This window comes from Ranitomeya imitator, chromosome 10, assembly GCF_032444005.1.
Source record: "Ranitomeya imitator isolate aRanImi1 chromosome 10, aRanImi1.pri, whole genome shotgun sequence".
NCBI lineage: Eukaryota > Metazoa > Chordata > Amphibia > Anura > Dendrobatidae > Ranitomeya > Ranitomeya imitator.
In genome coordinates this window covers 7782106-7854194 of record NC_091291.1, presented here as the reverse complement: position 1 = coordinate 7854194, position 72089 = coordinate 7782106, and the positions used below count along the sequence as shown (strand labels likewise).

The 72089-nt window shown below is 46.6% G+C and overlaps 3 protein-coding genes across 4 annotated transcripts; 1 reads left to right on the top strand and 2 right to left on the bottom strand.

The window, feature by feature from the left end:
- Window positions 1-27006: 27006 nt before the first annotated feature.
- Window positions 27007-33141, bottom strand: LOC138651592 (uncharacterized). Its single transcript, XM_069741892.1, has 2 exons — window positions 33132-33141; window positions 27007-27653 (listed from the first exon to the last, which is right to left on the bottom strand). The coding sequence occupies exons 1-2, from the start codon at window positions 33139-33141 to the stop codon at window positions 27007-27009; spliced, it is 657 nt and encodes a 218-aa protein (XP_069597993.1).
- Window positions 33142-33882: 741 nt separating this feature from the next.
- Window positions 33883-37847, top strand: ETV2 (ETS variant transcription factor 2). The gene is made up of 6 exons (XM_069741891.1): window positions 33883-33958; window positions 34260-34418; window positions 36168-36476; window positions 36929-37060; window positions 37176-37294; window positions 37402-37847. Exons 1-6 carry the CDS (start codon window positions 33883-33885, stop codon window positions 37600-37602), a joined length of 996 nt encoding a protein of 331 aa, XP_069597992.1. The 3' UTR covers window positions 37603-37847.
- Window positions 37848-39990: 2143 nt separating this feature from the next.
- On the bottom strand, window positions 39991-48772 carry HAUS5 (HAUS augmin like complex subunit 5). Of its 2 annotated transcripts, none has more exons than XM_069743091.1 (20): window positions 48723-48772; window positions 48119-48218; window positions 47989-48051; window positions 47874-47906; window positions 47723-47747; window positions 47343-47475; window positions 47112-47259; window positions 46960-47038; window positions 46793-46869; window positions 46073-46130; window positions 45767-45954; window positions 45552-45618; window positions 44577-44722; window positions 42239-42401; window positions 42064-42144; window positions 41782-41927; window positions 41372-41486; window positions 40849-40987; window positions 40572-40704; window positions 39991-40497 (listed from the first exon to the last, which is right to left on the bottom strand). In XM_069743091.1, the coding sequence occupies exons 1-20, from the start codon at window positions 48760-48762 to the stop codon at window positions 40371-40373; spliced, it is 2061 nt and encodes a 686-aa protein (XP_069599192.1). In that variant the 5' UTR covers window positions 48763-48772; the 3' UTR covers window positions 39991-40370. The 2 variants fall into 2 exon arrangements, with proteins under 2 accessions (XP_069599192.1, XP_069599193.1); XM_069743092.1 differs by having other exon boundaries at window positions 48632-48749.
- Between the last annotated feature and the right edge of the window lie 23317 nt (window positions 48773-72089).

The following is a 72089-nucleotide window of genomic DNA, read 5'->3' as shown; positions in this document are numbered from 1 at the left end:
AATACTGCCCCTATATACAAGAATATAACTACTATAATACTACCCCTATGTACAAGAATATAACTACTATAATACTGCTCCTATGTACAAGAATATAACTACTATAATACTGCTCCTATGTACAAGAATATAACTACTATAATACTGCCCCTATGTACAAGAATATAACTACTATAATACTGCCCCTATGTACAAGAATATAACTACTATAATACTGCTCCTATGTACAAGAATATAACTACTATAATACTGCTCCTATGTACAAGAATATAACTACTATAATACTGCCCCTATGTACAAGAATATAACTACTATAATACTGCCCCTATATACAAGAATATAACTACTATAATACTGCCCCTATGTACATGAATATAACTACTATAATACTGCCCCTATGTACAAGAATATAACTACTATAATACTGCCCCTATATACAAGAATATAACTACTATAATACTGCTCCTATGTACAAGAATATAACTCCTATAATACTGCCCCTATGTAAAAGAATATAACTACTACAATACTGCCCCTATGTACAAGAATATAACTACTATAATACTGCCCCTATATACAAGAATATAACTACTATAATACTGCCCCTATGTACAAGAATATAACTACTATAATACTGCCCCTATGTACAAGAATATAACTACTATAATACTGCCCCTATGTAGAAGAATATAACTACTATAGTACTGCCCCTATGTACAAGAATATAACTACTATAGTACTGCCCCTATGTACAAGAATATAACTACTATAATACTGCCCCTATGTAGAAGAATATAACTACTATAATACTGCTCCTATGTACAAGAATATAACTACTATAATACTGCTCCTATGTACAAGAATATAACTACTATAATACTGCCCCTATGTAGAAGAATATAACTACTATAGTACTGCCCCTATGTACAGGAATATAACTACTATAGTACTGCCCCTATGTACAGGAATATAACTACTATAATACTGCCCCTATGTACAAGAATATAACTACTATAATATTGCCCCCTATGTAGAAGAATATAACTACTATAGTACTGCCCCTATGTACAAGAATATAACTACTATAATACTGCCCCTATGTACAAGAATATAACTACTATAATACTGCCCCTATGTAGAAGAATATAACTACTATAGTACTGCCCCTATGTACAGGAATATAACTAATACTGCCCCTATTTACAGGAATATAACTACTATAATACTGCTTCTATATACAAGAATATAACTACTATAATACTGCTCATATGTACAAGAATATAACTACTATAATACTGCCCCTATGTACAAGAATATAACTATTATAATACTGCTCCTATGTACAAGAATATAACTACTATAATACTGCTCCTATGTACAAGAATATAACTACTATAATACTGCCCCTATGTAGAAGAATATAACTACTATAGTACTGCCCCTATGTACAAGAATATAACTACTATAATACTGCCCCTATGTACAGGAATATAACTACTATAATACTGCTTCTATATACAAGAATATAACTACTATAATACTGCTCATATGTACAAGAATATAACTACTATAGTACTGCCCCTATGTACAAGAATATAACTACTATAATACTGCCCCTATGTACAAGAATATAACTACTATAATACTGCCCCTATGTACAAGAATATAACTACTATAATACTGCTCCTATGTACAAGAATATAACTACTATAATACTGCCCCTATGTAGAAGAATATAACTACTATAGTACTGCCCCTATGTACAGGAATATAACTACTATAATACTGCCCCTATTTACAGGAATATAACTACTATAATACTGCTTCTATATACAAGAATATAACTACTATAATACTGCTCATATGTACAAGAATATAACTACTATAATACTGCCCCTATGTACAAGAATATAACTATTATAATACTGCTCCTATGTACAAGAATATAACTACTATAATACTGCCCCTATGTACAAGAATATAACTACTATAATACTGCTCCCTATGTACAAGAATATAACTACTATAATACTGCTCCTATGTACAAGAATATAACTACTATAATACTGCCCCTATGTACAAGAATATAACTACTATAATACTGCTCCTATGTACAAGAATATAACTACTATAATACTGCCCCTATGTACAAGAATATAACTACTATAATACTGCTCCCTATGTACAAGAATATAACTACTATAATACTGCTCTTATGTACAAGAATATAACTACTATAATACTGCCCCTATGTACAAGAATATAACTACTATAATACTGCTCCTATGTACAAGAATATAACTACTATAATACTGCTCCTATGTACAAGAATATAACTACTATAATACTGCCCCTATGTACAAGAATATAACTACTATAATACTGCTCCCTATGTACAAGAATATAACTACTATAATACTGCTCCTATGTACAAGAATATAACTACTATAATACTGCCCCTATGTACAAGAATATAACTACTATAATACTGCTCCTATGTACAAGAATATAACTACTATAATACTGCCCCTATGTACAAGAATATAACTACTATAATACTGCTCCCTATGTACAAGAATATAACTACTATAATACTGCTCTTATGTACAAGAATATAACTACTATAATACTGCCCCTATGTACAAGAATATAACTACTATAATACTGCTCCTATGTACAAGAATATAACTACTATAATACTGCTCCCTATGTACAAGAATATAACTACTATAATACTGCCCCTATGTACAAGAATATAACTACTATAATACTGCTCCCTATGTACAAGAATATAACTACTATAATACTGCTCCCTATGTACAAGAATATAACTACTATAATACTGCTCCTATGTACAAGAATATAACTACTATAATACTGCCCCTATGTACAAGAATATAACTACTATAATACTGCCTCTATGTACAAGAATATAACTACTATAATACTGCTCCTGTGTACAAGAATATAACTACTATAATACTGCCCCATATGTACAAGAATATAACTACTATAATACTGCTCCTGTGTACAAGAATATAACTACTATAATACTGCTTCTGTGTACAAGAATATAACTACTATAATACTGCCCCTATGTACAAGAATATAACTACTATAATACTGCCCCTATGTACAAGAATATAACTACTATAATACTGCCCCTATGTAGAAGAATATAACTACTATAGTACTGCCCCTATGTACAGGAATATAACTACTATAATACTGCCCCTATTTACAGGAATATAACTACTATAATACTGCTTCTATATACAAGAATATAACTACTATAATACTGCTCATATGTACAAGAATATAACTACTATAATACTGCCCCTATGTACAAGAATATAACTATTATAATACTGCTCCTATGTACAAGAATATAACTACTATAATACTGCTCCTATGTACAAGAATATAACTACTATAATACTGCCCCTATGTAGAAGAATATAACTACTATAGTACTGCCCCTATGTACAAGAATATAACTACTATAATACTGCCCCTATGTACAGGAATATAACTACTATAATACTGCTTCTATATACAAGAATATAACTACTATAATACTGCTCATATGTACAAGAATATAACTACTATAGTACTGCCCCTATGTACAAGAATATAACTACTATAATACTGCCCCTATGTACAAGAATATAACTACTATAATACTGCCCCTATGTACAAGAATATAACTACTATAATACTGCTCCTATGTACAAGAATATAACTACTATAATACTGCCCCTATGTAGAAGAATATAACTACTATAGTACTGCCCCTATGTACAGGAATATAACTACTATAATACTGCCCCTATTTACAGGAATATAACTACTATAATACTGCTTCTATATACAAGAATATAACTACTATAATACTGCTCATATGTACAAGAATATAACTACTATAATACTGCCCCTATGTACAAGAATATAACTATTATAATACTGCTCCTATGTACAAGAATATAACTACTATAATACTGCCCCTATGTACAAGAATATAACTACTATAATACTGCTCCCTATGTACAAGAATATAACTACTATAATACTGCTCCTATGTACAAGAATATAACTACTATAATACTGCCCCTATGTACAAGAATATAACTACTATAATACTGCTCCTATGTACAAGAATATAACTACTATAATACTGCCCCTATGTACAAGAATATAACTACTATAATACTGCTCCCTATGTACAAGAATATAACTACTATAATACTGCTCTTATGTACAAGAATATAACTACTATAATACTGCCCCTATGTACAAGAATATAACTACTATAATACTGCTCCTATGTACAAGAATATAACTACTATAATACTGCTCCCTATGTACAAGAATATAACTACTATAATACTGCCCCTATGTACAAGAATATAACTACTATAATACTGCTCCCTATGTACAAGAATATAACTACTATAATACTGCTCCCTATGTACAAGAATATAACTACTATAATACTGCTCCTATGTACAAGAATATAACTACTATAATACTGCCCCTATGTACAAGAATATAACTACTATAATACTGCCTCTATGTACAAGAATATAACTACTATAATACTGCTCCTGTGTACAAGAATATAACTACTATAATACTGCCCCATATGTACAAGAATATAACTACTATAATACTGCTCCTGTGTACAAGAATATAACTACTATAATACTGCTTCTGTGTACAAGAATATAACTACTATAATACTGCTCCTATGTACAAGAATATAACTACTATAATACTGCCCCTATGTACAAGAATATAACTACTATAATACTGCCCCTATGTACAAGAATATAACTACTATAATACTGCCCCTATGTAGAAGAATATAACTACTATAGTACTGCCCCTATGTACAGGAATATAACTACTATAATACTGCCCCTATGTACAAGAATATAACTACTATAATATTGCCCCCTATGTAGAAGAATATAACTACTATAGTACTGCCCCTATGTACAAGAATATAACTACTATAATACTGCCCCTATGTACAAGAATATAACTACTATAATACTGCCCCTATGTAGAAGAATATAACTACTATAGTACTGCCCCTATGTACAAGAATATAACTACTATAATACTGCCCCTATGTAGAAGAATATAACTACTATAGTACTGCCCCTATGTACAGGAATATAACTACTATAATACTTCCCCTATTTACAGGAATATAACTACTATAATACTGCTTCTATATACAAGAATATAACTACTATAATACTGCTCATATGTACAATAATATAACTGCTATAATACTGCCCCTATGTACAAGAATATAACTACTATAATACTGCTCCTATGTACAATAATACAACTGCTATAATACTGCCCCTATGTACAAGAATATAACTACTATAATACTGCCCCTATGTACAAGAATATAACTACTATAATACTGCCCCTATGTACAAGAATATAACTACTATAATACTGCTCCTATGTACAATAATACAACTGCTATAATACTGCCCCTATGTACAAGAATATAACTACTATAATACTGCCCCTATGTACAAGAATATAACTACTATAATACTGCCCCTATGTGCAGGAATATAACTACTATAATACTGCCCCTATGTGCAGGAATATAACTACTATAATACTGCCCCTATGTGCAGGAATATAACTACTATAATACTGCCCCCTATGTACAAGAATATAACTACTATAATACTGCTCCTATGTACAATAATATAACTGCTATAATACTGCCCCTATGTACAAGAATATAACTGCTATAATACTGCTCCCTATGTACAAGAATATAACTACTATAATACTGCCCCTATGTGCAGGAATATAACTACTATAATACTGCCCCCTATGTACAAGAATATAACTACTATAATACTGCTCCTATGTACAATAATATAACTGCTATAATACTGCCCCTATGTACAAGAATATAACTGCTATAATACTGCTCCCTATGTACAAGAATATAACTACTATAATACTGCCCCTATGTACAAGAATATAACTACTATAATACTGCTCCTATCTAATATATAATTGCCTAGAATACTACTTCCTGCAATTTGTGCCAACTTCCGTCCGGAGCTAATGTCCGGAGATAAGTGACGTCAACAGTGTCCAGTGTCTGATTGGTTGCCGCCTGCTGCGAGCGACCAATCAGAAACGTGCCGTACTGTGACACACTCCGCCCGCCATTTTGGTGTGATTTTTGAATTTTTACCTCACAGCAAGTTTCTACTGCGTGGAGGCGGGCCCAGTGACGTTGCTCTTCAAGCTCCTGCCGAATTTCGTCAAAAAAATGATAATACCATTTACCAAAACTATATATATTTAGTTGTGAAGTGGTTCAGTGACATTTTCACACCAATTTTGAACTTTTGTTTGGTGTTTTCTCCATATACTGCCTATTATTTTTGTTCTTTCTTACTATTATTTATTAATTGTATTATTCTTACATTTGAATAAATAAAGTATATATGGATTCTAGACTCCCGATTCTTTAGAATCGGGCTGCCATCTAGTGTACAATAATATAACTGCTATAATACTGCCCCTATGTACAATAATATAACTGCTATAATACTGCTCCTATGTACAAGAATATAACTACTATAATACTGCTCCTATATACTAGACTATAACTACTATAATACTGCCCCTATGTACAAGAATATAACTACTATAATACTGCCCCTATGTACAAGAATATAACTACTATAATACTGCCCCTATGTACAATAATATAACTGCTATAATACTGCTCCTATGTACAAGAATATAACTACTATAATACTGCTCCTATATACAAGACTATAACTACTATAATACTGCCCCCTATGTACAAGAATATAAATACTATAATACTGCTCCTATGTACAAGACTATAACTACTATAATACTGCCCCTATGTACAAGAATATAACTACTATAATACTGCCCCTATGTACAAGAATATAACTACTATAATACTGCTCCTATGTACAAGAATATATCTACTATAATACTGCCCCTATGTACAAGAATATAACTACTATAATACTGCTCCTATGTACAAGAATATAACTACTATAATACTGCCCCTATATACAATAATATAACTACTATAATACTGCCCCTATGTACAAGAATATAACTACTATAATACTGCTCCTATGTACAAGAATATACCTACTATAATACTGCTCCTATGTACAAGAATATAACTACTATAATACTGCTCCTATGTACAAGAATATAACTACTATAATACTGCCCCCTATGTACAAGAATATAACTACTATAATACTGCTCCTATGTACAAGAATATAACTACTATAATACTGCCCCTATGTACAAGAATATAACTACTATAATACTGCCCCTATGTACAAGAATATAACTACTATAATACTGCTCCTATGTACAAGAATATACCTACTATAATACTGCTCCTATGTACAAGAATATAAATACTATAATACTGCTCCTATGTACAAGACTATAACTACTATAATACTGCTCCTATGTACAAGAATATAACTACTATAATACTGCCCCCTATGTACAAGAATATAAATACTATAATACTGCTCCTATGTACAAGACTATAACTACTATAATACTGCTCCTATGTACAAGAATATAACTACTATAATACTGCCCCTATGTACAAGAATATAACTACTATAATACTGCTCCTATGTACAAGAATATAACTACTATAATACTGCCCCCTATGTACAAGAATATAAATACTATAATACTGCTCCTATGTACAAGACTATAACTACTATAATACTGCCCCTATGTACAAGAATATAACTACTATAATACTGCCCCTATGTACAAGAATATAACTACTATAATACTGCTCCTATGTACAAGAATATATCTACTATAATACTGCTCCTATGTACAAGAATATAACTACTATAATACTGCCCCTATATGCAATAATATAACTGCTATAATACTGCTCCTATGTACAAGAATATAACTACTGTAATACTGCCCCTATGTACAAGAATATAACTACTATAATACTGCTCCTATGTACAAGAATATAACTACTGTAATACTGCCCCTATGTACAAGAATATAACTACTATAATACTGCTCCTATGTACAAGAATATAACTACTATAATACTGCTCCTATGTACAAGAATATAACTACTATAATACTGCCCCTATATACAATAATATAACTACTATAATACTGCCCCTATGTACAATAATATAACTACTATAATACTGCTCCTATGTACAAGAATATAACTGCTATAATACTGCTCCTATGTACAAGAATATAACTACTATTATAGTAGGGCAACAAAATTAATAAAGGGGATGGGAGAACTACAATACCCAGATAGATTAGCGAAATTAGGATTATTTAGTCTAGAAAAAAGACGACTGAGGGGCGATCTAATAACCATGTATAAGTATATAAGGGGACAATACAAATATCTCGCTGAGGATCTGTTTATACCAAGGAAGGTGACGGGCACAAGGGGGCATTCTTTGCGTCTGGAGGAGAGAAGGTTTTTCCACCAACATAGAAGAGGATTCTTTACTGTTAGGGCAGTGAGAATCTGGAATTGCTTGCCTGAGGAGGTGGTGATGGCGAACTCAGTCGAGGGGTTCAAGAGAGGCCTGGATGTCTTCCTGGAGCAGAACAATATTGTATCATACAATTATTAGGTTCTGTAGAAGGACGTAGATCTGGGGATTTATTATGATGGAATATAGGCTGAACTGGATGGACAAATGTCTTTTTTCGGCCTTACTAACTATGTTCCTATGTTACTATAATACTGCCCCTATGTACAGGAATATAACTACTATAATACTGCCCCTATGTACAGGAATATAACTACTATAATACTGCTCCTATGTACAAGAATATAACTACTATAATACTGCTCCTATGTACAAAAATATAACTACTATAATACTGGCCCTACGTTCAAGAATATAACTGCTATAATACTGCTCCTATGTACAAGAATATAACTACTATAATACTGCTCCTATGTACAAGAATATAACTGCTATAATACTGCTCCTATGTACAAGAATATAACTGCTATAATACTGCTCCTATGTACAAGAATATAACTACTATAATACTGCCCCTATGTACAAGAATATAACTACTATAATACTGCCCCTATGTACAAGAATATAACTACTATAATACTGCCCCCTATGTACAAGAATATAACTACTATAATACTGCCCCTATGTACAAGAATATAACTACTATAATACTGCCCCTATGTACAAGAATATAACTACTATAATACTGCTCCTATGTACAAGAATATAACTACTATAATACTGCTCCTATGTACAATAATATAACTACTATAATACTGCCCCTATGTGCAGGAATATAACTACTATAATACTGCCCCCTATGTACAAAAATATAACTACTATAATACTGCTCCTATGTGCAGGAATATATGTGCTATAATCCTTTCTTGGCTGCTGTCTTCTTCTGTTCTGTAGGTTGTGTAAGTCCTGCGGCTGCCCCCTTTGCTGTAATATGTGGAGGTTGGCCGTGACTTACTTCTTGTGGTTTTGCAGCTGTGATAAGCGGTTGATATTCTTGTGCCATCTTTGTGCAATAATCTCTGAGTTTTCTGGTGAAAGAATGATCTGCCGTCTCCGCTAATTTACGGTTTTTATAGATCATTTCCTCTAATAAGTATAAATCTTTCAGCTGCGGTGTCATTACAGCTCTGCTACATCGAATCCACGTCACACAGATGTAATATAATACTACCATACTGTGTCTACGTAAATCTGCCCTTTATCTACATATTCATGTGATCAGTGCCTACATAATGCTGCCATACAGCGTCTCTATGACTTGTAGTTCACTATCTCTTTAAGTGTAACAATCACATACTGTACATGTAGTCCGCAGGGTTTTTGATGAGGATTGCTGCTTTCTCGCTCCTGTGCTGTAATACCCGGCACTGCCGCTGTTCTTTATAGCTGTGCTGTAATACCCGGCACTGCCGCTGTTCTTTATAGCCGAGATACCCAAAGCATCCGACATTGCAGACAGTGGGGGTGGGGGTGGGGCGGGGGGCAGAGCGGTGAAACCAATCAATATAGTATCAATAACAGTCATTAATAAGGTTTATTCATTATTACAAAAAGGGGAAAGCCCCTTTAACAGTGCTATACTCTGCATATATCATTCTGCTCCACAGCACCTATCCTGTAGAGTACTGACTTTCAATGGCCAGATTAAATTTCCTTGCAGTGTCTACATAATACTGCCATACTATGTCTGATACTACTATACAGTGTCCACATAATGATGCCATACTATGTATGATACTGCTTTACAGTGTCTATACAATACCGCCATACTATGTCTGATACTGCTATACAGTGTCTACATAATACCGCCATACTATGATACTACTATATAGTGTCTACATAATACTGCCATACTATGTCTGATGCCACTGTACAGTGTCTACATAATACCACCATACTATGTCTGATACCACTAAACAGTATCTACATAATATTGCTATACTGTGTCTGATGCCACTATACAGTGTCTACACAATACCGCCATACTATGTCTGATACTACTATACAGTGTCCACCTAATGCTGCCATACTATGTATGATACTACTTTACAGTGTCTATACAATACCTCCATACTATGTCTGATACTGCTATACAGTGTCTACATAATACCGCCATACTATGATACTACTATATAGTGTCTACATAATACTGCCATACTATGTCTGATGCCACTGTACAGTGTCTACACAATACTGCCATACTATGTCTGATACTAATATACAGTGTCTACATAATATTGCTATACTATGTCGGATGCCACTATACAGTGTCTACACAATACTGCCATACTATGTATGATACTACTATACATTGTCTACACAATACCGCCATACTATGTATGATACTACTATACAATGTCTACATGATACTGCCATACTATGTCTGATACTACTATACAGTGTCTACACAATACCGCCATACTATGTATGATACTACTATACAGTGTCTACACAATACTGCCATACTATGTCTGATACTACTATAGTGTCTACACAATACTGCCATACTATGATACTACTATACAGTGTCTACACAATACTGCCATACTATGTCTGACACTACTATACAGTGTCTACATAATACCGCCATACTATGTCTGATACTACTATACAGTGTCTACACAATACTGCCATACTATGTCTGATACTACTATACAGTGTCTACATAATACCACCATACTATGTCTGATACTACTATACAGTGTCTACACAACACTGCCATACTATATCTGATACTACTATACAGTGTCTACATAATACCGCCATACTATGTCTGATACTACTATAGAGTGTCTACACAACACTGCCGTACTATGTCTGATACTACTATAGAGTGTCTACATAATACTGCCATACTATGATACTACTATACAGTGTCTACATAATACCACCATACTATGTCTGATACTACTATACAGTGTCTACACAACACTGCCATACTATATCTGATACTACTATACAGTGTCTACATAATACCGCCATACTATGTCTGACACTACTATACAGTGTCTACATAATACCGCCATACTATGTCTGATACTACTATACAGTGTCTACACAATACTGCCATACTATGTCTGATACTACTATACAGTGTCTACATAATACTGCCATACTATGTCTGATACTACTATACAGTGTCTACATAATACCACCATACTATGTCTGATACTACTATACAGTGTCTACACAACACTGCCATACTATATCTGATACTACTATACAGTGTCTACATAATACCGCCATACTATGTCTGACACTACTATACAGTGTCTACATAATACCGCCATACTATGTCTGATACTACTATACAGTGTCTACACAATACTGCCATACTATGTCTGATACTACTATACAGTGTCTACATAATACCACCATACTATGTCTGATACTACTATACAGTGTCTACACAACACTGCCATACTATATCTGATACTACTATACAGTGTCTACATAATACCGCCATACTATGTCTGATACTGCTATACAGTGTCTACACAACACTGCCGTACTATGTCTGATACTACTATAGAGTGTCTACACAACACTGCCATACTATGATACTACTATACAGTGTCTACATAATACCACCATACTATGTCTGATACTACTATAGAGTGTCTACACAATACTGCCATACTATATCTGATACTACTATACAGTGTCTACACAATACTGCCATACTATGTCTGATACTACTATACAGTGTCTACATAATACTGCCGTACTATATCTGATACTACTATACAGTGTCTACATAATACCACCATACTATGTCTGATACTACTATACAGTGTCTACATAATACCGCCATACTATGTCTGATACTACTATACAGTGTCTACATAATACCGCCATACTATGTCTGATACTACTATACAGTGTCTACACAATACTGCCATAATATGTCTGATACTACTATACAGTGTCTACATAATACCGCCATACTATGTCTGATACTACTATAGAGTGTCTAGACAATACTGCCGTACTATATCTGATACTACTACACAGTGTCTACATAATACCGCCATACTATGTCTGATACTGCTATACAGTGTTTATGTAAGGAGATGGACACCTGAGGAGACGCACAGAGTGTCTGCTAGTGAACACCACCATCTGCTGGTCCAAGATGATAGGAAAGCACAGAGAATTGCATTAGCAGGAACTGAAGAGTGTAGGGCATGTTCCTTTACAGAAGAGATTGGAGGAGACACCAGGTCAGATGAGAGCTGTTTCCCAGTTAGGAACTACAAAAGGCCAAGGACAACAGAGAAGGGGCAGAGACGACGGCTGAACCTGTAGAAGGACGGACGTGTGGTGCAGCGAGGTTGGCTTATAGCCGCCTTTACAAGTGACCAGACCCAAAAGAACGCAACTGACCAAGAAATGGACTCACCAAGAAGGCACTAACGGCGTAGTAGCATAGACTCCCATTAGGACCTGGACGGCAGGTGTCATGACCACCAGATGGACAGAGCAACGACAGTGACGGGTTCACGACGCTTGTATCTATTGTAAATGTGTTAGAGTAATAAATAATCTTTGGTGAAGTTACCGCTGTGTCCTCAGCTTCTGCACTGGTGCATCTTAGGCACCTGTTTACACCTGGCGTCGTCAGCAGGATGCAACACTCGAGAGCAGAAATGGTGGATCAGTCGGTACCTGTCATGGTGTGCCAATATAACCCTGCCCTATAGCCTGCCTGTCATGGCGTGCCCATATAACCCTGCCCTATAGCCTGCCTAATATTGTGCACCCTGCCTGTCATGGTGTGCCCGTATAACCGTGTCCTATAGCCTGCCTAATATTGTGCCCCCTGCCTGTCATGGCGTGCCCGTATAACCGTGTCCTATAGCCTGCCTAATATTGTGCCCCCTGCCTGTCATGGCGTGCCCATATAACCGTGTCCTATAGCCTGCCTAATATTGTGCCCCCTGCCTGTCATGGCGTGCCCATATAACCCTGCCCTATAGCCTGCCTAATATTGTGCACCCTGCCTGCCATGGCATGCCCGTATAACCGTGTCCTATAGCCTGCCTAATATTGTGCACCCTGCCTGTCATGGTGTGCCCGTATAACCGTGTCCTATAGCCTGCCTAATATTGTGCCCCCTGCCTGTCATGGCGTGGCCATATAACCCTGCCCTATAGCCTGCCTAATATTGTGCACCCTGCCTGCCATGGCATGCCCGTATAACCGTGTCCTATAGCCTGCCTGCCATGGTGTGCCATGTAACCCTGCCCTATAGCCTGCCTAATATTGTGCACCCTGCTTACCATGGCGTGCCCGTATAACCATGCCCGATAGCCTACCTAATATTGTGCACCCTGCCTGCCATGGTGTGCCCAAGTTACCCTACCTGATAGCCTACCTAATATTGCCCTGCATCACCTGCATATTTCTGCCATACAGTGCATACATACCGCTGCTACACCGTGAAGTCTTACCGCCATATTGTGCCCAAATTCTACCTCTTCACAGTGTGTGCTAATATATATATATATATATATGCCCTGCAGCTGCGTCTATAACCTAATGCGTGGTGCCCATGGATCCCTACGGCCACCATCCCTGTCCCCCCGCGGCCATTGTGTGTGAATGATGGGGAGCCCCTGATTGTGGATGATGGGACTTCAGGAGCAGAGATCTAACAATCTACAAAGTGCCATCAGCGACTTCCTCCGGGCTGTCATAACAGCGAGGCCTGAGAGCCACTTCCTGCGTGGCCCTTGCCCCCACGTCCTGCATTAAGCCGCGCTCCCCCCGTCATGTACTATTGGCATTGTCCTCCGATATCCTATATCTGCATCTGCTCCTCCATTGTGATAACAGAGGCACGGGCTGGGAAGATCTGGAGCCCCCCTTCCTCCTTGGGACCACAGGGGCCGAGCGTCCGGGTCACAAAATGGAGCAGAAACCCAGATTGGAAAAATCTCTGCCCATCAGTGGAATTGGAAAAACTAGGTGACAACCAACATGGCTGTCACCAGAGCCGTCACTGGAGTTGTCAGTTTATTCAGGCTTCATAATGGCCAATGTGGCCGATCTAGTGTTCAGCATTGTGAGAAACCGGGGGACCGTCCGTCCGGGTCATTTTGGGGGTCTCAAGACAATGGCTTTGCGCATAAGACTTGCTCCAAAATCTCAAAGGCTCAGTGCCGACCCCTTTTTTTTTAGTTTTCAGGTACAAACCAAATGTAACAAAAATATCAAAAATATTTACAAAATCCTTTTATTTACTGCTTCTGTAACAATTTTGTATCTGTTTGGATCTCAGGTGAAAATCTTGCATCTTTTTTGGCCGCTCATGTAACAATTTTGTATGTTTGTTGTATGCACATGTAGTCATTTTGTATCTTTTATTGGACACTTTTGTATATTTTGTTATCTCATTTATCCATTTTCTTTTTTGGGGGCGGGAAATCTAATGAAACAATTTTGTATCTTTTTCTATCCCAGATAAATTGTATTTTTTTTTTTTTTGCATCTAATGTAACAACTTTTGTATATATTTTTATTTATTTATTTATGTAACAAGTTTGTATCTTTTTTTTAACTTTGTTTAACTATTTCCCCACTTTTGTATCTCGTAACAATTTTGTATCTTTTTTTGATCTCATGTAACAAGCTTGGATTTTTTTTTTGTATTTAATGTAACAGTTTTGTATCTAATGTAACATTTCTTTTTGTATCTCTTGTATTTAATGTAACAATTTTGTATTTTTTTGTGTCTAATGTAACAATTTTGTATTTTTTGTGTCTAATGTAACAATTTTGTGTTTTTGTATTTAAATATAAAAATTTTGTATCTAATGTAACAATTTTGCGTTTTGTATCTGATGTAACAATTTTGATTTTTGTATTGAATGTAAAAATTTTGTATTTTTTTTTTTGTTCTAAATGTAGCAATTTTGTATATTTTGTTATCTCGTTTATCCATTTTCTTTTTAGGGGCGGGAAATCTAATGTAACAATTTTGTATCTAATGTAATATATTTTTTGTATATCTTGTATTTAATGTCACAGTTTTATATTTTGGTGTCTAATGTAACCATTTTGTGTTTTAATGTAACAATGTTGTATCTAATGTAACAGTTTGGATTTTTGTATCTAATGTAACAATGTTATTTTTTTGTATTAAAATGCAACAATTTTTTATGTTTTTTTTTTGTATCTAATGTAACAACTTTGTATCTAATGTAACAACTTTGTATCTAATGTAACAACTTTGTATCTAATGTAACAACTTTGTTTCTAATGTAACAACTTTGTATCTAATGTAACAACTTTGTATCTAATGTAACAACTTTGTATCTAATGTAACAACTTTGTTTCTAATGTAACAACTTTGTATCTAATGTAACAACTTTGTATCTAATGTAACAACTTTGTTTCTAATGTAACAACTTTGTATCTAATGTAACAACTTTGTATCTAATGTAACAACTTTGTTTCTAATGTAACAACTTTGTATCTAATGTAACAACTTTGTATCTAATGTAACAACTTTGTTTCTAATGTAACAACTTTGTTTCTAATGTAACAACTTTGTATCTAATGTAACAACTTTGTATCTAATGTAACAACTTTGTATCTAATGTAACAACTTTGTATCTAATGTAACAACTTTGTATCTAATGTAACAACTTTGTATCAAATGTAACGATTTTTTTTTTTTTTTTCAATCTGATAGAACAACTTTTTGTATGGTTTTGTATCTCTTGTAACAATTTTGCGCGTTTTTGTATCTCTTGTAACTCTTTAGAATGGTTTTGTAAGAATTTTGCAGGTTTGGGGTCATTTTCCCCTTCACTGCTCGCCTCACCCTCCGGACATCACGCACAGACGCTGGAGGTTGTAGTACAGGGCGAGAGGTGATGGGCCTCCCCATTAGAGGAGAGGTATAAGGTGTCTCAGTAAGTGATGGAGGAGGTAAAGGGTGGGGGGCGTCTCGGTGACCAATTTTCCAACTTCTTCCCTTAATGTTATTTCAGCCAAAAGTTTCCAAATCAGTGAGGTCTTATCTGAGGGTCCCAGGTCGTCCCTGCAGACCCCTCTGGGGCTTAGAAGTTCAAACAACGGAGCTTAAAATAGCCTCAGACAGAAGGGACCTGGGGAGGGGGAGGAAGCAGGTCCATGCCTTCACTTTACTGTTATTTTATAAGGTACCGCTGATTGATGTGACGGCCCTAACCTGCCCCTCCTGCCCCTGCACCCGGGGTAACTGGATCTCCCAACTTGTTAAACAGCTTGTAAAGTTTCAGCTACCAGCGATGCAGGAAGCCGTTAACCCTTAGTGTTCGGGGGCATCCTCCGCACTGGTGACACCACAATTTGGGCCAAACCAACTCCCCCCTCCCCCCCCCCCCAAACTATTTATTTTTTTCCTCTTTTATTGACTATAGAAAATAATGATTAATAGTTTTCGGAAGGGCGTTTTCTTACTGCGGCCACTCTGCAATCTTAGCCATTTTCAATGACAGCCCCCCCCCCCACTTTAAGTTGCAAAAATATTGGATCCCTGCCCTGAGGCAATGCCTGTCACCCAGGTCAGGGATCGGAGACTTGTGCAGCACCTGTCACCACGGACACCGATGTCCTCAGCGATCCGACCGCATTCTGCAGATGGGATCTCCCTGCGGCTGCGGCGTGTGAACACGGGCTTGGAATCATGGCCGCCATGTTGTAGAGTGTTCTCTAAAGTGTCTGCCTGAATCCTGACGGGGCGCAAGATGCAAAACATCTGGGTCCGCAATGGTGGATCGGCCTCACTTCACCATACACGATTTACAGAGCTGCAGTCAGTGCCGAAAAGCAAGTGCTCGCTTCTCAACGGCCCCAATACACAGTACAAAGCTGTCAGCTGAACAAGTGCTTGCCGAGAGCTCCTGTGTTCTCTATAAGAGAGCTGCTGCCAGACCCCTCTGTCACCACCTCTAGACCCCTCTGTCACCACCTCCAGACCCCTCTGTCACCACCTCCAGACCCCTCTGTCACCACCTCCAGACCCCTCTGTCACCACCTCCAGTCCCCTCTGTCACCACCTACAGACCCCTCTGTCCCCATCTCCAGACCCCTCTGTCACCACCTACAGACCCCTCTGTCCCCATCTCCAGACCCCTCTGTCACCACCTACAGACCCCTCTGTCACCACCTACAGACCCCTCTGTCACCACCTCCAGACCCCTCTGTCCCCATCTCCAGTCCCCTCTGTCACCACCTACATACCCCTCTGTCCCCATCTCCAGACCCCTCTGTCAAAACCTACAGACCACTCTGTCACCACCTACAGACCCCTCTGTCCCCATCTCCAGACCCCTCTGTCACCACCTACAGACCCCTCTGTCACCACCTACAGACCCCTCTGTCCCCATCTCCAGACCCCTCTGTCCCCACCTCCAGACCCCTCTGTCCCCATCTCCAGACCCCTCAGTTACCACCTACAGACCCCTCTGTCCCCACCTCCAGACCCCTCTGTCCCCATCTCCAGACCCCTCAGTCACCACCTACAGACCCCTCTATCTCCTTCAGACCCCTCTGTCACTACCTTCAGTCCCCTCTGTCCCCACCTCCAGACCCCTTTGTCACCACCTCCAGACCCCTCTGTCCCCACTTCCAGACCCCTCTGTCTCCACCTCCAGACCCCTCTGTTGCCACCTCCAGACCCCTCTGTCCCACCTCCAAACCCCTTTGTCCCTTCCAGACCCCTCTGTCACTACCTCCAGACACCTTTGTCCCCACCTCCAGACCCCTCTGTCTCCACCTCCTGACCCCTCTGTCTCCACCTCCAGACCCCTCTATCTCCTCCTAACCCCTCTGTCCACATCTCCAGACCCCTCTGTCTCCATCTCCAGACCCCTCTGTCCCCAACTCCAGACCCCTTTCACCACCTCCAGACCCGTCACCACCTCCAGACCCCTCTGTCTCCACCTCCACACCCCTCTGTCCTCCTCTATTCCACCTTCAGACCCCTCTAAACCTCTCTGTCCCACCTCCAGACCCCTCTGTCCCCTCCAGACCCCTCTGTCCCCTCCAGACCCATCTGTCCCCTCTATCCCGCCAGAACCCTGTGTCCTTACTTACAGACCCCTCTGTACTCTCAATCAGGCTCCTCTGTCCCCTCCTTCAGACCCACCTATGCCATCCAATCCCCTCTGACCCCCTCAAGACCCTCTTTCCCCACCTCCAGACCCCTTTTGAATCCTCTGTTTCCTCCTTGAGACTCCTGTGTTCCCATCTCAAGACTCCTCTGTCCCCCTCCAGACTCCACTATCTTCCCTCTAGACCCCTCTGTCTCCCCTCTAGACTTTTCTTTCCCCTCATCTAGACCCCTCAGTCCCCTCTATACCTCTGTGTCTTCTACTTAAGACTCCTCTGTCCCTTCTAAGACCCCCTATCTCTCCTATAGACTCCTCTGTCTCCCCTACAGACCCCTTGTCCCCTCCAGACCCATCAGCCCCCTCCGAACGCCTCTGTCCCCTCCAGACTCCTCTGTTCTCCATCCAGACCGATCTGTCCTCTATTCCAGGCTCCTCTGTCCCCATCTCAAGACCCTTCTGTCCCCTTCAGACTCCTCATAAAAAGGATGGGCTATTAGAAATCCCACAGGTCGGATCCTTCTCTGCCACCATCATAGTTGGGAGACTTCCTGACACATCAGGGTTCGGCCGACTTTTGTCTAATGTGTATGGGGCCTTAGGAACCTGCAGTAAATGGAAGCAGCGTCTCGGCAGAGTTGTGTTTATTGGCCTCCATTAGCCGCTCTGTAAAGTGCGGACACCGTGGTGTAAAGAGGGGCAGCAAACACAAACCACAGGTGGCGGAACGGTCACAGACCACGAGCCTCAGCAAAGTAGCCGTGCTTCATCTAAAGCAGCCCTTGTAAAAGAAAAAAAATTATCAAAAGTAAAAAACTATATAATGTATATAACAAGAAGGAAACATTTCAAAGAATCAGCACAAATAAATAATAAAAAAATAAAAATCAGGTATATAATTAAGAAAAATTCAACAACAAAATAGAATTTAAAAAAAGTTAAAAAATAATGAAACATTTGAACCAAAAAAAAGCAAAATTAAAAGTTTAGAAACACATAAAAATAAATACATTATAATAATAGATAAAAATATTCTTCTAAAAATATTTGCATTCAGCCAAAATTGCAGAATTATATATTATTTTTTAGCATTTTTACTAAGTTATTGTTGCCTCTAGTATCGATCATTACAGGTTACATGTCTTTGTTGCACCGTTCAGGAGTCTGAGAAAGCTGAATGATTTCTACAATAAAAAAAATTATAAAGAAATTTATTAGTTTTTTTTAAGGATCAATTGTTTAAGGGTGAAATTAAAGGGCCAGCACATTTGGAATTTTAAGGATAAGTTCGTTGGTGCCTATTATGAGCCTAAATTAAAGGGGCGGTAAATCCGAGATTTAATTGTTAAAATATAAAAGGGAGATTGTAAAAAAAAAAAAGAAAAACAACAAAAAAACAACAAGGTCGGGTTTATTTGTCAGAAAACACCAGGAAATACCGTCACCGAGAGGAAAGAACAACAAGCTCTTCACTTGGCAAAATAGCTTTAATGGGCGAGGAAGAGGCATAAATGTATCACCTTCATCCTAAACGTCTCCCCCCAACCTCAGACATTGCAGAAGGAAAGTGTCAGCTCAGGGGCCACGGTTTATGGGCCGAGGGTCCCGGCCTTTTAATGGGGTGAAGTTCTGTTAGTTTTTGGAGTTTATAGGAGTTTTCTGAATGACACCAGGCGTGGATGTACGGGGCAGATGTAGCAGAGCGAATGTACGGGGCAGATGTAGCAGAGCTGATGTGCGGGGCAGATGTAGCAGAGCGAATGTACGGGGCAGATGTAGCAGAGCTGATGTGCGGGGCAGATGTAGCAGAGCTGATGTGCGGGGCAGATGTAGCAGAGCGAATGTACGGGGCAGATGTAGCAGAGCGAATGTACGGGGCAGATGTAGCAGAGCTGATGTGCGGGGCAGATGTAGCAGAGCGAATGTACGGGGCAGATGTAGCAGAGCGAATGTACGGGGCAGATGCAGCAGAGCGGGTGTACGGGGCAGATGCAGCAGAGCTGGTGTCCGGGGCAGATGTAGCAGAGCTGGTGTGCGGGGCAGATGTAGCAGAGCTGGTGTACGGGGCAGATGTAGCAGAGCGAATGTACGGGGCAGATGTAGCAGAGCGAATGTACGGGGCAGATGCAGCAGAGCGGGTGTACGGGGCAGATGCAGCAGAGCTGGTGTCCGGGGCAGATGTAGCAGAGCTGGTGTGCGGGGCAGATGTAGCAGAGCAGGTGATCGGGGCAGATGTAGCAGAGCTGGTGTACGGGGCAGATGTAGCAGAGCGAATGTACGGGGCAGATGTAGCAGAGCGAATGTACGGGGCAGATGTAGCAGAGCGAATGTACGGGGCAGATGTAGCAGAGCGAATGTACGGGGCAGATGTAGCAGAGCGAATGTACGGGGCAGATGTAGCAGAGCGAATGTACGGGGCAGATGTAGCAGAGCTGGTGTACGGGGCAGATGTAGCAGAGCTGGTGTGCGGGGCAGATGTAGCAGAGCTGGTGTACGGGGCAGATGTAGCAGAGCTGGTGTACGGGGCAGATGTAGCAGAGCGAATGTACGGGGCAGATGTAGCAGAGCGAATGTACGGGGCAGATGTAGCAGAGCGAATGTACGGGGCAGATGCAGCAGAGCGGGTGTACGGGGCAGATGCAGCAGAGCTGGTGTCCGGGGCAGATGTAGCAGAGCTGGTGTGCGGGGCAGATGTAGCAGAGCAGGTGATCGGGGCAGATGTAGCAGAGCGAATGTACGGGGCAGATGTAGCAGAGCTGGTGTCCGGGGCAGATGTAGCAGAGCGGGTGTACGGGGCAGATGTAGCAGAGCGGGTGTACGGGGCAGATGTAACAGAGCGGGTGTACGGGGCAGATGTAGCAGAGCTGTTGTATGGGGCAGATGTAACAGAGCGGGTGTACGGGGCAGATGTAGCAGAGCTGTTGTACGGGGCAGATGTAGCAGAGCTGGTGTCCTGGGCAGATGTAGCAGAGCGGATGTACGGGGCAGATGTAGCAGAGCGAATGTACGGGGCAGATGTAGCAGAGCGAATGTACGGGGCAGATGCAGCAGAGCGGGTGTACGGGGCAGATGCAGCAGAGCGGGTGTACGGGGCAGATGCAGCAGAGCTGGTGTCCGGGGCAGATGTAGCAGAGCGGGTGTACGGGGCAGATGTAGCAGAGCTGGTATACGGGGCAGATGTAACAGAGCGGGTGTACGGGGCAGATGTAGCAGAGCGGGTGTACGGGGCAGATGTAGCAGAGCGGGTGTACGGGGCAGATGTAGCAGAGCTGGTGTACGGGGAAGATGTAGCAGAGCGGGTGTACGGGGCAGATGTAGCAGAGCTGGTGTACGGGGCAGATGTAGCAGAGCGGGTGTACGGGGCAGATGTAGCAGAGCGGGTGTACGGGGCAGATGTAGCAGAGCGAATGTACGGGGCAGATGTAGCAGAGCGGGTGTACGGGGCAGATGTAGCAGAGCGGGTGTACGGGGCAGATGTAGCAGAGCTGGTGTCCTGGGTAGATGTAGCAGAGCTGGTGTCTGGGGCAGATGTAGCAGAGCTGGTGTCTGGGGCAGATGTAGCAGAGCTGCTGTCCGGGGCAGATGTAGCAGAGCTGGTGTCTGGGGCAGATGTAGCAGAGCGGGTGTCCGGGGCAGATGTAGCAGAGCTGGTGTCCGGGGCAGATGTAGCAGAACGGGTGTATGGGGCAGATGTAGCAGAGCTGGTGTCCGGGGCAGATGTAGCAGAGCTGGTGTCTGGGGCAGATGTAGCAGAGCTGCTGTCTGGGGCAGATGTAGCAGAGCAGGTGTACGGGGCAGATGTAGCAGAGCTGGTGTCCGGGGCAGAAGTAGCAGAGCTGGTGTCCGGGGCAGATGTAGCAGAGCGGGTGTATGGGGCAGATGTAGCAGAGCTGGTGTCCGGGGCAGAAGTAGCAGAGCTGGTGTCCGGGGCAGATGTAGCAGAGCGGGTGTATGGGGCAGATGTAGCAGAGCGAATGTACGGGGCAGATGTAGCAGAGCTGGTGTCCGGGGCAGATGTAGCAGAGCTGGTCTCCGGGGCAGATGTAGCAGAGCGGGTGTATGGGGCAGATGTAGCAGAGCGAATGTACGGGGCAGATGTAGCAGAGCTGGTGTCCGGGGCAGATGTAGCAGAGCTGGTGTCCGGGGCAGATGTAGCAGAGCTGGTGTCCGGGGCAGATGTAGCAGAGCTGATGTATGGGGCGGATGTAGCAGAGCGGGTGTCCGGGGCAGATGTAGCAGAGCGGGTGTACGGGGCAGATGTAGCAGAGTGGGTGTCCGGGGCAGATGTAGCAGAGCTGGTGTCCGGGGCAGATGTAGCAGAGCTGGTGTCCGGGGCAGATGTAGCAGAGCTGAATTTGTCTTTGCGCTGCTTCTGCCGATTAGTTCATCCAATCATCATAATACGGCTGAACCGGCAGTCCTGTGCAAAATTCTAGATAAGCCATGGTCATATCACATTGCAAAACCTCCTGCGCTCTGCTACATGCAGACCATATATGATGACATCTAGGGGGGAATAATTCGGCTCTGATCACCCTGCGTTTTGTAATAGTATCGGACCCCTGCTGGGGGTGGTAAGTGTTTTGCATGACAGGTGAGGGTTTGTTGCAATGTACCAGCGTCGCCTCCTTCCCCCCCAGACTCTCCTCATTGCTCAGGGTTTCACAATGGGGTCTTGGTGTCTGTATCAGAGGAGCTCTGGGGTCTGCTGTCTCCTCATCAGGGGATTAGAGGCTTCTATGTGCAGTGGGGTCTGCAGGCCTGCGGTATAAGGGGCTTATCTGATGGAGTCTGCTGATGTCTGCCCCACACACTGATGTGATCTCAGGGGGACTGGAGACCCCAATATTGTATCCTCATCCATCGCATCATGGAGGATGTGCATCTTTGTAATAAACCTTGTGTTTCCATTCTGCATCATGTTCATTATCTCTGCTTGCTGTCAGTGTATGGGAAAGATTAGTATTTATCGCCATCTTGTTACAATGTAACAAGATAAAGATCAGTTTACAGAACATTGTCTAGATTGGATACATTGTAACAAACCTTCAGCTGTGAGAAGTATCAGCAGTAGAGGACTGAATACTTTGTATCCCTCGGCACGGCGTGAATAAATGTCCCGAGGTGAAGCTGCAGGGGATCTTAGACTTTCCCAATATATCTCATCTACTTTAACATTCAAGCTTTTAACACTATTTGACCTTATCGAAATATTTTCGATGTGCCGATCAGTTTGTCGATATCATTATCGGTTTTCTGTTCAGTCACCACAAGGGGGAGCCGTTCCTTGTATTACTGAGGTCTATGTAGAACCTGTATGCAGCAAGCCCCTGAGCTCCCCCTAGTGGTGAATGCAGGTAGACAGGATTTGACTTTGTAGATGATTTGGAACTTAGTATCTGGAAAGTTGAGCCCCGCCTGTGATAGGGACGGATAGAGGCATTAATCATTCTGGACCTAAAAATGACCAAATGGTAAAATCAGAGATATCTGTCCACCATCTCACCGGGTGAATGTATCTATAATAGGTTTAGTGCATCGGTGATCAGGAATGTAATGGCTACGGATGGACGTGTTACACTATAAGGAGCAGGGGGCGAGGGGGGATTGAGCTGTTTGACCTGAGTGACCCTTAAATGACAAACTCCCCATTAACCCAACGGAAAGGAATAAAGAGCTGAACCTGATCTGGTAAAGGAGCTAATGACCGGTTAAGAATATTCCATCACAGCGATGCTGACAAAGGGAAGAAGGGGGGGAAATATAAATCCTGGATTTTAACAAAGTCGCCATAAGATAGAAAAAGTTATCAAATAAAGAAATAACTGTTCCCAGGATCCAGCGGCGTCTCTTTATGTCCCCTGGTGCATCGGTTTCCAACACTCTTTTTAGGCTTCTGCTGGAAAGTTGCCATATTGATGACTGGCCCTGCTTTGGACTCTGTGACAAACCCAGCTCTGCTACTTCTGATACTTCGCTGGGTAACTCTGATATATCAATGACCACTCTACACAGGACTCTGTGACAAAACCAGCTCTGCTACTTCTGATACATCGCTGGGTAACTCTGATATATCAATGACCGCTCTACATAGCACTCTGTGACAAACCCAGCTCTGCTACTTCTGATACTTCGCTGGGTAACTCTGATATATAAATGACCACTCTACATAGCACTCTGTGATAAACCCAGCTCTGCTACTTCTGATACATCGCTGGGTAACTCTGATATATCAATGACCGCTCTACACAGGACTCTGTGACAAAACCAGCTCTGCTACTTCTTATTCTTTGCTGGGTAACTCTGATATATAAATGACCACTCTGCATAGCACTCTGTGATAAACCCAGCTCTGCTACTTCTGATACATCGCTGGGTAACTCTGATATATCAATGACCGCTCTACACAGGACTCTGTGACAAAGCCAGCTCTGCTACTTCTTATTCTTTGCTGGGTAACTCTGATATATCAATGACCGCTCTACATAGGACTCTGTGACAAACCCAGCTCTGCTACTTCTTATTCTTTGCTGGGTAACTCTACTATATCACTGTCAGCTCTCCATACCACTCTATCATCAACCTACAGAATGCTCTACATAGCACTCAGTGACAAACCCAGCTCTACTACTTCTGATACTTCGCTGGGTAACTCTGATATATCAATTACCCCTCTACACAGGACTCTGTGACAAACCCAGCTCTGCTACTTCTTATTCTTTGCCAGGTAACTCTGATATATCAATGCCCGTTCCACATAGCACTTTGTGACAAACCCAGCTCTGCTACTTCTTATACTTTGCTGGGTAACTCTACTATATCACTATCAGCTCTCCACACCACTCTATCATCAACCTACAGAATGCTCTACATAACACTCTGTGACTAACCCAGTGCTGCTGTTTCTGATCCTTTCTTGGGTAACTCTGCCAATATACTGCCTGCTCTACATAGGACTCTGCGACAAACCCAGCTCTGCTACTTCTGCTATTTTGCTGGGTGACTCTGCTATGCCACTGTCAGCTCTAAGTAGCACTCTGTGACAAACCCAGCTCTGCTGTTTCTGATGCTTTGATGGGTACTTTTGCAATACCAGTACCATCTCTATACAGCACTCTATAACAAACCCAGCTCTACTTCTTCTGATACTTTGCTGGATTACACTTATATGTATTGGTTCCAGCTCTACATTGTATTCTGTGAACAACCCAGATTGCTACTTTTGATACTTTGCTTAGTAACTCTGCAGGCTCTGCAAAGCACTCTGTGACAAACCAAGCTCAGCTTTACTGATTTTTCAATCCTGAAATGATTCTGCTATGAAATCAGACCAGTTCTGTCATGGAGCGTCTGATACAGTTTCACTCTCTGCTCCTTTGGTTGACATTGTCGTAATGTCAGCTCTGCTTTATCGGATCTCAGGGATCCCATTTGCTCGTCCTGTTATTGTTCTGCCACATCTTGTATTGTTACATCTGGATCTCTCTGCTGCGCCAGCGTCACCTGTCTGTGCTGTATAACAACTGTTTTTCCATCCCCAGGGCTTTGAGGACCCACCTCACCTGGGAAGTCATGTCTATAGTGTTACTTACCCCTTATTACACCAGCTTACCGATCCTGCAAATCACCTGACCGCTGCAGCCAATCACTACTCTTAGATATAGACACATTTTCTTTGCAATCTAACTACAGTTTTATCTCATCATTCTTTGCATTTTATCTTCTACCTTCTTATCATAGTATATATGTATACCCCCTTCTCATGTACAGCACCATGGAATTAATGGTGCTATATAAATAATAATAATAATATTATATAACATTGTTTCTTTTTTATTTTTCTATTTCGTCCTATTATTTTAGTTGCTCTTGTCGCTTCCAAGTTTTAGAACGTTCCATTTATACATTGTTACTATTTATGATAGTGTTATTTTTCCCTTATGATTCATCTTTATTAATGTGATATTTTCACCTTTTCTATCGTTACCCTGCGCCTTGTCGTGTATCTCAGACCGGGGAGGTGGGATCAGAGGCTGTGGAATCAGGGGCGGTGGGATCAGGGGCGGTGGGATCAGGGGCTGTGGGATCAGGAGCGGTGGGATCAGGGGCGGTGGAATCGGGCGGTGGGATCAGGGGCGGTGGGATCAGGAGCGGTGGGATCAGGGGCTGTGGGATCAGGGGCTGTGGGATCAGGGACGGTGGGATCAGGGACGGTGGGATCAGGGGTGGTGGGATCAGGGGCGGTGGGATGAGGGGCGGTGGGATCAGAGGCTGTGGGATCAGGGGGTGGTGGGATCAGGGGCGGTGGGATCAGGGGTGGTAGGATCAGGGGCGGTAGGATCAGAGGCTGTGGGATCAGGGACGGTGGGATCAGGGGTGGTGGGATCAGGGGCGGTGGGATCAGGGGCGGTGGGATTAGAGGCTGTGGGATCAGGGGGTGGTGGGATCAGGGGTGGTGGGATCAGGGGCGGTGGGATAGGGGTGGTAGGATCAGGGGCAGTAGGATCAGAGGCTGTGGGATCAGGGACGGTGGGATCAGGGGTGGTGGCATCAGGGGCGGTGGAATCAGGGGCGGTGGGATCAGGGGTGGTGGGATCAGGGACGGTGGGATCAGGGGCAGTGGGATCAGGGACTGTGGGATCAGGGGCGGTGAGATCAGGGGTGGTGGGATCAGAGGCTGTGGGATCAGAGGCGGTGGGATCAGGGGTGGTGGGATCAGAGGCGGTGGGATCAGGGGTGGTGGGATCAGGGACGGTGGGATCAGGGGCAGTGGGATCAGGGACTGTGGGATCAGGGGCGGTGAGATCAGGGGTGGTGGAATCAGGGGCGGTGGGATCAGAGGCGGTGGGATCAGGGGTGGTGGGATCAGGGGTGGTGGGATCAGGGGCGGTAGGATCAAAGGCTGTGAGATCAGGGGTGGTGGGATCTGGGGCGGTAGGATCAGAGGCGGTAAATAAAATGGAGATTGATTGGTGGAATGTGATCCTGATAAAAGCACTTTCTCTGGGGGCTCAGTGATTGTGGGGGGCTGCCGCCTGTCCTCCTCCTCTGTGATTTGAAACCATTTCCACATCATTTGTCAATGAGATTTATTTTTTCCAAAATAAAACAGCAACTATGAAAGTGGCCGCGAGGATCCATCAAAAAGACGTTGAACTGTGGAAAAAACACTTATCTAAACACAAGTCCTGTAAGAGGGGTCCCTGCTGCTCCGGGGTCAGCAGAGGGGGGGGCTGGTGCGTGTGCCGGGTGAGGGGAGGCAGGGGGGCACTGCAGGGGGCTCATCATGGAGGTCCCACAGGTCCCATCACAGGCACCGACGAGCTCCTGCTACTTACAATTATCGCATTTACTTCTGGGTCATTTTGTTACAAATTCATGTGAAATTCTGATTCAATTAATTAACGGATTTCTAAAATAATTATGAGCCGACGATCGGGCGCTGAGATCTGTGTGCGGAGAACTTCTATCATATATCTATCTATTATCTATCATCTATCTATCTATTTATTATCTATTATCTATCTATTATCCATTTATTATCTATCTATTATCTACCTATTATCCATCTATTATCCATCTATTATCCATCTATTATCTATCTATTATCTATTTATTATCTATTATCTATCTATTATCTATCTATTATCCATCTATTATCCATCTATTATCTATCTATTATCTATCTATTATCTATCTATTATCTATTTATTATCTATCTATTATCTATCTATTATCTATTTATTATCTATCTATTATCTATCATCCATCTATTATCCATATATTATCTATCTATCTATTATCTATGATCTATCTATTATCTATCTATTATCTTTTATCTATCTATTATCCATCTATCTATTATCTATCTACCTATCTATTATCTATCTATCATCTATCTATTATCTATTATCCATCTATTATCTATCTATTATCTATCTATCATCCATCTATTATCCATCTATTATCTATCTATTATCTATTTATTATCTATTATCTATCTATTATCTATCATCTATCATCCATCTATTATCTATTATCCATATATTATCTATCTATCTATTATCTATCTATCTATTATCTATCTATCTATCTATTATCTATCTATCTATTATCTTTTATCTATCTATTATCTATCTTATCTATCTATCTATCTATTATCTATATATTATCCATCTATCTATCTATTATTTATCTATTATCTATCTATTATCCATCTATTATCTGTTTATTATTTATTTTCCATCTATCTATCATCTATATTTTATCTATTATCTATGTATTATCTATTATCTATCTATTTATCTATTATCTATCTATTATCTATCTATCTATTATCTATCTCTCTCCATCCATCCAGTTAGATAAGTAGTAGACGGGGGTGCAATATTTGGGTCGCTATCACCAATGCTGACATATTGGGGTATCAGGTAATTGTGTAGGGGGTCTTCAGATGAACCGTTCCTCACTTATCGGCCATGCACTGTTCCTCCTATTAGTCTCCACACAGGGAAACCTTCCCCCCCCCCCCCCAACTCCCCTTGTCAGAAGCTTCTCACGTGTAAAGCGCCATGGAATAAATGGCGCTATAACAATAAATAATAATAATAATAATAAAGCTTCTCACCAGGACAATAACCTCCTGCTTTGCGCTGATGAGGGGCGAACACCCCCAAGCACGTGTCTGCAAACAGAGTGTTGGATTTGGTTTGTTACCCTGTCATGGTTGAAGGCTCGTTAAAGGGTCCATATTGACTTTTAGGATCGCTACTTCCTATAGGTGGCGCTAGAGTTCATGTAGAAATCATGAGGACCCCATGTGGTTATTTATAGGGAATTATTACAGGAACACTCCGGACAAGGGACACAAAGACTTGTTTGTTGTTTTGTTGGAGAATCCCTTTAACTCCCCTTATGTCCCTCCGCTCTCCGGGTGCTGGGTGCCCGTCCCTTTAACCGCGTCCTCGCTATCAGCGCAGGTTATCTTACTGCAGAAAATCTGAGGGTAAATTCTGAAACCAAGAAACAAAGATTTTATTTTTCTCCTTTGAATGTTGTGTGCTCTGGTCCTGCGGGTGGCGGGGGGCTCTGATAGCTGCCCCCCAGACTCTTGGGTGGGGTGGATTCCAGTAGCTTATCTCCCCGGCCAGGTCGTGTTCAGCACTTTCTTATCTTGACTAATTGGATCTTCATGATTTGAGGACATGTGAGGTCTGAACAAATCTGCAACGTATGTCATTCCGGATTGTCCTGCAGACATTGGGGGGTCCTAATAATGGGCCCTTAAAGGGGCGCTCGGCCCTATGGCTTGGTGGGCTCGTCCTTGTTTTACCTGCACAGTTCTATTGCAAGGATAAGTTCACACCTTGTGCATTCGGTGCAGATTTTTCTAGCTTTTCTGCAGCTAAATTTGTGCATGCAACATTCAGATTTTGCTGCTGATTTTGGTGCAGATTTCATCCTCTCCAGTGGAATAAAAAATTGACACCAGAAGAATACGAAAATCCGGAACGCATTTTGATTTCGGCACTTGTGCATCGAGTAGATGAGATTTCTTGAAGTCACATTTGCTTTACTGCATTATACCCGGAATCTTCTGCAACCAAATCAGTGGAGAAAATCTGCAGTAAACTCGCAACGTGTGAATCCAGCCTGAGGCAGAGGTCACATGTCGCTTAATTAGTGCAGAATTTCCGCACCTAAAATCCATAATATTTTACAGTTTCGATGTAATCATCCAGATTCTGCAATTTTTTTTCGTGCGGAATCGCACGCAAATTGAATATTTTTTAATTCTTTGTGCAGAAGTAGATGGACTTTACGACGGCTGAAATCTGCACCAAAATCTCCACCAAAATCTGCACCAAAATCCACATTTAACTTGTGCAGATTCTGCTGCTGAAACTATGAAAAAATCTGCACCAAATGCGGAGTCTGATTTTTCCTCTGATGAGACTTAACGTAAGGGGGTCCCACCGCCATAATCAGCACCTCTGCGGGGTCCCCACACTGTGAGAAGGGGGTGTCACATTCATCGTAGTCACAGGACGTGATTTCCATTCATTTCTATGCGACACCCAACATTGATGGAAGTTGCAAAAGTTTAGGCACCCTGCTATTTTTGGTTATTACTGCATCAGCTCATGGAGTCACACCTTACTACTTTTAGGAAACAAAAAAATAACAATGGACCATAAAATGAATCCTTATAATTGGGCGCAGCGATATAATTTCTGTTAATTTTCTTGATATCATATATTGATATGTATTTAGTCAATATTTTTTTTTTTTAAGTCTTTTTAATGTTTTTTAAAAAAAAGTTTTTCAAGTGTAAATAACTTCAGGAAACAGTCAAATTTTGGGGAAGTTTTTAGAGGAGTTTTTTTTTTTTTTCTTTTCCTGAAAAACTTTAGAAAAGTTTTGGAAGAGATTTTTTTTTCCTTTTTTTTCATTGCAGCCTTTTTGATTATGTTTCCTTTATTCACATTTTTTTTTCCTATCAGGCTTTTTTTCATGTCTTCTTCAAGGGGGAAAATAAACGCCTTAAAAAAAAAAATCCACATATGAACCGCAAAGTTGATATGAATGGGAATTTTTTTTCCAAAAGTTTTTAAAGCAGTTTTAAAGAATCGGGTCCTCTTCGAAAAATTAAGTATGAACAGAACCTTTGGGTAATACCAAATAATCGCTGCGGCCATAACGGATACAATGTGTCATTCCAGGTGTAGGCGCAAAGATCTTGTCTTTTGGGGCTTCTTTATATCCTTGTGCAATGTTACACAAAATTCTTTGAGTCCTAGGCCATTTCCCCCAAATTTTAATGGATGTTGCAAAAGTTTTAGCACCCCATCATTTCCATTTTTGCCACAAATCCCACCTACTATATAATGAAAATTAACCAACTGGCAAGAAAACGATGGAGATTTGAGCCAATTCACCCCCGGTCTAGATTGCAAGCTCTGCTGGCGAGTGACACTGATTAATATCTGTTCCTTTATCTTCGGCAGCAGAAGTCGGGAGCTGGAGATAAAAGACTGGAAAAGAAATCAGTCCCCAGAGACAATAGATAAAGTCACAGCTCTGCTGACACAGGAAGAACATCAAACACCAGAACTACAACTCCCAGCATGCCCACCGACCCAGACTGGAGGAGAGCAGGTTGTATCAGGCCCAATCAGACCACATGGATTTATATAGGTCTGATGTGTAATGACCTGGTGACAGATTGCAAAAATATCAACAGGGGTGAAAATAACCAAAAAAAAGTGACAATTAGTAAATATTTACACAAAAATGGATGAGACAAAATTAGCAACTTTGTTTCACCCCAGAAAACTGTTACAAAACATCTGGATTCTTCCGTCTTTTTTTAGAAGGGCCGGATATTTATAGCTCAGCATTACTCCTGTCATTAATTAGTGCTGGACATTATTTGTCCATGTCCCTGGTGTCAGGCTGCTATAGGACCCCACTGATAACAGCCCCCTCCTCTGTAGAGGGACAGGAGTCTGGAGTTGTGATTTCTGACGTCACGGAAATTCTCCCCCCATGAAAGTTTGGAGAAGAAAGAAACGTCACTTCCCCGTCCACCAATCAGAGGCGAGCTGACTGTATATAGGGGGCAGCAGGGAGGGAAAGTCAAAAGTTCTACTCATCCGGGACATCAACGTACAGCAGCCCCGAGCAGCAGCCGCCGCCGCCGCACCGAGAGGTGAGTGACCCCCACAGAGGCCTGACCCCTGCACCCCAGCCTTATTCACCTGCACCCCAATTATATCTGCCCACCTCCTATCCTTACCCACCTGCCCCCCATCTGTATCTGCCCATATCTGATCCCTATATCTGCGCCCCATCCTTATCTGCCTGCATCCCATCCTTATTTACCTGCACCCCATTTTTATCTACCCACCCCCTATCCCCATCCCGATCTATTCCCATCCTTACTTACCTGCACCCCATTTTTATCTACCCACCCCCTATCCTTACCTACCTGCACTCCATCCTCATCTACCCGTAACTCATCCTCATGTGTCCAAACCCATCCGTATCTGCCCGTATCCAATCCCTATATCTGCACCCCGACCTTACCCAAATGCCCCCCATCCTTATCCACCAGTACCACATCCTTATTCATCTGCACCTCATTTTTATTAACTTGCACCCCATCCTTATCTGCCTACATCCCATCCTTATTTACCTGCCCCCATTTTTATCTACCCACCCCCTATCCCCATCTATCTGCTCCCCATGCCGATCTATCTATTCCCCATCCTTATTTACCTGCACCCATTTTTATCTACTCACCCGCAACCCCATCTATCCGCACCCCATCCTTATTTACCAACACCCATTTATATCTACCCACCCCCATACCCCCATCTATCCGCACCCCATCCTTATTTACCTGCACCCATTTTTATCTACCCACCCCCATACCCCCATCTATCCGCACCCCATCCTTATTTACCTGCACCCATTTTTATCTACCCACCCCCATACCCCCATCTATCCGCACCCCATCCTTATTCACCTGCACCCATTTTTACCCATCCATCACCTCTTACCCGCCTGCCCCCCATCTACCAGCACCTCCCGTTTTTATTCCCCATATTGTGTAGCCCTAACCTTATGTTCTGCACCCCAGCTTTTACCCCTGGGCGCCCCTTGTTCTCTAGTGAGTCTAGTTAGGACTGCTCTATATGGGTATACCTTGACGTTTGGTAGAGCGGCTTAATATACATTTTTTGCAAAAAAACATATTAACCAAACACCCTTTGTTTTTCCACCCTTTGTTATATTTTTTTGCAACAGAGTATTTTTTTGTTTTATTTGTGCCTTTTTTCGTGGTGTGAACGGTGTCCTTACAGGCCGGTTCACTGTGTGCACGGCTCATGTGTTTTTCTTTTAATCTAGTGATACTTGTTATCTACATTGTAACATTTTAAAGGCACCGACCCAATTTTCCTAATTATTTGTGCCCCATTATCATCATAACCCAGTAACACATTTTCTTTCCTCTTAGCCTGGGCCCTAACCTTCTTCCTCCTGACACCCCAACATTATCTTATTACTTTTTCCTCCTCATCATCACCCCACCATACAGGACAACCCCCATCAGGTCACATCTGATGTAACCTCTTATCTTCTCTGCTCAGATGGAGTCCAGCAGCTTCTACTGCCCTGAGATGACCCCCCAGGAGGTCCCCAATGTGGACACTTCTTCTTCTATAGGTAAGAAGCTTTTCTGTGTGATAAAGGGTTAAATCCTTCCCCTTAAGTAGATAACATGAGACACAGCTCATGTCTGAGTAAGCAGATCCTGAAGAGCTACAAATCCCATCATGCCATCACTGGGTGTTTTTTATATACTGTGCACATATTTGTAAATAACTTGATACAATGTTGCAGCCACAAGAGACTGAATTGTTACATTGTGTCAGTGCCAGCGGATGAGGCCGATGGGGGGCTGGCACTGGTTTTGGGCACAGATTGAGGCGCGAACCCCTTTCCTACAATTTTTGTTTTCTTCCAGATTTCAAATATGAAGATCCAACTTTTCTCCATGATCTTGAGCTGAACCCAGACAAGGGCCTGTACCCGGAGCCGGCCGTGTGCCCCGGCAGCGTCCCCCTGCCCTCCTGCGCTGCCTACACGGAGCAATCCCTGTACTACTGGGAGCCCTACACCCAAGGTAGGTGGCAGCGGGGGCATCAATACCTGGGGACGGTAGGCGGGGGCGTCAGTAGCTGAGGACGGTAGGCGGGGGCGTCAGTAGCTGAGGACGGTAGGCGGGGGGCGTCAGTAGCTGGGGACGGTAGGCGGCGGGGGCATCAATACCTGGGGACGGTAGGCGGCAGCGGGGACATCAATACCTGGGGACGGTGGGCGGGGGCGTCAGTAGCTGGGGACGGTAGGCGGCGTCAGTACCTGGGGACGGTAGGTGGCGGCGTCAGTACCTGGGGACGGTAGGCGGGGGCGTCAGTACCTGGGGACGGTAGGCGGGGGCGTCAGTACCTGGGGACGGTAGGCGGCGGCGGGGGCGTCAGTACCTGGGGAAGGTAGGCGGCGGCGGGGGCGTCAGTACCTGGGGACGGTAGGCGGCGGCGTCAGTACCTGGGGACGGTAGGCGGGGGCGTCAGTACCTGGGGACGGTAGGCGGGGGCGTCAGTACCTGGGGACGGTAGGCGGGGGCGTCAGTACCTGGGGACGGTAGGCGGGGGCGTCAGTACCTGGGGACGGTAGGCGGCGGCGTCAGTACCTGGGGACGGTAGGCGGCGGCGTCAGTACCTGGGGACGGTAGGCGGCGGCGGGGGCGTCAGTACCTGGGGACGGTAGGCGGCGGCGGGGGCGTCAGTACCTGGGGACGGTAGGCGGCGGCGGGGGCGTCAGTACCTGGGGACGGTAGGCGGCGGCGGGGGCGTCAGTACCTGGGGACGGTAGGCGGCGGCGGGGGCGTCAGTACCTGGGGACGGTAGGCGGGGGCGTCAGTACCTGGGGACGGTAGGCGGGGGCGTCAGTACCTGGGGACGGTAGGCGGCGGCGTCAGTACCTGGGGACGGTAGGCGGCGGCGTCAGTACCTGGGGACGGTAGGCGGCGGCGGGGGCGTCAGTACCTGGGGACGGTAGGCGGCGGCGTCAGTACCTGGGGACGGTAGGCGGGGGCGTCAGTACCTGGGGACGGTAGGCGGGGGCGTCAGTACCTGGGGACGGTAGGCGGCGGCGTCAGTACCTGGGGACGGTAGGCGGAGGCGTCAGTACCTGGGGACGGTAGGCGGGGGCGTCAGTACCTGGGGACGGTAGGCGGGGGCGTCAGTACCTGGGGACGGTAGGCGGGGGCGTCAGTACCTGGGGACGGTAGGCGGGGGCGTCAGTACCTGGGGACAGTAGGTGGTGGCGGGGGGCGTCAGTACCTGGGGACAGTAGGCGGCGGCGGGGGCATCAGTAACTGGGAACGGTAGGCGGGGGCGTCAGTACCTGGGGACGGTAGGCGGCGGGGGGGGGGGGGGGGGTGTCAGTACCTGGGGACAGTAGGCGGCGGCGGGGGCGTCTGTACCTGGGGACTGTAGGCGGGGGCATCAGTACCTGGGGACGGTAGGCGGCGGCGGGGGCCTCGGTACCTGGGGACGGTAGGTGGCAGCGGGGACGTCAGTACCTGGGGACAGTAGGCGGCAGCGGGGGTCTCAGTACCTGGGGACTACAACCCCTCAATCATCAGGTGGAGGGTGACTACTCCCAACATCCACCGCCATGCAGACTCCTGTAGTGGAATCACAAGTCCCATCGTTTACTACTTAGTCTGAAAATGTGATGATGAGGACCCATATTTTAACTTTATCCTTTGGTCTTGTGAGGCATGCTGGCACTTGTAGTTCCTCCATGCTGCCCATCTCTTACAGCAGCCATCCCTTGGTAAATATATATATATATTTTTATTTACTAGGACTGGAGGCCACAACACAGGAGTATCTGCCGTCGTTGCAGACGTTACCCCCTGTGATGCCCGAGGAGCTCCAGCGTCTCTCTACGATGGACAGCGAGGACTCCATATACCACGGCCAGGAGGAGGCGTCCTTTCCCATGTCAGACCCCTACCCCAGCAATATGGCAGCCGGCTCAGTGGGCGACCACAGCTTCGCCTGGGCATCGCAGGAATGGCACAGCTGGGACGACGCCACCTGGATGAGCTGCAACCAGGACGTGAGCAGCCCGCAGACGCATGGCACGGCCCACCGGACAGCGCCCGTCACAGGTAAGGAGGGTCTGACGACACTAGGAGAGGGTGCCCCCCGCCTGGTCGTCACACGGACCAGAAGACTTTGGCAACGAGTCATCATAGTTTCATTTTTTTTTTTGTGCCAAACTTTACAACGGCGCCCACCGATTATTACATTTTGGCCAAAAATCTAAGAATTTTTTTAAAATTGTGTCTTAGTAATTGCAAAACAGTTTTGGGAGCGCAGAACAAACTTTCAAAAAGTTGCAAATGAATGAGGATAAAACAGGATAAGTTAAAAAAAAAAAAAAAAAACCCAAATAAAGGGAAAGTCACAGAGGCGCAAATTAAATAAACAATGAATAAAGTGCAACATAAAAGTCACGGAAGCGTAAAGACAAGGGCGGCAGAAACAATACGGCTCAATTGTATCCATTCTATAGAATTCTGCATTTGTTACAATGTATCACTGCGATGCCGTCCCCCAGGTTTCTCCTACACCGACGCTTGTTTCCAGCAGACGGCCGGCCGCACCGGACACAGGACCACCGATAAAGATGGATACTACCCCACTTCTACCCCGAGGGGGAGCGGAGGAAAGGACAAGCCCCCGACATCAGGTGAGCCCCAGTGCACCCCTGCTGTGTATCTAACCAGTCGTGTATCCGAGCCGCCACCGGCCATACTGCCTGGACCTGATCCCATCATCCAATGGCTTTTTCTTGCTTCCAGCAGGTTCTGGTCCCATCCAACTCTGGCAGTTCCTCCTGGAATTACTCCAAGACTCCTCCTGTCAGCGACTGATCAGCTGGACGGGGAACGGCTGGGAGTTTAAGCTTTCGGACCCCAACGAGGTAGGTTTCGCCCTCTCCGTCCTTGGTCTCACGGCTCCTTATGGGCGGGGTCTCGCTGCTCCTCGTGGGCGGGGTCTGACCTATTCCGCCACTTTCCCATCTCGCAGGTCGCTCGCCGATGGGGGAAACGGAAGAACAAGCCCAGAATGAACTACGAGAAGCTGAGCCGCGGCTTACGCTACTACTACCACAAGAACATCATCCACAAGACGGGCGGCCAGCGCTACGTCTACAAGTTTGTGTGCGACCTCCAGGAGCTGATGAGCCGACCCTCACAGCAGGAAGCCAAGAGCCAGAGGAACGTCTGAGGGGCCACAAGGGCCCCGCGCCAAGCACTGAGGACTCCACACAGGTCCTGGACTGTGGTTAGGGGGAAACCCTCAATCCTCCAAAGCCAGGACCACCCCAGCACTGAGGAGACAGGGGGACGGGGCAGGATGAACAACTGAGCGATATGCTAACCCACTAATTTACTGGGGCGCCGCCCCTTTAAGGATGGTTTCCAGTCATCCTTTGCTTTGTATAGATCATGTTCAGGTACATTCCCCTTTAAGACGAGTTGTAAATATTTTGATATAATTTGTATTTACATAATAAAATATATATTTTTTGCTTTTCTTAAGTAATATCTGATTTTTGGGAGCAGCAGCCTGGGGTAAAAAGTCAGCGACAGACCCAAAAAGACTCAAATAGTCATAATCATCATCCTGCGCCACCCCTCCCCCCCCCCCCCCCCAAGGAGAGAAAAACCTATGTGTGCTGTAAAGAATGCAGCAATGCTAGTCTGCCCCTCGCAGGTTAGGAGAGGAACTGCACCATCACTGCTCTCGTCTGCTCCCCCTGGTCACATTAGGAACTGCACCATCACTGCTCTCGTCTGCTCCCCCTGGTCACATTAGGAACTGCACCATCACTGCTCTCGTCTGCTCCCCCTGGTCACATTAGGAACTGCACCATCACTGCTCTCGTCTGCTCCCCCTGGTCACATTAGGAACTGCACCATCACTGCTCCCCTGGTCACATTAGGAACTGCACCATCACTGCTCCCGTCTGCTCCCCCTGGTCACATTAGGAACTGCACCATCACTGCTCCCGTCTGCTCCCCCTGGTCACATTAGGAACTGCACCATCACTGCTCCCGTCTGCTCCCCCTGGTCACATTAGGAACTGCACCATCACTGCTCTCGTCTTCTCCCCCTGGTCACATTAGGAACTGCACCATCACTGCTCCCCTGGTCACATTAGGAACTGCACCATCACTGCTCCCGTCTGCTCCCCCTGGTCACATTAGGAACTGCACCATCACTGCTCCCCTGGTCACATTAGGAACTGCACCATCACTGCTCCCGTCTGCTCCCCTTGGTCACATTAGGAACGGCACCATCACTGATCTTGTCTGCCCCTGCTGGTAACAAAGTAGAATAACACCATCGCTGCTCATGAGAGGAACTGCACCAGGACCCTGTTCCCCCACATCTCCTCCAGTCCCTATCCACAGCTGTCACCACTCACCTAATATATTTAATCTCTGCTTCTCATCCAGTATTTCTCCCTCCTCATTCCATCACCCATCATTACTCAATACCACCCCTGGACCAGAACTGCGCTGCTAACTACAGACCGGTCACTAATCTCCAAACTCCTTTTCCCCTTACTGTCGGGGGTCCTCAGTCCTGGGCCCCCCCTTCTCTTCTCTCTATACACCGCCCCTATTGGACAAACCATCTGTAGATTCGGTTTCCAGTCCCACCTCTCTGCTGATGACCCCCCAATTATACACCTCTACTCCTGACATCACCCCCATTGCGCAGCCTAAAAACACGTTTCTGCAGACTCGCCCATACAAAATCCGAACCCCGGTATCATCTGTCCTCCCCTCCATGCCCTGGTTAGCCCTCTCTGCCCGCTGACCGGTCTGTGCAGCCCCCAGTCAGTACATTATGGCTGTATTGTACAATATAAGCACATTTCACCATTCACGTCTCCCGGGACCCTCACTGCTCCTGTATCCGAGATACGTACAAGACCCTCTAACAGGTAAAGCGCTGCCGCATATGTTGGCGCTCTAGAAATAAAAATAATATAGCATTGCTCCTGTCTGCCCCCGCTGGCCACAATTGCAACTGCGCCAGCACTGTCCTTGTCCGCCACCCCATGGGCATCAGAGGAACTACACTGGCATTGCTCTCATCTGCCCCCGCTGGTCACACTAGGGAGTGCAGCAGTTTATAAATCATCTTAGCCCTCTACACTTTCTATTTTCAATGCATTTTGAGAAAATATTGCGAATTCCATTAATGCTCCGGACCCAAACTGTGCCCCCCCCAGAGGAAGCTTAGCAGTACAGCAGCGCCACCTGGGGGGCAGCAACGAACATCACCAGCAGCGCCACCTGGAGGCAGCAATGAGAAAAGGAACCTAGAAGTGATGAGCACCCAGAATTCCACCATTTACAAGAGATGGAACATTGTTACTACAGGAATAACAATATATATCAAGGGCTGAGGCTGCGGGACCTTTATCGAGCCTTAGAATGCAGCGCTCTTGTTTATGGCTCGATAAAGGCCCAGCGCAGCCGAAACCTTGCAATGTGTCTGCACTAATGTTACCAAGGGGGGTCTCGTCAGCATCCACAGACCCCCGCCCCCACCCTCTCGCCCCCCCACATACAGTTTCTGGGAAGGGATCGGACACAGTTGTAGAGAAAATGCTGTTTATTGGGGTTAGTGGGGGGTTACAGTGAGGGGCCGCACGTCTCCAGCGCAGTGCGCCACTAATGTCAGGGAACAGGCGACGCTTCGTGTTCTCTGCTCCGCGACCTCGAGGAGACGACTGCCACTTAAAGGGCCGGACCCCTATAAATAAAGCTGCAGAGTCCGGTCCCAGCAGACGTTCGGCCCCGCTTGCTGTCAGTGAATGGGAACGTTCCTATTCGTGTCGTCCACAGCTGAGGATTTGTTACAGTGTGCGAGTACAGGCTGTGAGGAGTTGCTAGTCTACAGGGGAGGACCCCCACAATGGTATAAACATTCAGGGGGTCCGCCGCCTCCGCCACCAGTGAGACTTCCCACTCCGCTCAGCTGTGGCTGGCGGTCGCCCTCTGCAGCGCTGTCACCGCCACCGTCCAGCGATCCCGCCACTGGCGCAGGGTCTGCCCGCCGCGCTCCTCCTGGGGGAGGCACAGCTGCGCCGGCTGCTCCCACCTGCAGCGGAGAGAGGACTCATTACCAAGTCACGGCCAATATGGCGGCCACAGGGGGCGCCGCCCCGCACTCACCAGTCGCTCACAGCCGCCTGCACCGCCTTCCCGTACTCCTGGCTCCTCTCGCACTGCTGGACGAGCTGCTGCAGCTGAGGGACGAGCTGCTCCGTCTGCTGCGTGTAGTGAGAGGAGATCTGCTGCATCAGCGCTGCGGAGGGAAGAGGCGGCCGAGCAGAGGGTTTGTTACAGTGTACCAGCGACAATATCCTGGGCAGACGACACATTGTAACGGAGCGGTGTGCGCTGCCCAAAGTAACGACCCCTCAGCTGTGAGAGGGAAACATCTACTCACTGTCGACGCAGGTGGTCGGGCTGTCGGCGAGGTGCCACTCGAACCTGGCGGCAGCGCGACGGCGGCTTTCATGTTGGGAGCGGAGGAAATGGAGCCGGCGCTTCATCTCCGCCACGTGGGGCACAAGCATCTCCGGGGCCTGCGGGGAGCATGAAGACGTCACAGTGTGTCAGCGCAGGAATCTATACACCCCACAGCTGGAGAGCGTCACAGTGTGTCAGCGCAGGCATCTATACACCCCACAGCCGGAGAGCGTCACAGTGTGTCAGCCCAGGAATCTATACACCCCACAGCTGGAGGGCGTCACAGTGTGTCAGAGCAGGACTGTATACACCCCACAGCTGGAGGACGTCACAGTGTGTCAGCGCAGGACTGTATACACCCCACAGCTGGAGAGCGTCACAGTGCGTCAGCCCAGGCATCTATACACCCCACAGCTGGAGAGCGTCACAGTGTGTCAGCGCAGGCATCTATACACCCCACAGCTGGAGAGCGTCACAGTGTGTCAGCGCCGACCACTCACCTTATACAGAGACAGGCCGACACTGGCGTAGATCTCGCTGTAGGCGGCGTAGTGCGGAGAGTGGGGGTTGGAGACGCGGTTTATGGACAGGTCCTGAGTCGGCACCGGGGTCGTCCTGCACAAGGGACAATTCACATCAGATCTTATACTCTAGTCACATCCAGAGCTGCATGCACAATTTTGCAGATTTGTCCTGAAGCATCAGGGGGCAGCAGTCAGGGTCATACAGAACAGACTTGACCTCATCCTCCAGTTACACCCAGAGCTGCAAGCACAGCTTCTGCTACTTTCCTGCTTGAGCGAGAAAAGACAACACGACCCCCGACCTCCAGCCGCCGTGCGGAGGAAGCAGAGCAGTGACTGCAGCTCTGGAGGTGACTGCAGCAGCCGGACCCCCGGGGGTCTCTCACCGGTCTAAGCGCACTTTCTGCATCGCTGGGAGGAAGACGGAGGAGAAATGCTTCATGTCCTTCTGGACGGCGTCATGCAGCCGCTGCGTCTCCTGGAAGATCTCGTGCGGCTGCGGGCGAAGCTTCTCCTGCACGAACTGCTGCACCTGGTGAGACGACAAACGCTGCGGTCAGTCCGGGGGTCTCATCACTGACAGCAAGCAGAGATGGCGCAGTGAGGAATGGCTGCTGCATTCTCATAAGTCCGTGCACCCCGGCCCCTCCGGAGTCACATGACCTCACCTCCAGCCTCTGCTGCCGCACCTGAGACCTGCAGATGTCGGTGCCCTGAGTGAGGACCTGCATCTGCTTCTGCTTCCTGTCCTGTGGGGAAAGAAGACGTCAGACGAAGGCGCCGCTGATCCCCGACCACCACTGATCCCCGACCACCGCTGATCCCCAGCCAACGACCACTCACGAGGAGGTCACAGGCGACATGGATGTTCTCCTGCCGCTTCTGGAGGAGCTTCACTTCTTGCTTCTTGTCAGCCACCTCCGCCTGAAGAACGCAACATTCCTGCTGCAGAGCCGTCTGACAGCCGCGCAGCAGCACCAAGCGGAGCTCCGCATCAAAGGCGGCTCTGCAACGTGCATAAAGGGAGACAGACAATAACCCCCACGTCACACCCCTAGACCACCAGGAACACAACCCCACCAGTCACTCCCCTAGACTACAACCCCACCAGTCACTCCCCTAGACCACCAGGAACACAACCCCACCAGTCACTCCCCTAGACCACAACCCCACCAGTCACTCCCCTAGACCACCAGGAACACAACCCCACCAGTCACTCCCCTAGACTACAACCCCACCAGTCACTCCCCTAGACCACAACCCCACCAGTCACTCCCCTAGACCACCAGGAACACAACCCCACCAGTCACTCCCCTAGACCACCAGGAACACAACCCCACCAGTCACTCCCCTAGACCACCAGGAACACAACCCCACCAGTCACTCCCCTAGACCACCAGGAACACAACCCCACCAGTCACTCCCCTAGACCACCAGGAACACAACCCCACCAGTCACTCCCCTAGACCACCAGGAACACAACCCCACCAGTCACTCCCCTAGACCACCAGGAACACAACCCCACCAGTCACTCCCCTAGACCACCAGGAACACAACCCCACCAGTCACTCCCCTAGACCACCAGGAACACAACCCCACCAGTCACTCCCCTAGACCACAACCCCATCCGTCACTCCCCTAGACCACAACCCCACCCGTCACTGCCCTAGACCACCAGGAACACAACCCCACCAGTCACTCCCCTAGACCACAACCCCATCCGTCACTCCCCTAGACCACAACCCCACCCGTCACTCCCCTAGACCACCAGGAACACAACCCCACCAGTCACTCCCCTAGACTACCTGGGATGCAGCCTACAACCCCCGTGTCACATCCCTAGACCACCAGGGACACAACCCCACCCGTCACTCCCCTAGACCACAACCCCACCCGTCACTCCCCTAGACCACAACCCCACCCGTCACTCCCCTAGACCACAACCCCACCCGTCACTCCCCTAGACCACAACCCCACCCGTCACTCCCCTAGACCACAACCCCATCCGTCACTCCCCTAGACCACAACCCCATCCGTCACTCCCCTAGATTACCAGGGATGCAGCCTACAACCCCCGTGTCACATCCCTAGACCACCAGGGACACAACCCCACCCGTCACTCCCCTAGACCAGAGGTCCCCAACTCCAGTCCTCAAGGCCCACCAACATGTCATGTTTTCAGGATTTCCTTAGTTTTGCCCAGGTAATAATTGCATCACCTGTGCAATGCAAAGGAAATCCTGAAAACATGACCTGTTGGTGGGCCTTGAGGACTGGAGTTGGGGACCCCTGCCCTAGACCACAACCCCACCCGTCACTCCCCTAGACCACAACCCCACCCGTCACTCCCCTAGACCACAACCCCACCCGTCACTCCCCTAGACTACCAGGGATGCAGCCTACAACCCCCGTGTTACATCCCTAGACCACCAGGGACACAACCCCACCCGTCACTCCCCTAGACCACAACCCCACCCGTCACTCCCCTAGACCACAACCCCACCCGTCACTCCCCTAGACCACCAGGAACACAACCCCACCAGTCACTCCCCTAGACCACAACCCCATCCGTCACTCCCCTAGACTACCAGGGATGCAGCCTACAACCCCCGTGTCACATCCCTAGACCACCAGGGACACAACCCCACCTGTCACTCCCCTAGACCACAACCCCATCCGTCACTCCCCTAGACCACAACCCCACCCGTCACTCCCCTAGACCATCAGGGCTGCAGCCAACAACCCCCCAGTCACTCCCCAAGACCACCAGGGCTGCAGCCTCCAGCCCCATCACTCCCTAAGACCACCAGGGCTGCAGCCTCCAGCCCCCCCATCCCCGACTACCAGGGCTGTAGCCTCCAGCCCCCCCCCCCCCAGACCATCAGGGCTGTAGCCTCCAGCCCACCCCCCCCCCCTAGACCATCAGGGCTGTAGCCTCCAGCCCCCCCATCCCTGACCACCAGGGCTGTAGCCTCCAGCCCCCCCCCCCCTAGACCACCAGGGCTGCAGCCTCCAATCCCCGCATCACATCCTTAGACAACCAGGGACACAACCCCACCCATCACTCCCCTAGACCACCAGGGACACAACCCCCAAACCACCCCCCCCCCCCGTCTCTCCCCCCAGGTACGCAGCCCCCAACACCCCTAGGGCTCCATGCGCTCCCGCCGGCGCCCCCTACCTGCTGAGGGCAGAGAGCTCGGTGCCGTCTGACAGTGCCCCGTAGACCTCTGTTATCTTCTGCACCATGCGGGACGCCGCCTCTCTCAGCCGCTGCTGAACGTTGCGGAGCGCGGTGCAGACGGTCACCGACTCCTTCCAGCCGTCCTGCAGCAACGACAGAGAATGAGCCCAGGTACAGAAAGCATGTGCCCCCCGACCGCTGCCGGTACAGAAAGCATGTGCCCCCCGACCGCTGCCGGTACAGAAAGCATGTGCCCCCCGACCGCTGCCGGTACAGAAAGCATGTGCCCCCCGACCGCTGCCGGTACAGAAAGCATGTGCCCCCCGACCGCTGCCGGTACAGAAAGCATGTGCCCCCCGACCGCTGCCGGTACAGAAAGCATGTGCCCCCCGACCGCTGCCGGTACAGAAAGCATGTGCCCCCCGACCGCTGCCGGTACAGAAAGCATGTGCCCCCCGACCGCTGCCGGTACAGAAAGCATGTGCCCCCCGACCGCTGCCGGTACAGAAAGCATGTGCCCCCCGACCGCTGCCGGTACAGAAAGCATGTGCCCCCCGACCGCTGCCGGTACAGAAAGCATGTGCCCCCCGACCGCTGCCGGTACAGAAAGCATGTGCCCCCCGACCGCTGCCGGTACAGAAAGCATGTGCCCCCCGACCGCTGCCGGTACAGAAAGCATGTGCCCCCCGACCGCTGCCGGTACAGAAAGCATGTGCCCCCCGACCGCTGCCGGTACAGAAAGCATGTGCCCCCCGACCGCTGCCGGTACAGAAAGCATGTGCCCCCCGACCGCTGCCGGTACAGAAAGCATGTGCCCCCCGACCGCTGCCGGTACAGAAAGCATGTGCCCCCCGACCGCTGCCGGTACAGAAAGCATGTGCCCCCCGACCGCTGCCGGTACAGAAAGCATGTGCCCCCCGACCGCTGCCGGTACAGAAAGCATGTGCCCCCCAACCGCTGCCGAGGACTCACCTGGAGGAGGGCGCTGTAGGCAGGAAAAGTGTCCAAAACGTCTTGGTGCGCGTCCTCGTACAGAGGCCTGAAACACAGACACATGACACAGCCCCACCCTGGACAGTCACTTCTCACAGCTGAGGGGTCGTCACAGTGGCAGCCGGTCCGATCTCCAGACTGATACATTGTGGCAGAGATTCCGCTGCGGCCCGGACTGACACATTGCAACAAACCTTTTGGGTCTGGTCGGCCCCAGGTTTTCCGGCTCAAGGTCGGACGCCATCTCGGAGAAGCTGCTGGACGTGGATGCTTGGTCCGTGGCCCCCGACGCCTGCAGCTGCCTCAGGTCCCAGGCGCTCTTTAAGGCCAAGTGCTTCAGACACGAGACCACGTGGTTCGGGGGGTACAAACACCAGATCTTCTGCAAAACACAGGAACCATGGGGGAAGGGCGGAAAACTGTCGGATTAGTGGACGGAGGGACAAACGCCGGATTATCGAAGGAACTACACTTTGCCGGATTATCCACGGCCGACTCACCTCCGTCTGACTCATCCAATGCCGATTGGTTAACGAGCGCATTTCATCTCCTCCGGCCCTGAGCAGAAAAATCAGGATCAGACATGACAAAAAGGCGAGAGGGATTCTCTACGCCTAGAGCAGAGACCACAAGACTGAAGAACAACAAGCAGGAGGGACTCTCTACGCATAAAGCAGAGAGACCACAAGACTGAAGAACAACAAGCAGGAGGGACTCTACGCATAAAGACCACAAGACTGAAGAACAGAACAAGCAGGAGAGATCCTCTACGAATAGAGCACAGACCACAAGACTGAAGAACAACAAGCAGGAGAGATTCTCTACGCATAAAGCAGAGAGACCACAAGACTGAAGAACAACAAGCAGGAGGGACTCTACGCATAAAGCAGAGAGACCACAAGACTGAAGAACAGAACATGCAGGAGGGATTCTCTACGCATAAAGACCACAAGACTGAAGAACAGAACAAGCAGGAGAGATCCTCTACGTATAGAGCAGAGACCACAAGACTGAAGAGCAGAACAAGCAGGAAGGATCCTCTGCGTATAGAGCAGAGACCACAAGACTGAAGAACAACAAGCAGGAGGGATTCTCTACGTATAGAGCAGAGAGACCACAAGACTGAAGAGTAGAACAAGCAGAAGGGATTCTCTACGTATAGAGCAGAGAGACCACAAGACTGAAGAACAGAACAAGCAGGAGGGATTCTCTACACTTACGGCATGGAGCCAGAATAGTCATGATACAGGGAGCGTAAATACTTGATTCGCGTCTGACAAGCCTCGCGCACGTCCGTCTAATAAGGAGGAAGATACGGATGAGCGGAATAATGGGCGACACTGATAGTTAGCGGGTCACTGGCGATGTGGGGGGGGATTTTACGTACCAGGATCTGCGGCTCTGGGAAAGTGTTAAAGGTGGGACCCTCCTCTGGGGGTGGGAAGACGAGGTCCCACCGCGACACTCTGCGGGGGGGAACATACAACATGAGGGTCTCTGCGGAGCGACGCAGCAGAGCCGGGCGAGCGCGGTCCTTACCTGCCCATGTCGACCAGCCGGACGCAGCTCTGCTGCACATTGTGGGTCTCGTCCCGCACACCGTCGCACTCCATCTCTTTGGACCTGGTGTAGGCGCGGAGCAGCATCAATCGCTGGTTGATATCCTGGGACTTGTGGTTGCTCAGTTCTACAGAGAAGGCGGCAGTGCAGCGTGGTCGGGGGCATGAAGACTTACGCAGACCCAGGGGGCGTGAAGACTTGTGCACTCACCCTGCCTGGAGACGTCTTTCTCGGCGCTCTGGATTTGCTCCTGCAGAAGCTGCAGCTCCGAGCGCAGCGCGAGGATCTCCTGACTCAGCTGCTTCCTGCGCCGCTGCTCCTTCTCCTCCGCAGAGCGCTGTGCCTGCAAGAGTGGAACAAAGACCCTCAGACTCCTCTCCACAATGGGGGCACTTAAAGGGGCAGTCCGGGCAAGGAAATATGATCCCTGGAACACGGGCGATCACGGCAATACTCCCCGTCCATCAATAGACAGGGTGTTGCATAAATCCTCACACCCCTCCTTCACCATTTTAATATAAAAGGGGTTTGTTAACAGTGGGGCGCCCCTAAACTATAAGGGCCAGGGGGTCCCCCAGGATCGCACTCACCTCCAAGTGCTGCATCTGCTGATACCTGGACTGCGAGTTAAGGAGAAAAACACATGTAACACTGCAACAAACCCTCTGCTGTATGAACGAGACCTTCCACACCCGGCTCATCCGGGGCCTCCTGGTTCAGGATGACAGACTGCAAGGATACCAGCGCAAGTTCCCTTCCATGTTCCGCACCGTCCTACAAAAAAAAAAAGGCGTGAAAACTTTTGCACTATCTTATGCCCCAATAATACGACGCTGGCCCTTTAAATAGCGCTCACCTCTCGCTGCGCACGTGGCGTATGACGTATTTCCAGATGTCGGCGCACTGTCCTATGAAGAGTCTGCAAGACAGAACGGGGTCAGGTGCGTGGTGGGATGATGGGGGGCTCGGGGGTCTCCAGTGCCCACCTCTGCAGCATTTCCTCGCTGGGCGCCTTGTGTGGCGGGAGCCCCATCTCCTGCACCGCCCAGCGCCGCAGATCCTGCGCCAGACTCCTGCGATCCATCCCTGGAAGGAAACAATGAGACAGTGTGAGGGGGCTTATAAGGATGGGGGCTTATAAGTATGGGGGCTACCTGCACAGAATAGGTGGCCACACAGAGACACTGCACCCCCGAGCAGCACAGCAAGGACTACAACCCCCAGCAACACCTGGAAGCCAGACACTTACTGAACGCCAGTCTGTGGAGAGCCACAAGTCCCAGCAGGTGAGTGACAGATAGGACTACAAGCCCCAGCACAGCCCTACACCAAGACCGTGAAGCACTACAAGTCCCAGCTAAGGCCCCGCCGGGGTACAATAACTACAGCAAACCTCGACAGCCACGGCTACAACTCCCACCCAGAAGAGAGGAACTACAAGTGCCAGCATATCGCGAGGACAGGAGAAGATTGCGCGACTGCGCCTCTCATACAACAACCTTGCGACGACAATTCACGGTTCTTCACCGGCCGCTGCAGTGGAAACTGGAAAGTCACTGACAGCAACCGGATCTCAGCGCTCCTCCTCACCAGAAGTTTCAGTCTTCCCGCCAGTAGTATGTCGCGACATTAACGTGTCATGTCCGGGAACTCCGGAGAATTTACGTCACGCTGCACTTCTAGAGTCTGCCGCCAGAGGGAGCCGGTGCACCGCGCACATAGGAAGACATAGGAAGACTAGCAGCCAGGTAACGTGCGCGCCATCTAGTGTTCAAAGTCAGAACGGCAGCTAATTATCTATCTTATCTATCTTATCTATCTTATCTATCTATTTCTATTATCTATCTATCATCTATCTTCTATCTATTATCTATCTATCTATCATCTATCTTCTATCTATTATCTATCTATCTATCTTTTATCTATCTATTATCTATCTATCTATTATTATTATTATTATTATTTCTATTATCTATCTATCTATCTATCTATCTATCTATCTATCTATCTATCTATCTATCTTTTATCTATCCATTATCTAACTATCTATCTATCTATCTATCTATCTATCTTCTATCTATTATCAATCTATCTATCTATCATCTATCTTCTATCTATTATCTATCTATCTATTATCTATCTATCTATCTATCATCTATCTTCTATCTATTATCTATCTATCTATCTATCTATCTATCTATCTATCTATCTATCTATCTATCTATCTTCTATCTATTATCTATCTATCTATCTTTTATCTATCTATTATCTATCTATCTATCTATCTATCTATCTATCTATCTATCTATCTATCTATCTATCTATCTATCTATCTATCTATTATTATTATTATTTCTATTATCTATCTATCTATCTATCTATCTATCTATCTATCTATCTATCTATCTATCTATCTATCTATTATTATCATTTATTTATATAGCACCATTAATTCCATGGTGCTGTACATGAGAAGGGGTCTGTCTGGACCTTGGCCTGTCTCTAAAAGGATAACAGCAAATATGACTGCAGAAATATGCTAGAAATGAGCCAGAAGTGAACAGAAGGTAAGACTAGCCCCTGTTAATAAATGTACTAAATTTCTTTCCCTTTCCGCCACACTTATTCTTATGCTGACATACGCTCTAACAGTTTTGGCTCCCTTACTCCTCACTCTCCTTCGCTATCACCAAACCCCAGCACCCTCTAACCAAGTGATAATCTCTCCTTCCCTCCTGCCTCCCCAACTGTCCTCCTCCACTGACCGCTCCTCAACCTCAGATCTCTCCTAATAAACCATAAAACAAGCCGCCCACTCTCCTTCTCCCACCTGCTCTGTCTCTCTCTGCTTCTCCTCACTGCTGGAGACATATCTCCCAACCCTGGGCCCCCACCGCTCATACCTCCTATTACCTCCTATTACTACCTCCTCCTATTTCTCCCAACCCAATATAAACACCCGAAATCTTGCCCACCTCAAATCCGTGCCCATGACTCCCAACCCCCTGCACCCTCTCTCTGGATCACTATGGAATGCGCGCTCTGCAATAAACTCCACGTGATTCACGACCTCTTTACCTCTCATAATCTTTTCTTTCTGGGCATCACCGAAACATGGCTGACACCCTCTGACACCGCCTCCCCTGCTGCGCTGTGTTATGGAGGCCTCCACTTCACCCACACCCCTCCCCCCAGCAACAAACATGGTGGAGAAGTGGGTCTTCTCCTTTCTTCCAACTGCACCTTTAACCAAATCCCACCTCTTCCCTCCCTTATCCTCCCCTCTTTTAAAGTCCATTCTGTCCGCATCTACTCTCCCTCCAACCTCCAAGTGGCCGTCATATACCGACCTCCAGGCCCGGCCACTGCCTTTATGGACCAATTCTCCACCTGGCTTCTTCACTTTATCTCTGCTGACATTCCCACCATCATCATGGGTGACTTCAACATCCCCACTTATACCCTTCAGTCAACAGCCTCCAAACTCCTGTCCCTTACCTCATCCTTTGGACTTACTCAGTGGTCCTCCGCAGCCACCCACACAGATGGACATACATTAGACCTGGTATTCACCCGTCTCTGCTCTCTATCTAACTTCACCACCTCCCCTCTCCCTCTATCTGACCACCATCTGCTCACTTGCTCATCCTTGTCCTCCTCAACGGTCACCCATGTCCAGCACCATGTGCATCCCCACAGAAACCTTGCACACCTAGACACCCACACACTCTCTGACTATCCTACCACTGACATCCATATCCTCACTCCACGACACAGACACTGCTTTCTACAATGCCACTCTCGCATCAGCTATTGATACGGTCGCCCCTGTCATCCATAGCAGGGTGCGATGTACCAATAGACAACCCTGGCACACTAACATCGCTAAAAAGCTTCGGCAAGTGTCCAGGGTTGCAGAACGGCGTGGAAGAAAACGCATTCGCAAGATGATTTCACTGCACTCAAACAAGCAACACTCGCTTTTAAATCAGCCCTCACCTCTGCTAAACAGGCGACTTCACAACCCTCGTATCCTCCTTATCCCACAACCCCAGACAGTAATTCAACACTTTTAACTCCCTCCTCCGCCCCCCACTGCCCCCTCCAACCTCCCTAATCGTTGCCGAGGACTTTGCCACACACTTCAAAAATAAGATCGACCAGACAAGGCAAGTCTTCATTGTCCAACCACCACAACCCCTTTGTATAACAGACCAATGCCGAAACTCCATAACCTCCCTATCCAACACCACTGAAAGGCGGCTTAACTGTCTCCTCTCTAAATCGCACCTCACCACCTGTGCGCTCGACCCCATCCCACCTCCTCCCCAACCTCACCACCACACTTATCCCATCCCTAACCCACCTCTTCAACCTATCACTATCTTCTGGCACCTTCTCTTCTGCTTTCAAACATGCCACAATCACGCCTATCCTTAAAAAGCCAACCCTCGATCCAACTGCTATGTCCAGCTATCGCCCAATATCGCTGCTCCCATTCGCTTCCAAACTCCTGGAGCAGCACGTCCACGCTGAACTTTCCTCCCACCTCTCATCTAACTTGCTCTTTGACAATCTACAATCTGGTTTCCGCCCCCATCACTCACCTGAGACTGCCCTGACCAAAATCACTAACGACCTACTTACCGCCAAAGCTAACGGACAATACTCTGTACTCCTCCTTCTAGACCTGTCCTCTGCTTTCCACACAGTCGACCACTGCCTCCTATTACAGATCCTCTCCTCCTTTGGCATCAAAGACCTCGCCCTATCCTGGATCTCCTCTTACCTTTCCAACCGCACATTCAGCGTCTCCCACTCCCACACTACCTCCTCATCCCACCCTCTCTCTGTTGGAGTCCCTCAAGGCTCTGTTCTAGGACCCCTACTCTTCTCAATCTATACACTTGGCTTGGGACAACTCATAAAGTCCCATGGATTCCAATACCACCTTTATGCTGATGACACTCAACCATCTCACCAACCACCAGAGCTGCCACATCCCCAACCTTCTGTCTCTTCCCCATAATCCTGTAGAATGTAAGTCCGCAAGGACAGGGTCCTCTCCCCTCTGTACCAGTCTGTCATCATAAATTTGTGTAATAATAATAATAAGGGATTTGCAGAGGGGGAAACGGAGGAGTAGTGAGGAGAGAGATGGATTAGTCGGGCAGCAGAGTTAAGGACGGACTGGAGAGGTGCAAGGGTGTTAGCAGGGAGGCCACAGAGGAGGGTGTTGTAGTAGTCAAGGCGGGAGATGATGAGGGCGTGCACAAGCATTTTGGTAGAGTGAGGGTTGAGAAAAGGACGGGTTCTGGAGATATTTTTGAGCTGGAGGCGACAGGAGGTGGAAAGAGCTTGGATGTGCGGTTTGAAGGACAGGGCAGAGTCAAGGGTTACTCCGAGGCAGCGGATTTTGGGGATAGGAGAAAGTGTGATTTCATTTATTTTGATAGATAGATCAGGTAGGGAAGATATGCGAGATGGAGGAAAGATGATGAGTTCAGATTTGTCCACATTGAGTTTGAGGAAGCGAGAGGAGGAGAAGGAGGATATGGCTGATAGGCACTCCGGGATTCTGGACAGCAGAGCGGTGACGTCTGGGCCAGAGAGGTAGATCTGAGTGTCATCAGCATAAAGGTGGTACTGGAAGCCATGGGACTTTATGAGTTGTCCTAGGCCAAGTGTATAGATTGAGAAGAGTAGGGGCCCTAGAACAGAGCCTTGGAGGACTCCAACAGAGAGAGGAGTGGGAGACGCTGAATGTGCGGTTGGAAAGGTACGAGGAGATCCAGGATAGGGCGAGGTCTTTGATGCCAAAGGAGGAGAGGATCTGTAATAAGAGGCAGTGGTCGACTGTGTGGAAAGCAGAGGACAGGTCTAGAAGGAGGAGTACAGAGTATTGTCCAGTAGCTTTGGCGGTAAGTAGGTCATTAGTGATTTTGGTCAGGGCAGTCTCAGTTGAGTGATGGGGCGGAAACCAGATTGTAGATTGTCGTACAACAAGTTAAGGCCCCGTCACACATAGCGAGATCGCTAGCGAGATCGCTGCTGAGTCACAAGTTTTGTGACGCAACAGCGATCTCAGTAGCGATCTCGCTATGTGTGACACGTACCAGCGATCAGGCCCCTGCTGTGAGATCGCTGGTCGTGTCGGAATGGCCTGGGCCATTTTTTGATCGTTGATCTCCCGCTGACATCGCTGAATCGGCGTGTGTGACACCGATTCAGCGATGTCTTCGCTGGTAACCAGGGTAAACATCGGGTAACTAAGTGCAGGGCCGCGCTTAGTAACCCGATGTTTACCCTGGTTACCATCCTAAAAGTAAAAAAACAAACGCTACATACTTACCTACCGCTGTCTGTCCCCGGCGCTGTGCTTCTCTGGTCTGGCTGTGAGCGCCGGTCAGCCGGAAAGCAGAGCGGTGACGTCACCACTGTGCTTTCCGGCCGCTGTGCTCACAGTCAGACCAGAGAAGCAGAGCGCCGAGGACAGACAGCGGTAGGTAAGTATGTACTGTTTTTTTTTTTTTACTTTAACGATGGTAACCAGGGTAAACATCGGGTTACTAAGCGCGGCCCTGCGCTTAGTTACCCGAAGTTTACCCTGGTTACCGGGGACCTCGGGATCGTTGGTCGCTGGAGAGCGGTCTGTGTGACAGCTCTCCAGCGACCAAACAGCGACGCTGCAGCGATCCGGATCGTTGTCGGTATCGCTGCAGCGTCGCTATGTGTGACGGGGCCTTTAGATGAGAGGTTGGAGGAAAGTTCAGTGTGGACATGCTGCTCCAGGAGTTTGGGAGCGAATGGGAGCAGCGATATTGGGCGATAGATGGACATAGCAGTTGGATCGAGGGTTGGCTTTTTAAGGATAGGCGTGATTGTGGCATGTTTGAAAGCAGAAGAGAAGGTGCCAGAAGTTAGTGATGGGTTGAAGAGGTGGGTTAGGGAAGGGATAAGAATGGCGGTGAGGTTGGGGAGGAGGTGGGATGGGATGGGGTCGAGCGCACAGGTGGTGAGGTGCGATTTGGAGAGGAGACAATTAAGCCCCCCTTCAGTGATGTTGGAGAGTGAGGTTATCTATCTGTTATCTATCTATTTATTATCTATTTATTATCTATCTATTATCTATTTATTATCTATTATCTATCTATTATCTGTCTATTATCTCTTGTTCCCTTGTTTTCGCTGTCGCGGTGGCGATTCTCCGGCTTTTCTCGGATATTTTTAGTCCTCTCGGTCTCGGGGCCGCTGCTATTTGTGGACGGGTTGTATTTCAGTCTGTGGGAGAGCAGTTGTGGACGGATCTCTAGGCTCGTGGATCTGGACCGGACATAAACCAATATGGCCGCCATCCCGGCCCCCGCAGCGCTCGTCGCCCTCCTTTCCCGGAGTCTGCGCCTTTCAGGGTTATTCTCTTATTTCCACTTCAGGAAACATTTTTTTATTTTCCTAGCGACCTCATCACAATAATCAGGAAACGTTCCATAAACTTTACCCTTTGTTTGGCGCGTGTCCGCCATGTTCCTGGAAAAGGGGAAGTATCACCCCCGGGGCTGAGAACAGATAGCGGGCGAGGTCAGCGAAACGTCAGGATAATCTCACAAGAGGCTGAGAAACCAGAAAATTCTCACTGTCCGGCAGGAAATCCAATGACAGCGGAAACCTGCCTGCTCTGCCCCTGCTGTGCCACTGCTGGCTGCTCTGCTGCTGCTGCCTCCTCTGCCCCTGCTGCCTGCTCTGCCCCTGCTGCCTGCTCTGCCACTGCTGCCTGCTCTGCTGCTGCTGCCTCCTCTGCCCCTGCTGCCTGCTCTGCCACAGCTGGCTGCTCTGCTGCTGCTGCCTCCTCTGCCCCTGCTGCCTGCTTTGCCGCTGCTGCCTCCTCTGCCACTGCTGCCTCCTCTGCCACTACTGCCTGCTCTGCCACTGCTGCCTGCTCTGCTGCTGTTGCCTCCTCTGCCACTGCTGGCTGCTCTGCTGCTGCCTCCTCTGCTGCTGCTGCCTCCTCTGCCACTACTGCCTGCTCTGCCACTGCTGCCTGCTCTGCCCCTGCTGCCTCCTCTGCCCCTGCTGCCTCCTCTGCCACTACTGCCTCCTACCACTACTGCCTGTGCTGCCACTGCTGCCTCCTCTGCCACTGCTGTCTCCTCTGCCACTACTGCCTGCTCTGCCACTGCTGCCTTCTCTGCCAGTGCTGCCTCCTCTGCCACTGATGCTTGCTCTGCCACTACTGCCTGCTCTGCCACTGCTGCCTGCTCTACTGCTGCCTCCTGTGCCACTGCTGCCTTCTCTGCCACTGCTGCCTGCACAGCAATAAACAATAAAACAATAATGGAACAATAAAACCTAAAAATGATCAAAGTAAATCACAACTAATATCCCACGGAGACAGGAACACATGGGCTACTTGCACAGTGAACAAGTCTGTATGATCATGTTCACACACCACCAAGAAACCTGAAGACACAAAAGAGAATGGTAAAACCAAAAACACTCAGTTTGAAAAAATGTTTGCAGTAATCCGCAAGTGCTAGTAAAAGATGTAAATAACAGGGTATTTGGTTGATACGTTTTTTGCAAAAAATGTATACTAAGCTGCTCTACCAATCTTCACGGTATACCCTTATCAGAGCAGTCCTAACTAATGTATGCAATCCCTATCTGCCCTGTATGCACACATGGATTTTTCCTCTCTGAACCCTGTTCACACAGGTAATATACAGATGATCAGGTTTTTAAATACATCAGATAGGGATTGCAAAAAACGTATCAACCAAATACCCTGTTATTTACATCTTTTACTAGCACTTGCGGATTACTGCAAACATTTTTTCAAACTGAGTGTTTTTGGTTTTACCATTCTCTTTTGTGTCTTCTAATATCCCACGGAGGTCTGGAGTTGGAATGATGCTCAAAATCAAAGTGGAAAATCAAATTACAGGCTGATCCAACTTCAGTGGAAATGCCTCAAGACAAGGAAATGATGCTCAGTAGTGTGTGTGGCCTCCACGTGCCTGTATGATCTCCCTACAACGCCTGGGCATGCTCCTGATGAGGCGGCGGATGGTCTCCTGAGGGATCTCCTCCCAGACCTGGACTAAAGTATCCGCCAACTCCTGGACAGTCTGTGGTGCAACGTGACATTGGTGGATGGTGCAAGACATGATGTCCCAGATGTGTTCAATCGGATTCGGGTCTGGGGAACGGGCGGCCAGTCCATAGCTTCAATGCCTTCATCTTGCAGGAACTGCTGACACACTCCAGCCACATGAGGTCTGGCATTGTCCTGCATTAGGAGGAACCCAGGACCAACCGCACCAGCATATGGTCTCACAAGGGGTCTGAGGGTCTCATCTCGGTACCTAATGGCAGTCAGGCTACTTCTGGCGAGCACATGGAGGGCTGTGCGGCCCCCCAAAGAAATGCCACCCCACACCATTACTGATCCACTGGCAACCGGTCATGCTGAAGGATGTTGCAGGCAGCAGATCGCTCTCCACAGCGTCTCCAGACTCTGTCACGTCTGTCACATGGGCTCAGCGTGAACCTGCTTTCATCTGTGAAGAGCACAGGGCGCCAGTGGCGAATTTACCAATCCTGGTGTTCTGTGGCAAATGCCAAGCGTCCTGCACGGTGTTGGGCTGTGAGCACAACCCCCATCTGTGGACGTCGGGCCCTCAGACCATCCTCATGGAGTCAGTTTCTAACCGTTTGCACAGACACATTCACATTTGTGGCCTGCTGGAGGTCATTTTGCAGGGCTCTGGCAGTGCTCCTCCTGTTCCTCCTTGCACAAAGGCTGAGGTAGCGGTCCTGCTGCTGGGTTGTTGCCCTCCTACGGCCCATCCACATCTCCTGGTGTACTGGCCTGTCTCCCGGTAGCACCTCCAGCCTCTGGACACTACGCTGACAGACACAGCTAACCTTCTTGCCACAGCTCACATTGATGTGCCATCCTGGATGAGCTGCACTACCTGAGCCACTTGTGTGGGTTGTAGAGTCCGTCTCATGCTACCATGAGTGTGAAAGCACAACCAACATTCAAAAGTGACCAAAACATCAGCCAGAAAGCATTGGTACTGAGATGTCGTCTGTGGTCCCCACTATGCTCCTTTATTGAGGGGGTCTTGATAATTGCCAATAATTTCCATCTGTTGTCTATTCCATTTGCACAACAGCATGTGAGATTGATTGTCAGTCAGTGTTGTTCCTAAGTGGACAGTTTGACTTCACAAAAGATTGATTTACTTGGAGTTAGATTTTGTTGTTTGTGTTCCCTTTATATTTTTGAGCAGTATATATATGAGGTTGTCAGATCCCCTCCCCCAGTCCACGTTACATTGTATCTTTATATGAGGTTGTCAGATCCCCTCCCCCAGTCCTTGTTGCATTGTATCTATATATGAGGTTGTCAGATCCCCTCCCCCAGTCCTTGTTACATTGTATCTTTATATGAGGTTGTCAGATCCCCTCCCCCAGTCCTTGTTACATTGTATCTTTATATGAGGTTGACAGATCCCCTCCCCCAGTCCTTGTTACATTGTATCTATATATGAGGTTGTCAGATCCCCTCCCCCAGTCTTTGTTACATTGTATATATATGAGGTTGTCAGATCCCCTCCCCCCAGTCCTTGTTACATTGTATCTATATATGAGGTTGTCAGATCCCCTCCCCCAGTCCTTGTTGCATTGTATCTATATATGAGGTTGACAGATCCCCTCCCCCAGTCCTTGTTACATTGTATCTATATATGAGGTTGTCAGATCCCCTCCCCCAGTCTTTGTTACATTGTATATATATGAGGTTGTCAGATCCCCTCCCCCAGTCCTTGTTGCATTGTATCTATATATGAGGTTGTCAGATCCCCTCCCCCAGTCTTTGTTACATTGTATATATATGAGGTTGTCAGATCCCCTCCCCCAGTCCTTGTTGCATTGTATCTATATATGAGGTTGTCAGATCCCCTCCCCCAGTCTTTGTTACATTGTATATATATGAGGTTGTCAGATCCCCTCCCCCAGTCCTTGTTACATTGTATCTATATATGAGGTTGTCAGATCCCCTCCCCCAGTCCTTGTTACATTGTATCTATATATGAGGTTGTCAGATCCCCTCCCCCAGTCCTTGTTACATTGTATCTATATATGAGGTTGTCAGATCCCCTCCCCCAGTCCTTGTTACATTGTATCTATATATGAGGTTGTCAGATCCCCTCCCCCAGTCCTTGTTACATTGTATCTATATATGAGGTTGTCAGATCCCCTCCCCCAGTCCTTGTTACATTGTATCTATATATGAGGTTGTCAGATCCCCTCCCCCAGTCCTTGTTACATTGTATCTATATATGAGGTTGTCAGATCCCCTCCCCCAGTCCTTGTTACATTGTATATATATATATATGAGGTTGTCAGATCCCCTCCCCCAGTCCTTGTTTCATTGTATCTATATATGAGGTTGTCAGATCCCCTCCCCCAGTCCTTGTTACATTGTATCTTTATATGAGGTTGTCAGATCCCCTCCCCCAGTCCTTGTTACATTGTTTCTATATATGAGGTTGTCAGATCCCCTCCCCCAGTCCTTGTTTCATTGTATCTTTATATGAGGTTGTCAGATCCCCTCCCCCAGTCCTTGTTACATTGTATCTTTATATGAGGTTGTCAGATCCCCTCCCCCAGTCCTTGTTACATTGTTTCTATATATGAGGTTGTCAGATCCCCTCCCCCAGTCCTTGTTACATTGTATCTATATATGAGGTTGTCAGATCCCCTCCCCCAGTCCTTGTTACATTGTATATATATATATATGAGGTTGTCAGATCCCCTCCCCCAGTCCTTGTTTCATTGTATCTATATATGAGGTTGTCAGATCCCCTCCCCCAGTCCTTGTTACATTGTATCTTTATATGAGGTTGTCAGATCCCCTCCCCCAGTCCTTGTTACATTGTTTCTATATATGAGGTTGTCAGATCCCCTCCCCCAGTCCTTGTTACATTGTATCTATATATGAGGTTGTCAGATCCCCTCCCCCAGTCCTTGTTACATTGTATATATATATATATGAGGTTGTCAGATCCCCTCCCCCAGTCCTTGTTACATTGTATCTATATATGAGGTTGTCAGATCCCCTCCCCCAGTCCTTGCTACATTGTATCTATATATGAGGTTGTCAGATCCCCTCCCCCAGTCCTTGTTACATTGTATCTATATATGAGGTTGTCAGATCCCCTCCCCCAGTCCTTGTTACATTGTATCTTTATATGAGGTTGTCAGATCCCCTCCCCCAGTCCTTGTTACATTGTATCTTTATATGAGGTTGTCAGATCCCCTCCCCCAGTCCTTGTTACATTGTATCTTTATATGAGGTTGTCAGATCCCCTCCCCCCAGTCCTTGTTACATTGTATCTTTATATGAGGTTGTCAGATCCCCTCCCCCAGTCCTTGTTACATTGTATCTTTATATGAGCTTGTCAGATCCCCACCCCCCAGTCCTTGTTACATTGTATCTATATATGAGGTTGTCAGATCCCCTCCCCCAGTCCTTGTTACATTGTATCTATATATGAGGTTGTCAGATCCCCTCCCCCAGTCCTTGTTACATTGTATCTTTATATGAGGTTGTCAGATCCCCTCCCCCAGTCCTTGTTACATTGTATCTTTATATGAGGTTGTCAGATCCCCTCCCCCAGTCCTTGTTACATTGTATCTTTATATGAGGTTGTCAGATCCCCTCCCCCAGTCCTTGTTACATTGTATCTTTATATGAGGTTGTCAGATCCCCTCCCCCAGTCCTTGTTACATTGTATCTTTATATGAGGTTGTCACATCCCCACCCCCCAGTCCTTGTTACATTGTATCTATATATGAGGTTGTCAGATCCCCACCCCCCAGTCCTTGTTACATTGTATCTATATATGAGGTTGTCAGATCCCCTCCCCCAGTACTTGTTACATTGTATCTATATATGAGGTTGTCAGATCCCCTCCCCCAGTACTTGTTACATTGTATCTATATATGAGGTTGTCAGATCCCCTCCCCCAGTCCTTGTTACATTGTATCTATATATGAGGTTGTCAGATCCCCTCCCCCAGTCCTTGTTACATTGTATCTATATATGAGGTTGTCAGATCCCCTCCCCCAGTCCTTGTTACATTGTATATATATATATATATATATGAGGTTGTCAGATCCCCTCCCCCAGTCCTTGTTTCATTGTATCTATATATGAGGTTGTCAGATCCCCTCCCCCAGTCCTTGTTACATTGTATCTTTATATGAGGTTGTCAGATCCCCTCCCCCAGTCCTTGTTACATTGTATCTATATATGAGGTTGTCAGATCCCCTCCCCCAGTCCTTGTTACATTGTATCTATATATGAGGTTGTCAGATCCCCTCCCCCAGTCCTTGTTACATTGTATATATATATATATATATATATATATATGAGGTTGTCAGATCCCCTCCCCCAGTCCTTGTTTCATTGTATCTATATATGAGGTTGTCAGATCCCCTCCCCCAGTCCTTGTTACATTGTATCTTTATATGAGGTTGTCAGATCCCCTCCCCCAGTCCTTGTTACATTGTATCTATATATGAGGTTGTCAGATCCTCTCCCCCCAGTCCTTGTTACATTATATCTATATATGAGGTTGTCAGATCCCCTCCCCCAGTCCTTGTTACATTGTATCTTTATATGAGGTTGACAGATCCCCTCCCCCCAGTCCTTGTTACATTGTATGTTTATATGAGGTTGTCAGATCCCCTCCCCCAGTCCTTGTTACATTGTATCTATATATGAGGTTGTCAGATCCCCTCCCCCAGTCCTTGTTACATTGTATCTATATATGAGGTTGTCAGATCCCCTCCCCCAGTCCTTGTTACATTGTATCTATATATGAGGTTGTCAGATCCCCTCCCCCAGTCCTTGTTACATTGTATCTATATATGAGGTTGTCAGATCCTCTCCCCCCAGTCCTTGTTACATTATATCTATATATGAGGTTGTCAGATCCCCTCCCCCAGTCCTTGTTACATTGTATCTTTATATGAGGTTGACAGATCCCCTCCCCCAGTCCTTGTTACATTGTATGTTTATATGAGGTTGTCAGATCCCCTCCCCCAGTCCTTGTTACATTGTATCTATATATGAGGTTGTCAGATCCCCTCCCCCAGTCCTTGTTACATTGTATCTATATATGAGGTTGTCAGATCCCCACCCCCCAGTCCTTGTTACATTGTATCTATATATGAGGTTGTCACATCCCCACCCCCCCAGTCCTTGTTACATTGTATCTATATATGAGGTTGTCAGATCCCCTCCCCCAGTCCTTGTTACATTGTATCTATATATGAGGTTGTCAGATCCCCTCCCCCAGTACTTGTTACATTGTATCTATATATGAGGTTGTCAGATCCCCTCCCCCAGTCCTTGTTACATTGTATCTATATATGAGGTTGTCAGATCCCCTCCCCCAGTCCTTGTTTCATTGTATCTATATATGAGGTTGTCAGATCCCCTCCCCCAGTCCTTGTTACATTGTATCTTTATATGAGGTTGTCAGATCCCCTCCCCCAGTCCTTGTTACATTGTATCTATATATGAGGTTGTCAGATCCCCTCCCCCAGTCCTTGTTACATTGTATCTTTATATGAGGTTGTCACATCCCCACCCCCCAGTCCTTGTTACATTGTATCTATATATGAGGTTGTCAGATCCCCTCCCCAGTCCTTGTTACATTGTATCTATATATGAGGTTGTCACATCCCCACCCCCCAGTCCTTGTTACATTGTATCTATATATGAGGTTGTCAGATCCCCTCCCCCAGTCCTTGTTACATTGTATCTATATATGAGGTTGTCAGATCCCCTCCCCCAGTCCTTGTTACATTGTATCTATATATGAGGTTGTCAGATCCCCTCCCCCAGTCCTTGTTACATTGTATATATATATATATATATATATGAGGTTGTCAGATCCCCTCCCCCAGTCCTTGTTTCATTGTATCTATATATGAGGTTGTCAGATCCCCTCCCCCAGTCCTTGTTACATTGTATCTTTATATGAGGTTGTCAGATCCCCTCCCCCAGTCCTTGTTACATTGTATCTATATATGAGGTTGTCAGATCCCCTCCCCCAGTCCTTGTTACATTGTATCTATATATGAGGTTGTCAGATCCTCTCCCCCCAGTCCTTGTTACATTATATCTATATATGAGGTTGTCAGATCCCCTCCCCCAGTCCTTGTTACATTGTATCTTTATATGAGGTTGACAGATCCCCTCCCCCCAGTCCTTGTTACATTGTATGTTTATATGAGGTTGTCAGATCCCCTCCCCCAGTCCTTGTTACATTGTATCTATATATGAGGTTGTCAGATCCCCTCCCCCAGTCCTTGTTACATTGTATCTATATATGAGGTTGTCAGATCCCCTCCCCCAGTCCTTGTTACATTGTATCTATATATGAGGTTGTCAGATCCTCTCCCCCCAGTCCTTGTTACATTATATCTATATATGAGGTTGTCAGATCCCCTCCCCCAGTCCTTGTTACATTGTATCTTTATATGAGGTTGACAGATCCCCTCCCCCAGTCCTTGTTACATTGTATCTTTATATGAGGTTGTCAGATCCCCTCCCCCAGTCCTTGTTACATTGTATCTATATATGAGGTTGTCAGATCCCCTCCCCCAGTCCTTGTTACATTGTATCTTTATATGAGGTTGTCAGATCCCCTCCCCCAGTCCTTGTTACATTGTATGTTTATATGAGGTTGTCAGATCCCCTCCCCCAGTCCTTGTTACATTGTATCTATATATGAGGTTGTCAGATCCCCTCCCCCAGTCCTTGTTACATTGTATCTATATATGAGGTTGTCAGATCCCCTCCCCCAGTCCTTGTTACATTGTATCTATATATGAGGTTGTCAGATCCCCTCCCCCCAGTCCTTGTTACATTGTATCTTTATATGAGGTTGACAGATCCCCTCCCCCCAGTCCTTGTTACATTGTATCTATATATGAGGTTGTCAGATCCCCTCCCCCAGTCCTTGTTACATTGTATATATATATATATGAGGTTGTCAGATCCCCTCCCCCAGTCCTTGTTACATTGTATATATATATATGAGGTTGTCAGATCCCCTCCCCCCAGTCCTTGTTACATTGTATATATATATATGAGGTTGTCAGATCCCCTCCCCCAGTCCTTGTTACATTGTATCTATATATGAGGTTGTCAGATCCCCTTCCCCAGTCCTTGTTACATTGTATCTTTATATGAGGTTGTCAGATCCCCTCCCCCAGTCCTTGTTACATTGTATATATATGAGGTTGTCAGATCCCCTCCCCCAGTCCTTGTTACATTGTATCTTTATATGAGGTTGTCAGATCCCCACCCCCCAGTCCTTGTTACATTGTATCTATATATGAGGTTGTCAGATCCCCTCCCCCAGTCCTTGTTACATTGTATCTATATATGAGGTTGTCAGATCCCCTCCCCCAGTCCTTGTTACATTGTATCTTTATATGAGGTTGTCAGATCCCCTCCCCCAGTCCTTGTTACATTGTATCTATATATGAGGTTGTCAGATCCCCTCCCCCAGTCCTTGTTACATTGTATCTATATATGAGGTTGTCAGATCCCCTCCCCCAGTCCTTGTTACATTGTATCTATATATGAGGTTGTCAGATCCCCTCCCCCAGTCCTTGTTTCATTGTATCTATATATGAGGTTGTCAGATCCCCTCCCCCAGTCCTTGTTACATTGTATCTTTATATGAGGTTGTCAGATCCCCTCCCCCAGTCCTTGTTACATTGTATCTATATATGAGGTTGTCAGATCCCCTCCCCCAGTCCTTGTTACATTGTATCTATATATAAGGTTGTCAGATCCCCTCCCCCAGTCCTTGTTACATTGTATCTATATATGAGGTTGTCAGATCCCCTCCCCCAGTCCTTGTTACATTGTATCTATATATGAGGTTGTCAGATCCTCTCCCCCCAGTCCTTGTTACATTGTATGTTTATATGAGGTTGTCAGATCCCCTGCCCCAGTCTTTGTTACATTGTATATATATATGAGGTTGTCAGATCCTCTCCCCCCAGTCCTTGTTACATTGTATCTATATATGAGGTTGTCAGATCCCCTCCCCCAGTCCTTGTTACATTGCATCTATATATGAGGTTGTCAGATCCCCTCCCCCAGTCCTTGTTACATTGTATCTTTATATGAGGTTGTCAGATCCCCTCCCCCAGTCCTTGTTACATTGTATCTATATATGAGGTTGTCAGATCCCCTCCCCCAGTCCTTTTTACATTGCATCTATATATGAGGTTGTCAGATCCCCTCCCCCCAGTCCTTGTTACATTGTATCTATATATGAGGTTGTCAGATCCCCTCCCCCCAGTCCTTGTTACATTGTATCTATATATGAGGTTGTCAGATCCCCTCCCCCCAGTCCTTGTTACATTGCATCTTTATATGAGGTTGTCAGATCCCCTCCCCCAGTCCTTGTTACATTGTATCTTTATATGAGGTTGTCAGATCCTCTCCCCCCAGTCCTTGTTACATTGTATCTATATATGAGGTTGTCAGATCCCCTCCCCCCAGTCCTTGTTACATTGTATCTATATATGAGGTTGTCAGATCCCCTCCCCCAGTCCTTGTTACATTGTATCTTTATATGAGGTTGTCAGATCCTCTCCCCCCAGTCCTTGTTACATTGTATCTATATATGAGGTTGTCAGATCCCCTCCCCCCAGTCCTTGTTACATTGTATCTTTATATGAGGTTGTCAGATCCCCTCCCCCAGTCCTTGTTACATTGTATCTATATATGAGGTTGTCAGATCCCCTCCCCCCAGTCCTTGTTACATTGTATATATATATATGAGGTTGTCAGACCCCCTCCCCCAGTCCTTGTTACATTGTATCTATATATGAGGTTGTCAGATCCCCTCCCCCAGTCCTTGTTACATTGTATATATATGAGGTTGTCAGATCCCCTCCCCCAGTCCTTGTTACATTGTATCTTTATATGAGGTTGTCAGATCCTCTCCCCCCAGTCCTTGTTACATTGTATCTATATATGAGGTTGTCAGATCCCCTCCCCCAGTCCTTGTTACATTGTATATATATGAGGTTGTCAGATCCCCTCCCCCAGTCCTTGTTACATTGTATCTTTATATGAGGTTGTCAGATCCTCTCCCCCCAGTCCTTGTTACATTGTATCTATATATGAGGTTGTCAGATCCCCTCCCCCAGTCCTTGTTACATTGTATCTTTATATGAGGTTGTCAGATCCCCTCCCCCAGTCCTTGTTACATTGTATCTATATATGAGGTTGTCAGATCCCCTCCCCCAGTCCTTGTTACATTGTATCTATATATGAGGTTGTCAGATCCCCTCCCCCAGTCCTTGTTACATTGTATCTTTATATGAGGTTGTCAGATCCCCTCCCCCAGTCCTTGTTACATTGCATCTTTATATGAGGTTGTCAGATCCCCTCCCCCAGTCCTTGTTACATTGTATCTTTATATGAGGTTGTCAGATCCCCTCCCCCAGTCCTTGTTACATTGTATCTATATATGAGGTTGTCAGATCCCCTCCCCCAGTCCTTGTTACATTGTATCTATATATGAGGTTGTCAGATCCTCTCCCCCCAGTCCTTGTTACATTGTATCTATATATGAGGTTGTCAGATCCCCACCCCCCAGTCCTTGTTACATTGTATGTTTATATGAGGTTGTCAGATCCCCTCCCCCAGTCCTTGTTACATTGTATCTATATATGAGGTTGTCAGATCCCCTCCCCCAGTCCTTGTTGCATTGTATCTATATATGAGGTTGTCAGATCCCCTCCCCCAGTCCTTGTTACATTGTATATATATGAGGTTGTCAGATCCCCTCCCCCAGTCCTTGTTACATTGTATCTATATATGAGGTTGTCAGATCCCCGCCCCCCAGTCCTTGTTACATTGTATCTTTATATGAGGTTGTCAGATCCCCTCCCCCAGTCCTTGTTACATTGTATATATATATATATGAGGTTGTCAGATCCCCTCCCCCAGTCCTTGTTACATTGTATCTATATATGAGGTTGTCAGATCCCCTCCCCCAGTCCTTGTTACATTGTATCTATATATGAGGTTGTCAGATCCCCTCCCCCAGTCCTTGTTACATTTCTATTCTCCATCACTACCTCTTGCTGGAAACATCTCCTGACCTGGTCCTGCTCACACAGCTGCGAGTTTGTTACAATGTATCAGTTTTGGGTTCTTGTATGACCCCCGCTGTGCGATGCCCCCATAGGGTGTGTCCCCAGCCCAAAAGAATGGAGCCATACATCAGCCATTTCTGACATCTGTTTAGTGGGATCGGAGCCAACAAGGATTCGCTATATTTAGTACAATTAAAGGCCCGCGTGCCGGCCAATGGGATGAGTGACAAGTGACCTTTAACGGAGCGAGCGCATTCCTTCCACATCAGCACTCAGTGGGCCTCTCACGGACACCGTCCCACGCAGGAATCTCTACAGTTTGGAGCAAAAGTTCCACAACTTTTCCATAGACTTTTGACGGCAGCACCGGAGAGCGACGCCCCTTTAATGAATTTGTCGCACTTTCCAACTGCTATAAATGGAGTAAATAATATGTCACCATCCGCCGTCCGGGACTGACCTAAGAGCGCCACAATTATTAATCGGCCAAAAAAAAGGCAAATATTGGAAACTCTCCTATTGAACTGTTAGAAGGAGCTCACTGGTGGATTCTTAGTTACCTCATTCTGCAGCCAACAATAGACAGCGGCTACAGAAGGCGAACGGTGCAAAATATCTAATGAAAGCCAATTAGAAAAATAGCTTTTTAATGAAAAAAAAAAATTCATGCATTTAAATGAAAAAAAAATGACCCCCAGAAGGCGGACCACCCCTTTAAGGCAGAATTCTGGTGAAAGCTGCTTGATGAATCGGACTCTTTGTATCTCAAATTGTTTCCATTTTCAAGATCTTTCTGATGTCAATGACATGATTGTTTCCATCCTGACCAGATCCTGCTCAAAATACTGAGGGTTTGTTACAATGTATCAGTGTCCTTCCCTGCACAGGGCCATTGTATCAACCTCCTCTATGTTTCCACCTTACAGTGATGTCTAGAGAAGAGGCGAAGCCTGGTTTATTGTATGTACACCAGCCACACTGGACCCATAGTAATGTTATCCCTGCAGCCACACTGGACCCATAGTAATGTTAACCCTGCAGCCCAGCTGGACCCATAGTAATGTTATCTCTGCAGCCCAGCTGGACCCATAGTAATGTTATCCCTGCAGCCCAGCTGGACCCATAGTAATGTTATCCCTGCAGCAGTTCAGCTGGACCCATAGTAATGTTAACCCTGTAGCCCAGCTGGACCCATAGTAATGTTATCCCTGTAGCCCAGCTGGACCCATAGTAATGTTATCCCTGCAGCCCAGCTGGACCCATAGTAATGTTATCCCTGCAGCCCAGCTGGACCCATAGTAATGTTAACCCTGCAGCAGCTCAGCTGGACCCATAGTAATGTTAACCCTGCAGCCCAGCTGGACCCATAGTAATGTTATCCCTGCAGCCCAGCTGGACCCATAGTAATGTTATCCCTGCAGCAGCTCAGCTGGACCCATAGTAATGTTATCCCTGCAGCCCAGCTGGACCCATAGTAATGTTATCCCTGCAGCAGCTCAGCTGGACCCATAGTAATGTTATCCCTGCAGCCCAGCTGGACCCATAGTAATGTTATCCCTGCAGCAGCTCAGCTGGACCCATAGTAATGTTAACCCTGCAGCCCAGCTGGACCCATAGTAATGTTATCCCTGCAGTCCAGCTGGACCCATAGTAATGTTATCCCTGCAGCAGCTCAGCTGGACCCATAGTAATGTTAACCCTGCAGCCCAGCTGGACCCATAGTAATGTTATCCCTGCAGCCCAGCTGGACCCATAGTAATGTTATCCCTGCAGCCCAGCTTGTTGTGAATTCTGTTGTCGGGCTCCCTCCTGTGGTCATGAATGGTACTTCGGCTGGTTCTGTCCATGGACTTCCTCTGGTGGGTGTTTCTGAGTTTCCTTCCACAGGTGACGAGGTTAATTCGTTAGCGGGCTGCTCTATTTAACTCCACTTAGATCTTTGCTCCATGCCACCTGTCAATGTTCCAGTATTGGTCTAGTTCACTCTTGGATCGTTCTAGTGACCTGTCTTCCCAGCAGAAGCTAAGTTCCAGCTTGTATTTCTTTGGTTTGCTATTTTTCTGTCCAGCTTGCTATTTTATTGTTGTCTTGCTTGCTGGAAGCTCTGGGACACAGAGGGAGCGCCTCCGCACCGTGAGTCGGTGCGGAGGGTCTTTTTGCGCCCTCTGCGTGGTCTTTTTGTAGTTTTTTGTGCTGACCGCAAAGCAAACCTTTCCTATCCTCGGTCTGTACAGTAAGTCGGGCCTCACTTTGCTAAATCTATTTCATCTCTGTGTTTGTATTTTCATCTTTACTCACAGTCATTATATGTGGGGGGCTGCCTTTTCCTTTGGGGAATTTCTCTGAGGCAAGGTAGGCTTTATTTTTCTATCTTCAGGGCTAGCTAGTTTCTTAGGCTGTGCCGAGTTGCATAGGGAGCATTAGGCGCAATCCACGGCTATTTCTAGTGTGTTTGATAGGATTAGGGATTGCGGTCAGCAGAGTTCCCACGTCCCAGAGCTCGTTCTTTATTATCAGTAACTATCAGGTCATTCCGTGTGCTCTTAGCCACCAGGTCCATTATTGTCCTGACCACCAGGTCATAACAGTACAGGTGGCCCAAAGTACTAATGCATCTCAATAGAGGGATAAGAGAAGTTCTGAGACCATTTTTTTTTCTTTGCAGCGTGTTTTGTCTCTTTTTTCCCCTTTACCTCTGGGTGGTTCAGGACACTGGTGTAAACATGGACATTCAAGGTCTGTCCTCTTGGATGGATAATCTCACTACAAGGGTACAAAACATTCAAGATTTTGTGGTTCAGAATCCGATGTCAGAGCCTAGGATTCCAATTCCTGATTTGTTTTTTGGAGATAGATCTAAGTTCTTGAATTTCAAAAATAATTGTAAATTGTTTCTTGCCTTGAAACCTCGCTCCTCAGGTGACCCTGTTCAACAAGTAAAGATCATTATTTCTTTGTTACGTGGTGACCCTCAAGACTGGGCATTTTCCCTTGCGCCAGGAGATCCGGCATTGCGTGCTGTTGATGCGTTTTTCCTGGCGCTTGGATTGCTTTATGACGAACCTGATTCAGTGGATCAGGCAGAGAAAATCTTCCTGGCTCTGTGTCAGGGTCAGGATGAAGCGGAGATATATTGTCAGAAGTTTAGAAAGTGGTCTGTGCTCACTCAGTGGAATGAATGTGCCCTGGCAGCAATCTTCAGAAAGGGTCTCTCTGAAGCCCTTAAGGATGTCATGGTGGGGTTTCCCATGCCTGCTGGTCTGAATGAGTCTATGTCCTTGGCCATTCAGATCGATCGACGCTTGCGTGAGCGTAAAGCTGTGCACCATTTGGCGGTACTATCTGAGCATGGGCCTGAGCCTATGCAATGTGATAGGACTTTGACCAGAGCTGAACGGCAAGAACACAGACGTCGGAATGGGCTATGTTTTTACTGTGGTGATTCCACTCATGCTATCTCCGATTGTCCTAAGCGCACTAAGCGGTTCGCTAGGTCTGCCACCATTGGTACGGTACAGTCTAAATTTCTATTGTCTGTTACTCTGATTTGCTCTTTGTCATCCTATTCTGTTATGGCATTTGTGGATTCAGGCGCTGCCCTGAATTTGATGGACTTGGAGTATGCTAGGCGCTGTGGTTTTTTCTTGGAGCCCTTGCAGTATCCTATTCCATTGAGAGGAATTGATGCTACGCCTTCGGCCAAGAATAAGCCTCAGTACTGGACCCAATTGACCATGTGCATGGCTCCTGCACATCAGGAGGTTATTCGCTTTCTGGTGTTGCATAATCTGCATGATGTGGTCGTGTTGGGGTTACCATGGCTACAGGTTCATAATCCAGAGTTGGATTGGAAATCTATGTCTGTGTCCAGCTGGGGTTGTTAGGGGGTACATGGTGATGTTCCATTTTTGTCAATTTCGTCTTCCACTCCTTCTGAAGTTCCAGAGTTTTTATCGGATTATCGGGATGTATTTGATGAGCCCAAATCCAGTGCCCTACCTCCTCATAGGGATTGCTATTGTGCTATTAATTTGATTCCTGGTAGTAAGTTTCCTAAGGGCCGATTGTTCAATTTATCTGTGCCAGAACACGCCGCTATGCGGAGTTATATAAAGGAATCCTTGGAGAAAGGCCATATTCGCCCATCGTCATCACCGTTAGGAGCAGGGTTCTTTTTTGTGGCCAAGAAGGATGGTTCTTTGAGACCTTGTATTGATTACCGCCTTCTTAATAAAATTACAGTCAAATTTCAGTACCCTTTGCCGTTGCTGTCTGATTTGTTTGCTCGGATTAAGGGGGCTAGTTGGTTCACCAAGATAGATCTTCGAGGGGCGTATTAAACAAGGCGATGAATGGAAAACAGCATTTAATACGCCCGAGGGCCATTTTGTGTACCTGGTTATGCCATTCGGGCTTTCCAATGCTCCATCAGTATTTCAGTCCTTTATGCATGACATCTTCCGAAAGTACCTGGATAAATTCCTGATTGTGTATTTGGATGATATTTTGGTCTTTTCGGATGATTGGGAGTCTCAGGTGAAGCAGGTCAGAATGGTGTTCCAGGTCCTTCGTGCGAATTCCTTGTTTGTGAAGGGGTCAAAGTGTCTCTTTGGAGTTCAGAAGGTTTCATTTTTGGGGTTCATTTTTTCCCCTTCTACTATCGAGATGGACCCTGTTAAAGTCCAGGCCATTTATGATTGGACTCAGCCGACATCTGTGAAGAGTCTGCAGAAGTTCCTGGGCTTTGCTAATTTTTATCGTCGCATCATCAATAATTTTTCTAGTGTTGCTAAACCGTTGACTGATTTGACCAAGAAGGGTGCTGATTTGGTCAATTGGTCCTCTGCGGCTGTAGAGGCTTTTCAGGAGTTGAAGCGTCGTTTTTCTTCTGCCCCTGTGTTGTGCCAGCCAGATGTTTCGCTCCCGTTTCAGGTTGAGGTTGATGCTTCTGAGATTGGAGCAGGGGCTGTTTTGTCGCAAAGAAGTTCTGATGGCTCGGTGATGAAGCCATGTGCTTTCATTTCTAGAAAGTTTTTGCCTGCTGAGCGTAACTATGATGTTGGTAATCGTGAGTTGTTGGCCATGAAGTGGGCATTCGAGGAGTGGTGTCATTGGCTTGAAGGAGCCAAGCATCGCGTGGTGGTCTTGACAGATCACAAGAATTTGACTTATCTTGAGTCTGCCAAACGGTTGAATCCTAGACAGGCTCGATGGTCGTGTTTTTTCTCCCGTTTTGATTTTGTGGTTTCGTACCTTCTGGGCTCTAAGAATGTGAAGGCGGATGCCCTGTCTAGGAGTTTTGTGCCTGACTCTCCGGGTGTTCCTGAGCCGGCGGGTATTATCAAAGAGGGGGTAATTTTGTCTGCCATCTCCCCAGATTTGCGGCGGGTGCTGCAAAAATTTCAGGCTGATAGACCTGACCGTTGCCCAGCGGAGAAACTGTTTGTCCCGGATAGATGGACTAGTAGAGTTATCTCTGAGATTCATTGTTCAGTGTTGGCTGGGCATCCTGGAATCTTTGGTACCAGAGATTTGGTGGCTAGATCCTTTTGGTGGCCGTCTCTGTCGCGGGATGTGCGTTCTTTTGTGCAGTCCTGTGGGATTTGTGCTCGGGCTAAGCCCTGCTGTTCTCGTGCCAGTGGGTTGCTTTTGCCCTTGCCGGTCCCGAAGAGGCCCTGGACGCATATTTCTATGGATTTTATTTCAGATCTCCCTGTTTCTTAAAAAATGTCGGTCATTTGGGTT

Excerpts from the sequence above, each read along its gene's own strand:
- ETV2 (XM_069741891.1), top strand. The coding sequence starts at position 33,883 with ATGGAGTCCAGCAGCTTCTACTGCCCTGAGATGACCCCCCAGGAGGTC. Across the intron at positions 33,959-34,259 it reads GGACACTTCTTCTTCTATAG|ATTTCAAATATGAAGATCCA; the intron begins GTAAGAAGCTTT and ends GTTTTCTTCCAG. Across the intron at positions 36,477-36,928 it reads CCGGACAGCGCCCGTCACAG|GTTTCTCCTACACCGACGCT; the intron begins GTAAGGAGGGTC and ends GCCGTCCCCCAG.
- HAUS5 (XM_069743091.1), bottom strand. The coding sequence starts at position 48,762 with ATGTCGCGACATACTACTGGCGGGAAGACTGAAACTTCTG. Across the intron at positions 48,052-48,118 it reads AGCGAGGAAATGCTGCAGAG|ACTCTTCATAGGACAGTGCG; the intron begins GTGGGCACTGGA and ends TCTGTCTTGCAG. Across the intron at positions 40,988-41,371 it reads TCGGCCTGTCTCTGTATAAG|GCCCCGGAGATGCTTGTGCC; the intron begins GTGAGTGGTCGG and ends TGCTCCCCGCAG.